This window comes from Chiloscyllium plagiosum, chromosome 38 (genome assembly GCF_004010195.1).
Source record: "Chiloscyllium plagiosum isolate BGI_BamShark_2017 chromosome 38, ASM401019v2, whole genome shotgun sequence".
Classification (NCBI taxonomy): Eukaryota; Metazoa; Chordata; class Chondrichthyes; order Orectolobiformes; family Hemiscylliidae; genus Chiloscyllium; species Chiloscyllium plagiosum.
In genome coordinates this window covers 681,147-744,478 of record NC_057747.1, presented here as the reverse complement: position 1 = coordinate 744,478, position 63,332 = coordinate 681,147, and the positions used below count along the sequence as shown (strand labels likewise).

Sequence of the window (63,332 nt, the reverse complement as noted above, 5' to 3'; positions counted from 1 at the left end):
GAGGGGCGCTAGAAATACGATAGGTGGAAGGAGGTGAGGGTGATAGGCCAGAGAGGGGGTGGGGGCGGAGAGGTCGGGAAGAAGATTGCAGGTCAAGAGGGCGGTGCTGAATCCGATGTTTGGGACTGAGATAAGATGGGGGGAGGGGAAATGAGGAAGCTGGAGAAATCTACATTCATCCTGTGTGGTTGGAGGGTTCCTAGGCGGAAGATGAGGCGCTCTTCCTCCAGACGTCTTGTGGCCAGGGTCTGGCAATGGAGGATGCCAAGGACCTGCATGTCATTGGCAGAGTGGGAGGGGGAGTTAAAGTGTTCAGCCACTGGGCGGTTGGGTTGGTTGGTGTGGGTGTCCCAGAGGTGTTCCCTGAAACGTTCCACAAGTAGGCGGCCTGAGACAGAAAGAGACAAGAGTGAACATTGAACTGCTGGAAAATGATGCTGGATTAGTCATCATGCGGATAAAGAAACAGCGGAGCAACTGAAAAGATAATTTGCATGTCTTCATGGTGGAAGACACAAGTATCATACCAGTTCATGGGCAGACGCCGTTACTAAGGGGAAGGTGTTGGTGAAGTTGAAAGGTCTTAAGCTGAACAAGTCATCTGGACCATAGTTCTGAAGGAGAGAGCTGAGGAGATTATGGAGGCATTCATGGTGATCTTTCAGGAGTCATTGAAAGTCAGGGAGGGTCACAGAGGACTGGAAAAGGACTCATTAATACGCCTATTTAAAAAGGCATGGACGCAGAAGACAGGAAACCATGGGCCAATTAGTCTGACCTCAGTTGTTGATAAGATTTTAAAGTCCATTATTTCAGATGAGATTACCTGGAAATGTATGGTAAATAGGGCTGAGTCAGCACAACCCTTGTCATCAAGGAGACCTTATGTCTGACTAATCTGTTAGAATTCTTTGAGGAGGTAACAAGCAAGTTAGACAAAGGAAAGCCAGTGGATTTATAGAGTCATAGCTATACATTACAGAAACAGGCCTTTGGTCCAACTTATCCATGCTGACCTGATATCCTCAACTGATCTAGTTCCATTTGTCATCATTTAGCCCATATTCCTCTAAACCCTTCCTATTCACGTACCCATCCAGATATTTTTTAAATGACATTATTGCACCCACCACAACCACCCCCTATGGCAGCTCAATCCATTCAAGCACCACCCTCTGTGGAAAAAGTTGCCCCTTCAGTCCCTTTTAAATATTTCCCTTCTACCTTTAAAGTGTGCTCTCTAGTTTTGCACTCCCCTACCCTGGGAAAAAAGACCTTGTCTATTCACTCTATCCGTGCCTCTCATGATTTTATAAACCTCTACAAGATCACCACTTAGCTTCTGATACTCCAGGAAAAAAGCCCCAACCTATTCATCCTCTCCCTATAGCTCAAGCCCTTCAATTCTGGCAACATATTTGTAATCTTTTCATATCCCTATCACATTGAATAACATCTTTCCTAAAGCAGGGAGACAAGAACTGAATGCAGTTTTCCAAAAGTGGCCGTTCCAATGTCCTGTACAGCTGCAACATGCCATTCCAACTCTTATAGTCAGTGCACTGACCAATGAAGGCAAGCATGCCAAATGCCACCCTGTCTACCCACAACTCCACTCCCAAGAAATTATGCACTGGCACCCCTCGGTCTCTTGTTCAACAATAATCCCCATGATCCTAGCATTAACTGTACAAGTTCTGCCTGATATACCTTACCAAAGTAATTGTTATAGGGGATTCTATAATTAGGGGGGAAGATAGTATCCTTTGCGAGCCAGATCAGGAGTCCCGCAAGGTGTGTTGCCTGCCCGGTGCTAGGGTACAGGACATCTCCGACTGGCTTGAAAGGATATTGGAGTGGGAGGGAGAAGATCCAGTTGTTGTGATCCATGTTGGCACTAACAACATAGGCAAGGCTAGGAAGGAGGACCTGTTTGGGAAGTATCGAGCTCTAGGAAGGAAATTGAAGAACAGAACCTCAAGGGTCATAATCTCTGGATTACTGCTCAAGCCACATGCTAATTGGCAGAAGGATAAGAAAATTAGGGAAGTAAACACATGGCTAAGAGATTGGTGTGGGAAAGAGGGATTCCATTTCACGGGGCATTGGCATCAGTTTTGAAACCAGTGGGGGGAGACCTGTACCGATGGGATGGTCTCCACCTGAACCGATCTGGAACCAGTGTTCTAGCAAAAAGAATAAATAGGGTGGTCACGGGGACTTTAAACTTGTGAGTCGGGGGGGAAGGAAAGGGAAAGCAACTGGGATTATGGAGTCAAGTAGAAAGATAAGCAGCAGGTTAGCATGTGTGCAGGGTTTAAGTTAAAGGCAGGCTAGGAATGAAGCAAAAAGGAAGGATAACTTAGGACACATTACTAGAGATGTTGAAAATCATAAGGATAAGAAAATTAGCATTAAGGCGCTTTACCTGAATGCTTGTAATATTTGCAACAAAGTAGATGAATTAACAGCACAAATCATCGTAAATGATTATGATGTGGTAGGCATCACAGTTGCAGGGGGTTCAGGATTGGCAGTTAAACATCTAAGGATTTACAACTTATTGAAAAGACTAGAAGTGGGCAGAGGGGAAGGGGTTGCCTTGTTGGTCAAGAATGAAATTAAATCTATGGCACTGAATGACATAGGGTTAGATGATGTGGAGTCTGTGTGGGTGGAGTTGAGGAACCACAAAGGCAAAAAAACCATAATGGGAGTTACGTACAGATCTCCTAACAGTGGTTAGGACCAGGGGCGCAAGATGCACTGGGAAATAGATAGTTCATGTCCGAAAGGCAAGATCATGGGGGACTTCAATATGCAGGTGGACTGGGTGAATAATGTTGCCAGTGGATCCAAAGAAAGGGAATTCATGGAATGCTGACAGAATGACTTTTGTGAACAGCTTGTGATGGAGCCCACAAGGAAGCAGTCTATTCTGGACTTAGCGTTTTGTAGTGAGCCAGACTTTAGAAAAGATCTTAAAGTAAAGGAACACTTAGGAGGCAGCGATCATAATATGGTGGAGTTCAATCTGTAGTTTGAAAGAGAGAAGGCAAAATTGGATGTAATGGTGTTATAGTTAAGTAAAGATAATTACAAGGGTATGAGAGAGGAACTGACGAAAATCGACTGGAAGCAGAGCCTGGTGGGGAAGACAGTACAGCAACAATGACAGGAGTTTCTGGGTGTAATTAAAGATAGTACATTGGTTCATCCCAAAGAAAAGACAGATTATCTGCGGGGGTGGGGGGGGGGCAGTATTAGACAGCCATGGTTGACAAAGGAAGTCAGGAAATGTATCAAAGAGAAAGAGAGTCTATAAAATGGCCAAGATCACTGGGAAATCAGAAGATTGGGAAGACTACAAAAATAAACAGAGGATAATAAAGAGAGAAATAAGGAAGGAGAGGATCCAATATAAAGGTAAACTAGCCAGTAATATTAGAAATGATATCAATACATATGAAACAAACAAGAGGCAAAAGTAGCAATTGGGCCGCTCCAAATTGGTGCAGGAAAGCTAGTGATGGGAGATAAGGAAATAGCTGAAGAACTTAATAAGTACTTTGTGTCAGTCTTCACAGTGGAAGACATGAGTTATATCCCAATAATTAAGGAGAATTAGGGGACAGAGTTAATTATGGTTGCTACTACAAAAGAGAAAGTGCTCGAAAAGCTAAAAGGTCTAAAAATTGATAAATATCCTGGCCCTGATGGGCTACATCGTAGAGTTCTGAGGGAGGTGGCTAGGGAATAGTGGAAGCACTGACTGTGATCTTTCAAAAATCACTGGACTCAGGAAAAGTCCCAGATGATTGGAAAATCGCTGTTGTAACCCACGTGTTCAAGAAAAGATCAAGACAAAAGATGGAAAATTACAGGCCGATTAGCCTAACCTCGGTTTGTAGGTAAAATTCTAGAATCTATCGTTAAGGATGAGAATTCTAAATTCTTGGAAGTGCAATGTCAGATTAAAACAAGTCAGCATGGATTTAGTAAGGGGAGGTCATGCCTGACAAACCTGTTAGAATTCTTTGAAGAGGTAACAAGTAGGTTAGACCAGGGAAACCCAGAGGATGTTATTTATCTAGACTTCCAAAAGGCCTTTGATAAGGTGCCTCATGGAAGGCTGCTGAGTAAGGCGAGGGCCCATGGTGTTCGAGTTGAGCTTCTGGCATGGATTGAGGGTTGGCTGTCTGACAGAAGGCAGAGAGTTGGGATAAAAGGTTTTTTTTCGGAATGGCAGTTGGTGACAAGTGGTGTCCCAAAGGTTCAGTGTTGTAGTCGCAGCTGTTCACTTTATATTTTAATGATCTGGATGAAGGGACTGGGGGCATTCTAACAAAGATCGCAGATGATACAAAGTTAGGCTGACAGGCAGGTAGTGCTGAGGAGGTGGGAGGCTGCAGAAAGATTTAGACAGTTTTGGAGAGTGTCCAGGAAATGGCTGATGAAATTCAACATGAGCAAATGCAAGGTCTTGCACTTTGGAAAAAAGAATACAGGCACGGACTATTTTCTAAATGAGTAGTGACGTGCTTCTGAGACTTTATAAAGCTCTAATTAGGCCTCATTTAGAATATTGTGTCCAATTTTGGGTCCCACAACTTAGGAAGGACATACTGGCACTGGAGTATGTTCAGCGGAGATTCACACGGATGATCCCTGGAATGGTAGACCTAACATATAACGAACGGCTGAGGATCCTGGGATTGTATTCATTAGAGTTTAGAAGGTTGAGTGGAGATCCAATAGAAACGAACAAGGTAATGCATGGCTTAGAAAGGATGGACACTGGAAAGTTTTTCCATTAAGTGGGGAGACGAGGACCTGTGGGCACAGCCTTAGAATTAGAGGGGGTCAATTTAGAACAGAAATGAGGAGACATTTCTTCAGCCTGTGGAATTCATTGCCAAAGAGCGCAATGGATGTTAAATGCCTTCAAAGCGGAGGTTGATAAATTCTTGATCACGCAAGGAATTAAAGGCTACAGGGAGAGTGTGCGTAAGTGGAGTTGAAATGCCCATTAGCCTTGATTGAATGGCAAAGTAGAGTCGATGGGCCGAATGCCTCACTTCCACTCCTATGTTTTATGGTCTAAAGTGCAGCACCTCACATTTATCTAAGTTAAACTCTATCTGCCACTTCTCAGCTCATCTGTTCAAGATCCAGTTGTACTCTGAGATAACCTTCTTTGCTGACTACTACACTAACAATTTGCAAATCTATTAACTATTCCTCCTTTATTCATATCAAAATCATTTATATAAATGATGAAAAGCAGTGGACTCAGCAACAATTCTTGCAGCACATCACTGGTCATAGGTCTCCAGTCTGAAAAACAACCCTTAATCACCACCTCTGTCTCCTACCTCCAAGTAATTCTGTATCGAATTGGCTAGCTCCCCCTGTGATTCCATGTGATCTAACCAGTCTACCGTGTGGAACCCTGTCAGATTCCTTACTGAAGTCCATATAGATGTCTATTGCTCTGCCTTCATTAAACTTCTCTGTCAATCCTTCAAAAAAACCTCAGTCATATTAGTGAGACACAATTTCTCATGTACAAAGCCATGTTGACTATTCCTAATCAGTCCCTGCTATTCTAAGTGCATGCAAATCCTGCCTCTCAGAATCTCCTTCAACAACTTACCTATCATTAATGACTGGCTAACTGGTCCATATTTCCTTGGCTTTCCTTACCACCTTTCTTAAATAATGGCACATTAGCCAACCTCCAGTCTTCCAGCACCTCACCTGTGGCTCTCAATGAAATAAATATCTCAGCAATGGGCCCTGCAATCTCTTTCCTAGCTTCTCAACGTGTTCTGGGATGCACCTAATCAAATCCCTGGGATTTAGCCATGTTTATGCATTTTAAAATCTCCGGCACCTTCCTTTCTTTAAAATGGACACTTTTTAGGCAGTCATTATGTATTTCCCCAGGTTCTGCAGATTCTATATCCTTCTTCACAGTAAATACTAAAGTTAAATACTCATTTAGAATCTCACCCATCTCCTGTGGTTCCGCACACAGACAGCCATGTTAATCTTTAATGGGGCCTATTCTCCCTCATTATTCTTTTGCCCTTTTGTATTTGTAGAACCTCTTGGTACTCATCTTAACCTTATTTGCCAAAGCTATTTCAAGTCCCCCCTTTGCCCTCTTGAATTCTCTCTTACATATACTCCTACAGCTCTGAGAGGCAGAGTATCGTAGAAAGTACAGCAGGGAAACAGACCCTTTGGTCCAATTCGTCCATGCCGACCAGACATCCCAGCCTACTCTAGTCGCATGTGCCAGCGCCCAGCCAATATCCCTCCAAAACGTCCTATTCATATACCCATCCAGATGCCTTTTAAATGTTGCAATTGTACCAGCCTCCACCACTTCTCTGGCAGCTCATTCCATACATGTACCACCCTCTGCGTGAAAATGTTGCCCCTGAGGTTCCTTTTATATCTTTCCCCTCTCACCCTAAACCTATGCCCTTTAGTTCTGGACTCCCCCACCCCAGGAAAAAGACATTGTCTATTTATCCTATCCATGCCCCTCATGATTTTATAAATCTCTACAAGGTCACCCGACAGCGTCAGACACTGGGAAAACAGCCCTAGCCTATTCAGCCTTTCCCTATAGCTCAAATCCTCCAACGTTGGTAACATCCTTGTAAATCTTTTCTGAACCCTTACAAGTTTCACAGCATCATTCCAATAGGTAATTCTGAGGTAACTTCTTCACTGTCCACTACACTCGTAAGTTGCAGAAGGATCTAGACAGTTTGGGAGAGTGGTCCAGGAAATGGCTGATGAAGTTCAATATGAGCAAATGTGAGGTCTTGCACTTTGGAAAAAAGAATACAAGCATGGACTACTTTCTAAATGGTGAGAAAACTCAAAGCCAAAGTACAAAGGGATCTGGGAGTGCTAGTCGAGGATTCTCTAAAGGTAAACATGCAGTTTAAATCCGTGATTAAGAAAGCGAATGCAATTTTGTCATTTATCTCAAGAGGGTTGGAATATAAAAGCAGCGATGTGCTACTGAGACTTTATAAAGCTCTGGTTAGGCCCCATTTGGAGTAGTGCGTTCAGTTTTGGGCCCCACGCCTCAGGAGGGACATACTGGTACTGGAGCGTGTCCAGCTGAGATTCACACGGATGATCCCTGGAATGGTATGTCTAACATACGAGGAACGGCTGAGGATCCTGGGATTGTATCATTGGAGTTTAGAAGGTTAAGGGGCGATCTAATAGAAACTTACAAGATAATACATGGCTTGGAAAGGGTGGATGGTAAGAAATTGTTTCCGTTAGGCGAAGAGACTAGGACCCGTAGGCACAGCCTTAGAATTAGAGGGGGTCAATTCAGAACAGAAATGCAGAGACATTTCTTCAGCCAGAGTGTGGTGGGTCTGTGGAATTCATTGCCGCGGAGTGCAGTGGAGGCCGGGACGCTAAATGTCTTCAAGCCAGAGATTGACAAATTCTTGATGTCACAAGGAATTAAGGGCTACGGGGAGAATGTGGGTAAGTGGAGTTGAAATGCCCATCAGCCATGATTAAATGGCGGAGTGAACTTGATGGGCCGAATGGCCTTACTTCACCCCTATGTCTGATGGTTTAAATTTGATTCAGTTTATTGAAGTGACAAAGATGATTGATGAGGGCAGAGCAGTGGACATGATCTATATGGACTTCAGTAAGGAGTTCGACAAGGTTTCCCATGGGAGACTGGTTATCAAGGTTAGATCTCATTGAATTAAGGGAGAACTAGCTATTTGGATATAGAACTGGCTCAAAGGTAGTAGACGAGGGTGGTTGTTTAGGGTTGCTTTTTCAGACTGAAGGCTGTGACGATTGGAGTGCCACAAAGATCAGTGCTGGGTTCACTACTTTTCATCATTTATATAAATGATTTCGATGTGAGCATAAGAGGTATAGTTAGCAAGTTTACAGATGACACCAAAATTAGAGGTGCAGTAGACAGCGAAGAAGGTTACCTCAGATTACAAACAGATCTTGATCAGATGGGCCAACGTGCTGAGGAGTGACAGATGGAATTTAATTTAGATAAATGCAAGCTGCTGCATTTTGGGAAAGCGAATCATACCAGGACTTATACACTAAATGATAAGTTCTAGGGAGTGTTGGTGAGCAAAGAGACCTTGGAGTGCGGGTTCATAGCGCCTTGAAAGTCGAGTCACAGGAAGATAGGATAGCGAAGGCAGTGTTTGGTATGCTTCCTTTATTGGTCTGAGTATTAGATTAGATTAGATTACATTACAGTGTGGAAACAGGCCCTTCGGCCCAACAAGTCCACACCGACCCGCCGAAGCGAAACCCACCCATACCCCTACACTTACCCCTTACCTAACACTACGGGCAATTTAGTATGGCCAATTCACCTGGCCCGTACATCTTTGTGACTGTGGGAGGAAACCGGAGCACCCGGAGGAAACCCACGGAGACACGAGGAGAACGTGCAAACTCCACACAGTCGCCTGAGGCGGGAATTGAACCCGGGTCTCTGGCGCTGTGAGGCAGCAGTGCTAATCACCGTGCCGCCCACGGAGTATTGAGTAAAAGGAGTTGGGTGGCCAAGTTGCAGCTGTACAGGATGTTGGTTAGGCCACTTTTGGAATATTGCGTGCAGTTCTGGTCTCCTTCCTATAGGAAGGATGTTGTGAAACTTGAAAGGGTTCAGAAACGATTTATAAGGATGTTGCCAGGGTTGGAGGATTTGAGCTAGAGGGAGAGGCTGAATAGGCTAGGGCTATTTTCTCCAGAGCGTTGGAGGTGACCTTATAGAGGTTTATAAAATCATGAGGGATATGGATAGAATAAACAGACAAAAGTCTTTTCCTGGGATGGGGGATTCCAGAACTGAAGGGCACAGGTTTCGGGTGAGAGGGGAAAGATATGGAAGGGAGCTAAGGGGCAACTTTTTCATGCAAAGGGTGGTGCTTGTATGGAATGAGCTGCCAGAGGATGTGGTGGACGCAGGTACAATTATAACATTTAAAAGGCATCTGGATGAGTATATAAGTGCCGTGGATATTTAAAACAAATACACAGATTGCTGGAGAAACAGCAGAATTGGCATCATCTTTAGCAAGAAAAGTTATCAAGTCAAGTGACTTCGTCAATTTTGATGAAACATTAACTGTTTTTTTTCTCTTCAGATGCTCCAGATCTACTGTGTTTCTCCAGTCAATGTTTTTGTTTCAGATTTCCAGTACTGAAGTTATTTATGCAGGATATTTAATTGGCAAGTATACGGAGGCTGAGGAAGATGCATTTTAGGCACTAATGGGCTCGTGGGATCTAGGATATTGTCAATAAGTGGAGTTAATGAAACCCTCCTAAAATGGCAGAGCTGCTACTATGGTCTGGTGTCAACAACAGCTTGTACAGTGCTGTTAATGCAGTGAGATGTCCCAGGTGTTTTCACAACTGTGAAATAATAGGTTGGATAATACAAAGCTTGGTTAAAAAAAGTCATTTTAAGAAGTGCTTATAGGAGGAGAGACAGTAGTTGTTTCAGGAAGGGAATTCCAGAGCTTCAAACCTTGGATGCACAGATACCAGAGTAATGACTAAAATCAGGTGTGCTCATGAGGCCAGAATTAGAGAAGTGCAGACATCTCAGGACTTGTGGGGTTGGAGAAAGTTATATAGGGAGTGTACAGGCATAGCTTAAATGGATTAAACACAGGTTACGTGCAAAGATGATGGTTTCAGTTGTTGTACACTTGAACAGGAGGGTACAATGTGGGACACTGAACAGGAGTGTATTGCAATAGTTAAGATCAGAGGCAAAGATTGCATGGATGAAGGTTGAAGCAGACAAACTGGGGTTTGAGTATTATTTATATTGAGATGCATTGCCCATGAGATTTCTTCCTATGACTTGCTCCAGATGGTACACAATGAACACCTGTACCCCAGGCCAGGGAGTTGCCAGTACAAGAAAATAAGGAACTTCAAAAAGCCTGCATCCACTGAACTCCTTTTTCGACTTAACTGGAAATCAAATGAAGGCAGCTCTGACAGCACAAAGAAAATGGCCATTGCCGAGACAGGATTTAGGGTACATTTTATTGACAAACCAACTTACACACATTTCACTAGATTCAAAGATAGACATCAAGGCAAACAAAAATTTATACTCAAAAACACTAATATTCCAGAAATTTTGAACATGCAAGCCCAAGCTATTCAGACCAATCATACTCAGAAATGGAACTCAGTCAATTATCAATTAGTAACTTGATCAAATTAAACTGCAAAAAAAACCATTAATTCTCAAACTTGCAAAACCATTTTTGCTTTGCTGCATTTTCCTTCCAGTGTACTATGCCCATGTTAAGGACTTACCTTGACATTTAATATCCTGCAATATAGCATTGTTAGCAGCCCACCTAGTGCAACTTGTACCACAATTCACAAGTGGGACTGGAAGTTAGACAACATTTATGCTCTACATATCACCATGAAGCAGTTAAACTATTAAATATTGTTAGCTGTTGCAGGTACAAGACTTTAAGGAACCTTGACAGATTGTTATAGACTGTTACAGCAGGTACATTTGCAAGCAAACAAAACAGAAAAGTATTTGAGAGAAACAGAAATGATTCTTATTTTGAAATTATCACTGTCTTCATCCAGACGTTGATGCCTTTCAGTTCCAGATATGACGTTTGCAATGTTCAACTGCCTGTTGGGAGAAGTACAAATCATTAGAAACTACAAGGCCAGTGATCAACAGCAGTACACTGACTCTGATATACTGTCAGAGTGCTGAAGAAGAGTTATCTAGACTCGAAATGTTAGCTTGCTACCTCTCCATGGATACTGGATCTCCAGCATTTGTTGTTTTCAGTACATATCCCAGCATCTGCTGTAATTTGTTCCTGAGCTTCAGAACAAGCTGAATGGTGGAAATGTCTACATATACATCCTTCCATGTTTCAAGTAGGTTTGGTAATGTCAATAGCTTATTTAACAAATCAAAGTTGAATTTAACATGCTCTTCTGCGGCATCTACAAATCCTGGCAACAGGAGAGAGACTGGGAGCAGAAACTATGGCTGGCTCCCTTTCTCAGCTGAGCACAGGATACAGAACCTACTGTCCAAGCGAAATCAAAGATGACAAAGAATCACTATCTTGTGCCTGAAGCCAATATGTCTTTGTTCTCCATCAAACTACAACTGCAGATCTTATCCACACTAGGCAAAGGTTTTGACAATCTAAAGTACAGAAAGCATGGAATGCTCCGAATCATGGCGACACGGTGGCAATGGGTAGCACAATGGTTAGCACTGCTGCCTCACAGCGCCAGAGACCCGGGTTCAATTCCCACCTCAGGCGACTGACTGTGTGGAGTTTGCACATTCTCCCCATGTCTGCGTGGGTTTCTTCCAGGTGCTCCGGTTTCCTCCCACAGTCCAAAAATGTGCAGGTTAGGTGAATTGGCCATGCTAAATTGCCTATAGTGTAAGGTGAAGGGGTAAATGTAGGGGAATGGGTCTGGGTGGGTTGCGCTTCGGCGGGTCGGTGTGGACTTGTTGGGCCGAAGGGCCTGTTTCCACATTGTAAGTAATATAATCTAATCTAATCTAATCATAGAACATTACAGAAGACCATTCTGGGTTTATTAGTTTAGCTAGCAGGATCAAAGCAGTTCAACCCATTGCACTGCTCTCGGCAGGAACCTTTAGCAACAACCTTTAGCTAGAAGTACCAAGTCAATAATTCTTCTCTGTCTCTTTGCCAACCATAAAGACTTCAAGCCATTTTAATTCAAACAAAATGATCAATGGTCAAATACAATAAAATGCAGAGAAGGCCTTGATAAATTCCTGACTATAGCAGTGAAAATTTGTGTTGTAGAACCATCCAGATCCAAAGCTAAGCCGTTTAGACAATTACAACATCCAACATTCTGGAAAGCCTCCTAAATATGCCCTATCCTGCGCCAGATTAAGACTGACTGTCTTTTATATCAATGTTTGACTCAGTGTGGCATCAATGAGTTTTAGCCTTAATATTACTTGAAAAGAATATGGAGGGTGACAGGGAGAAAGGCTGTAAGAAAATTGCTCATTTGGAAAGCCAAATGACCCTCTCTGAAGTGAAGTGAATGGGAAAATCCCCATTTGCTGGAATCACACTCTAGCACAAAGATTGCTTGTGCTTCTTGGATACCAAGCATCTCAGCCTCAGGGCATTATGATAGGAGTTGTTCTCGTGTCTTAAAAGAAACCTTCATCAGAAAGTCAGAGTGATAATTACACAGCCTTCTTTGGCACTGAAGGACAAGGACAACTGATAGGTGGGAACTTCCTTTCACTTCCAACCTCCAAGTCATCAAGCACCCCAACACAAACTACTCTTCCTTTAACATTCACAGTTAACACTGACTGCCTACAATGCAGAAAAGGAACATTCGGCCCATTGAGAAGAGCATCACACCCAGACCCACATCTCTCTCCCTGAAACCAAAAGAGAAAATGCTGGAAAATCTCAGCATCTGTAAGGAGAGAAAAGAGCTGATGTTTCGAGTCTAACTGACCCTTTGTCAAAGCTGTCAAAAATTTGCTTTTAACTCTCTCCTTGAATTGAGTTTTTAATCATGGTTAACCCACTTAAACTGACATTCCTAGACACTCTAGGGCAATTTTTTAGAACTGCCAATCCATCTAACCTGCATGTCTTTGGACTGGGGGAGGAAACTGGAGCACCTGAAGGAAATCCACACAGTGGTAAAACACGTAAACTCCACACAGATAATCACCCAAGGCTGCAACTGAACCCATGTCCCTGGTGCTGAGAGACAGAAGTGAGAACTACGATGAAACCCTTAACATCTTGGAACTGCGCTGTTTATGACACAGCCAAAGTGCATAACTGGGGTCAGAGGTGTTCCTGAGGTTCGACAGCTGATCCAACCATACGTTATTCCAAGAATAGGGTGTGCATTGTAGTATTATTGGAATCAAATGTGAATTGTGCACAGAGGTGAGAATCTTACAAATAGACAAGGTGACAGCTACACTATAGGTGACATATTCTACTGGTGATAAGTTATCATGCTTCCCATCTTTTTAGTCCACGCAAGGATGAAAACAAAAAGCTGCACACTCCAATTCCAACTCGCTTGTGGAATGTCCTGCCCCATGTGCTCCAAGAGCTGCAGGAAGAGAGTGAGCATGCTTAGTCACATGAAATTACACAGCAGAGCTTATATACCAAGGAGATGGCATCCATAAACTGATGGGCAACCAATAACTCTGAGCTGGGGGAAGAAGAATAAAGTGATACAGAAACGCAGCAGATCTGGCAGTACCTGTAAGGAGAAAAGACCATAAGGTACAGGAATAGAATTAGGCCATTTGGCTAATCAAGTCTGCTCCACCATTCAATAAGGGCTGAATTACTGAATTATTGAAGTCCTCAACCATTTAACCCATTCTCCTGCCTTTTCCCCATAACCCTTGATTCCCCCTTACTAATCAAAAACATATCCATCTGTGTCTTAAATACAGTTACTTGGCCTCCACAGCTCTCTGTGGCAATGAGTTCCACAGATTAGCCATCCTCTAGCTGAACAAATTCCTTTTCATCATAGTTCTAAAGGATTGTCTGCTCAATCTGTGCCCTTGGATCTTCATCTCTCCCACTAGTGGAAACATTTTCTCCACATCCACTCTGTCCACAGACCTCTCAGTATTCTGTACATTTTAACAAAGTCCCCCCACATCCTCCTAAACTCTATTCAGAGTCCTCAACCACTTACTCCCCTTTTTCATCTTCTCCTTCCTTAGAACATAAACATTACAGTACAACACTGGCCCTTCAGCCCTCGATGTTTCCTTGTTTTCGTTTTTATTTTTCCTCTGCTGGTTTTTAAAGGCTTCTCAATCTTTGGGCTTCCCATTCATCCTCACCACAGTATACTATCCCTGACTTCTGTTGTCAGCCATGGTTGCCTCATCCTCCACGTTGCATGTTTCTTCCTCCTTGGGATAAATTTCTGCTGTGCCTCCCAATTTACCCCCTAGAAAACACCTGCCATTATTACTCTACTGCTGTCCCTTCTAATTCACTCTAGCCAGCATATCCCTCAGGTCTTTGTAGTTACCTTTACTCAATTGTAATACATCCAATTTAATCGTCTCCTTAAAAAATATTTGCCTCATTGCGCATCCCCCTGCTCCCTAGTGGGCTTTGCTACAAGCTGTTCTAAAAATAGACATTCCACAACTTCATTTTCTTGAGATCTACCAACTTGATTTACCCAGTCTGCCTGCGTCTTGAAGTGCCCCATGATTGTCATAATTGTGTTTTTTTTACTTGCCTTTTCCTCCACCTCATTTATTTTCTTCCCTATATGCTGACGATTGCTAAGAGGCCTGTACACAAGTGTATTTTTTGCCTCTGCAATTTCTCACCTCTACCCTCAGATTGCACGCCTTCAAACTCTCACTTCTTGCTATCAATTTAGTTTCATTTCTTATGAACAGGGCAGCCCCCCTTCTGCCCAGCTTTGATGGGACATGTTTCCTTGGGTATGCAGTTCCCAGACCTGATCTCTTACAGTCATGTCTCTGTGATAACCCATAACATTGTACTTGCCAACTTCAATCTGTGCTACAAGCTCATTTACCTTGTTTTGTATACTGCATGCATTTAAGTATAGCATCCTTAGTCCAACATACTAACCTGCTGTGCCTGAAGTTACATTCCTGGCCCTTTCCATAACCTTTGTCCTATTACTTATTTTGGAAAATTTAACCTCTGCTGAGCCCACTAGCCACTTGGAACTTTTTCCACTGTTTTCTATACAACTGAAACCACTCCCATTGCACAATTTAATTTAGAAAAGCAGAATCAATTCATGTTTATGGGCCCTTTGTCACAATTGAAATGGCTTGAAGGTGGTAATTTTGTCAATGGTCAGACGGGGCTAGGAAGAAGGCAGAAATACAGTGCTTGGGGATGGCACAGAGAAGGAGAAAAAGGGACAGGCAAACGGAGACATCACCACAGAGAGATAGTCAAGAGACTGTTTTAATGAGAAGTGTAGGTGGTGGAAAATGAGTTGACTTCCTTACGAGCTGCCTACACATAACAGGACAGAGGGATGTGTTTTTTATTCATTTGTGGAACTTGGCAGGCTGGCCATAGTCCATCCCTATGTGCCCTTGAGAAGGTGGTGGTGAGCTGCCTTCTTGAATCGCTGCAGTCCACTTGCTGTGGGTTGACCCACAATGCCAATAGGGAGGGAATTCCAGAATTTTGATCCAACGACTGAAGGAACTGCGGTATATTTCTAATTCAGGGTGGACAGTGGCCTGGAGGAGAACTTGCAGGCGGTGATGTCCCCAAGTACCTGCTGTCCTTGTCTTTCTAGATGGAACTGGTCGTGGGTTTGGAAGGTGCTGTCTAAAGATCTTCGGTGAATTTCTGCAGTGCATCTTGTAGATAGTACACACTGCTGCTACTGAAAGCCAGTGGTGGAGGGATTGAATGTGTGTAGATGTGGTGCCAATCAAGCAAGTTGCTTTGTCCTGGATGGTGTCAAGCTTCTTGACTGTTGTTGGAGCTACACCCATCCAGGCAAGTGGAGAGTATTCCATCACACTCCGGACTTGTACCTTGTAGTTGGTGGATAGACATCGGGGTATCAGGTGAGTTTCTCACCGCAGAGTAACTCTTGTTGGGAAGAGGTAATAAACAAGGAAGATAATGTTCACACTGTAGAACTGTAAAACTCAGAAGTTGAGTCCTGACGATACCTAGGTGGAGATGCAAAGTTAAAATACATAGGATGCTGGTTGGTGGGGGTTGTAAGTATGTTGAAATGGACAGAGTATAGATAGCAGGCAAGAAATAAACAATAGGAATAAATGGATCTTTTCCTGAATGGCAGGCTGTGATCAGTGGAATACCGCAGAATCAGTACTTGGACCCCAGCTAATCACAATAGTTGTTAATGGATTAGATGAGGGCTGAGCTGTGGATGCAGAGATGCATTGATGAAGGTAGAGCAGTGGATGTGATGTACGTGGATTTCAGCAAGGCATTTGATAAGGTTCCAAATGGTAGGCCATTCAGAAAGTAAGGAAGAATTGGGTTACAGGAATATCTGGCTGTCTGGATACAGAATTGGCTGGCCCATAGAAGACAGAGGGTGGTAGTAGATGGAAAGTATTCAGTCTGGAGCTCGGTGACCAGTGATGCTCCCCAAGGATCTGTTCTGGATCCTTTGCTCTTTGTGATTTTTATAAACGACTTGGATGAGGAAATGGAAGGGTGGGTTAGTAAGTATGCCGATGACACGACAATCGATGGTGTGCATAGTGTAGAGGGCTGTTTCAGGTTGCAACAGGACATTGACAGGATGCAGTCTAAAATGTGGATAAATGTGCGGTCATCCACTTTGATAGAAAAAATAGGAAGGCAGATTATTTGAATTGCCATAAATTGAGAGAGGGAAGCATTCAATGAGATCATGTGCCCATGTGCACCTGTCGCTAGAAGCAGGCGTGCAGATGCAGCAGGTAATAAAGGTGGCTGATCTGGCGAGATGATGAGAACACAGGAACAAGGAAGTCTTGCTACAAGTGTATAGGGCACTGGTGAGGCTACACCTGGAATACTGTGTACAGTTTTTGTCTTCTTAGCAGAGGAAGGATGTGCTTGCTGTAGAGGACATTGAGTGAAGGTTTACCAAATGGATTCCTGGGATGGTAGGGCTGACGTATGAGGAAATATTGAGTTGGTTCGAGTTGCATTCACTGGGGTTTAGAAGAATGAGAGTGAATTTCATGGAAACTTAAAAATTCTAACAGCTACAAACTGACAAAGCCCTCGAGTACAGAGAAATTAGGAAGGAACTTAAATGCGGAATTAGGAAGGCTAAAAGGTGGTCATGACATGTCTGTGGCAAACAGGGTCAAGGAGAATCCCAAGGCTTTTTATGCATATATTAGAAGAAACAGGGTAACAAGAGAAAGAGTAGGGCCCACTCAAGGACAAAGGAGGGAAGTTACGTGGGTAGCCACAGGAGTTTGCACATTCTCTCCGTGTCTGCGTGGGTTTCCTCCGGGTGCTCCGGTTTCCTCCCACAGTCCAAAGATGTGCAGGTCAGGTGAATTGGCCATGCTAAATTGCCCGTAGTGTTAGGTGAAGGGGTAAGTGTAGGGGTATGGGTGGGTTGCGCTTCGGCGGGTCGGTGTGGACTTGTTGGGCCGAAGGGCCTGTTTCCACACTGTAGGTAATCTAATGTAGGTAATCTAATCTAAGTGGGAGAGATCCTCAGTGAGTACTTTACATTGGTATTCACTAAGGAGAAGGACGTGATTGATGTTGAGGTCAGGGATGAGTGTGTGAATGCTCTAGAGAATGTCAATATATTTGGGTATCCTAAATTGCATCAAGGTAGACAAGCTCCCCAGGGCCAGATGGAATCTATCTCAGGTTGTTGCAAAAGGCAAGGGAATAAATAGCTGGGCATTAGCAGATATGTTCACATCCTCTTTGATCACAAGCCAGGTTCCCAAGGACTAGAGATTAGTCAATGTTGTTCCTTTGTTTAAGAAAAAGGAAGCAGGGATAATCCAGGAAATTATAAACCAGTGAGCCTTTTGTCTGTGCTGGGGAGGCTCTTGAGAAGTTATTGAGGGACAAGCTAAAAGCACATTTGGTAGAAAACAGATATGTTAGTAACAGTACAGGGAAGGTGATGTCTCACCAACCTGACTGAATTTTTTGAAGAGGTGACAAAGATAATTTGAGAGGGAAAGACTGTGGATGTTGATTTTTATGAACTTTAGTAAAGCATTTGATAATATCCCATCTGGCTGACTGGTACAAGAACTGAAATCACATGGGATTGAGTGGGTTGGCCAGATGGATACAAAACAGGTTTAGTTACAGAAGCCAGAGGGTAGTGGTTGAAGGGTGTTTTTCAGAATGGAGACCAGTAACCAATGGTGTTCCACAGGGATCAGTCTTAGGTCCTCTGTTGTTTGAATGTAAATTACATTGTTATAGGCAGAACCCTTGGGAAAATTAACATATGGATGGATCTGGGTGTGCAGGTCCACAGTTCCTTAAACTGTGGAAACACAGGTGGCCAAGGTGATTAAGAAGGCATATAGCATGCTTGCCTTCTTTGGCTAGGGAAGGGAATACAAGAGTTGGCAAACCATGTTACAGCTAAATAAAACCCTTGTTAGGCTGCATTTGGAGTACTGCACGCAGTTTTGATCACCACACTACTAGAAGGACTGTGGAAGCTTTAGAGAGAGTGCAGAGGAGGTTCACCAGGATGTTGCCTCATCTCGAGGACAATGTCAATGAGGCAAGGTTAAAAAGACAAGGATTGGTTTCACTGGAAAGATGGCAGTTGAGAGGAGGCCTGATTAAGGTCTACAAAATTATGAGGGGCATAGATAGGGTGGATAGACAGAGACTTTCTTTCCCCCCCAAGGGTTGAAGTTTCAATTACAAGGGGCACAGGTTTAAGGTGAGAGCTTAGATTAGCTTAGATTAGATTACTTACAGTGAGGAAACAGGCCCTTCGGCCCAACAAGTCCACACCGCCCCGCCGAAGCGCAACCCACCCATACCCCTACATTTACTCCTTACCTAACACTACGGGCAATTTAGCATGGGCAATTCACCTGACCTGCACATCTTTGGACTGTGGGAGGAAACCGGAGCACCCGGAGGAAACCCACGCAGACACGGGGAGAATGTGCAAACTCCACACAGTCAGTCGCCTGAGGCGGGAATTGAACCCGGGTCTCTGGCGCTGTGAGGCAGCAGTGCTAACCACTGTGCCACCGTGCCACCCACACGGTGGGAAAGGTTTAATGGAGATGTGTGAGGAAAGATATTCACACACAGCGAGTGGTCAGAGCTTGGAACACACTGCTAGAAAAGGTCGTTGAAGCAAACACTTTGGAGACATTTAAGAGGCATCTGGCTGGGGAGGGTATAGAGAGATATGGACCGCATAAGGGTAGGTGTGTTTTTTTAGTTTAGTTGGGGCACAATGATCGACACAGGCTTGGAGGGCTGAAGGGCCTGTTTCTGTGCTGTACTTCACTTTTGTTCTTCTAGGACTGGACAGGTTAGATGCAGAAAGGATGTTCCTGATGGTGGGGGAGTCCAGAACCAGGGTTCACAGTTTAAAGATAAGGAGAAAACCTTTTAGAACTGAGATGAGAAGAAATTTCTTCACCCAGGGACTGGAGTGTCTTTGGAATGTACTACCCACAGAAAATAGCTGAGGCCAAAATATTAAGTATTTTCAAAAAAAGAGTTGGATATAGGTATTGAGGCTAAAAGAATCAAGGGATATGGAAAGTAGGATTAAATTATTTAGCTCGATGATCAGCTATGAGCATAATGGATGATGGAGCAGGCTTGAATGGCCTACTTCTGCTCCTATCTACCATGCTTCCACATGAGATACAAACATTGATATAGGAACACGACTGTGTAGTGAAGCAGCAGGCAACTGGAAAACAGTGCTATTTTTACAGACAGAAGGCAGGTGCTCTGCAAAGCAGTCACTCTGCCTGTGTTGGCAGCTAATAAAGGAGAATAAATGGTCAAGTACTGCACCTGCAATTGCATGGGAAGGGGTGTGGGGAGTGGTGTTAGAGGATAGGCTGGGAGAACAATCCCAGCAGAATGCTGACAAGGGAGGGGAGAGGAGGGGGAAGGGAATGTGCCTCTATGGTGGCATCTACTGAAGGTGGTGAAAATGGTGGCTAATGATCCTTTGGATACAGAGACTGGTGGGGTGGAAAATGAGGACTGGGGACCCTACTGATGTTGTGGAGAAGGGTGAGAGGAGATGTGCAGGAAGTGGGTTGAACACAGCTGAAAGCCCTATGATGACCAGGTTTATTTGGGGCAGGATGGGGAGGGTTTGGCAGCAGGAAGAGTTTAGAAGTGGGGCGGGGGGGAAGAAAGAGAGAGAAAATTGGACATTTCCAAGGACTGCCCTTGGAAGATAGACATTTCTGAGCTCCTGACCACTAGTCATAAGCATAAATACCGTCCTTCCTCAGCCAACTCTTTAGTCTCAAGCAAGGTAATTGGAATTGACACATTAACTCTGCTTCTTCCTCCACAAATGCTTGGCATTTTCTGTTGGTGTCTCAGATTTCCAACATCTACAGTTCTTAATTTAAAAAAAAAACGTGCAATGTTCCTTCTGTCATCCAGGAATGTTGAGGTAATCTGGGATGGCAACATCACCTGGCTTAATACACATAGTTGGACCTCTTGGCATGCTGTTCTCAAACACTGCAGCAATTTTGCTCTGCTAATATGTTAGTTACGTACGTTGCACTGAGTTGCAGTCTCCATGTTCTTACACCAGTACGATGGACCCCAAACACATTTATCAGCTCCCAGGAGATGTTGTTTTGCAGCTCCACAAAGCCCAGCTTTCTGTTGGTGGAAATGCAAATTTATCAGGTATAAACAAATGGAAATACATGATCCCAGCAATTCCTAAAAGGTGTACCACAGTAATGGTCAGCTGTCCATTTGAGAGATCTTGCTTAATATTCCCAATTCTGTTGACTACATTTCCAGCCATTCAAACTTCAAATACAACAGGGAGAGAAGTAGTATTCTCCTTTCTCATTAGGCAGGCACAGTCCTCTTAAACAATTGGTTTCCCATGGTGCCGTTCACAGTAAACTACTGTTTAACTTTTGAACAGAAAATGCTGGAAATACTCAGCAGGTCAAACACTATGCCTGGAGAAGGAAACTAGAGTTATGTTCCAGATGCACAATCTTTAATCAGAACAGAAGATCGAAACAAAAAAGTTAGTTCTGATAGAAGGTTTGGAGGAGGCAGGGGATGGGAAAAGAACGAACAAAAAGGAGGGGTCTGTGATAGGGTGGAAGGTATGCAAGGTTGACACAAGAAGAAATTCAGAATGTATTTTAAAACTGAAGTTTATACTGCAAGTGTGGAGAATACCTTATCTCCCGTTCAAGTGGGGCCTTCACCAAATTCTAAACTTTATATTGCAAGTGTGGAAAATACTGATCGATTGGTAAGTGCTCTCTAATCGGTAGAAGCATTACCCTGGACAATGCACCAATCACTGAGGACTGATAGTTTTATAGCCCCATTTAAGTCATAAACTGATTGGTCAGGGCATTTACCTGAGAAATGAACCAGCAAATGGTTGCCATCTATTTTGTTGAGTTGAAACTAGCACACTGCATGTACATGTTCGTTCTTTCTGCAAAGAATAGGGCTCTGTATATTAATGCATGTCAATGGTGTGCCATATTTCAAGCACAACTGACAATCCTAAATTGGTTGCCAGTGTAATTGTTTGACACTCTGGATTATCCAGCAAATGTTGACAATTGCAGGAGTACACCTAATGTTGGATACTGTTTGGGCTGATTGGATACAGTTAGTACTGGTTTATTGCAAATAGCTAAAAGGTGGATATGATCTGTCAATCCTTGGGACATAGTGAAGAGGAAAAAGAAGAATCCCTACAGTGTAGATACAGGCCCTTTGGCCCAGCAAGTCCACAATGACCCTCCGAACAGTAACCCATCTCGACTCACTCCCCTACTCTACATTTACCCCTGACTAATGCACCTAACCTACACACCCGAACACGACAGGCAATTTAGCTTGACCAATACACCTATCCTGCACATCTTTGGATTGTGGGAGGAAACCCATGCAGATACGGGCAGAAAATGCAAGCTCCACAATGAATTGAACCCAGATCCCTAGTGCTGTAAGAGGCAGCAGTGCTAACCATTGAGCCACTGTGTCACCCATTTATACCTCGCATCATGCCAGCACTGGAATGTAATTCCACGTTATTAAATTACGTGGCAGATAGCACGCCACTCATTATATGGCATAGCAGCAATGTAAAGCAGGTGTTGTCTCCAGGTGATGAGGTAGATGGGCCGCATTTCAGCACTGCCTTTCATGAGTGTGCACAATATATAGTAAGTAGTAAACTTGATGCACTCTATTCGAGTTCATACTGTGACAAATGGCTCAGGCCTTATTTCAAGGTTGCTTTGAAGGCCATTTTTATAGGGTGAAAGACTGTAGGAATCCCAATGTGTATATTGACGACACGTCTCACAAAGTCGAACAGGATGCTGGCCAATATATACATGGATATTTGTGCAGTTTCACACACTAAGATTGACTCAGTTGCAACCTTGTAAATCATTTGCCCTTGCCAAACTTGAGCCATTCGTTGACCAACTGAACTTGATGCTGAAATGTGGTACCAATCAAAGGCCTGCTTTGTCCTGAATGGTGGCAAGCTTCTTGAGAATTATTGGAACTGTGTCCATCCAAGCAAATGGGAAGTATTCTATCACACCTGACTTCTGCATTGCAGATGAAGAACATGCTTTGGGGAGTCAAGAAGTGAATTACATGCTGCAGTATTGTTCATCTGTGTCTTGTCGTCACAGCATGTAATTCTTTAAGACGGTGTCTTCTAGCCCTAGATTCTCCCATGAAGGGAAATATCTTCTCAGCATTTCCTCTTATGCCCTTAAGAATTCTATACATTTCAATGAGATTTCCTCTCATTCTTCCAAGCTCCAGTGAGTAGAGCCCCAAATTATTTAGATTTTGCTCAGGGCCCAGATTCAGACTGCTTCAGTTGTAAGTGACAGTGAACACTGCAGTCATGAGAGAACATCTCCACTTTTCAGTGGTCGGACCGCTGAGCCAACAATATCCACATCGCATTAGTATGCAGAAACCGTCCAGAATTGCAGTTTACAGTGAGCAATTTACAATAAAACTAAATAATACTCACTGTGCAAACAAAATTTGGGTCCAAGCTTTCCAACAGAATATGCAGTAGCACCGATCCATATTCAGCTATCAGGTTGGTACACTGAAACACAAAGGACTTGTTTCAGCAGTTAAGTAATGCAGGAAATTTCATGCAGTAACAGGGTGAAACACATTCAACAAAATGATAGAATTGGTACACCTCAACATTATAGTCTTCACACTGCAACCACAGCACAGACCTGGAGGGAAAGATGCTAAAGTTCACAAGCAAGCCCCTAAAATAATGCCATGTTCCACCTGGAGAATGTGTGGTGTAGGAGGTTTCATTTGTTCACCATACTTGCACTGGCCAGACTACAAGCTGGAGTTATACTACTGGTTCTCTCTCTCTGCAAAGCTGGGAAAGCTGCTGGTCTTTTACCTCATCGACCATTGTAGCTGGCAGCAAGTTACAGACTTTGTCCAGAGCATCCTCAATCTCCTGCTCTGTGGAATTCTTTTCCAGTATATTATCCAGGTATGTTATCACAGTCTTACAGATTTCACACAAAGGACCTGTTTTCAGCTGCTTTGGTTTAATGTCCTCTGAAATTAAAAAAAAGTTATGCATCAGAAGACATACCAAACCATGATTCTCTGGCGACTGTATACAAAAGTAAGTACAGTTGCATAAATAAAATTCTTACAACATCACATCCTTAAAGTAGTGAACACCAATGGCTTCAATCAAGTATCCCAGACAATTATCTAAAACAATGTCCCAGGTACTGGGTCTGATGAGAATGATGAAAATATAAAGACGCTGTTAACCACGAGACACAAGCACATCCTTCCACTGTAGGCTTAATTTTGGTCCATATTCTCTTTGACAGTTGGTTCTCCTCAACATGATTTAAACACGCATTCTCCAATGACTCTGAACTGTTTAGCTCAAGTCTTAAAAATACTTGCACTCTGACCACTGAAGGCTTCACATTCATTATATAATACACAGGAAAGTAGATTGTTACAAGATGTAATTTGAAAAATTTTGATATTAACAACAAAAGCTTACAAACATTCATGCATCACAAAAGATAGTTGATATAAAACAAACCAGCATAGGCAACCTACCTCTTAATTTGACATCTGCAATGATTAGATTCCCTACAGTGTGGAAACAGGCCCTTCAGGCCAACCAGTCCACACCGACCCTCCGAAGAGTAACCCACCCAGACCCATTTCCCCCTGACTAATGCACCTAACACTACGGGCAATTTAGCATGACCAATTCACCTGACCTGCACATCTTTGGGCTGTGCGAGGAAACCGGAGCACCTGGAGGAAACCCACATAGACACTGGGAGAATGTGCAAACTCCACACAGACAGTGGTCCAAAGCTGGAATTGAACCTGGGACCCTGGTGCTGTGATGCAGCAGTGCTAACCACTGAGCCACCGTGCCACCCACTAATGGATAGAGAGTCTGCCTAACTGAGAAGCCCCCAACCATAACAATATTTCAACGACATCAAGGTCATTAACATCTTAGCCCAGCACTTTAACTACAATGGAAAGAAAAATTCTACGCACCAATTACCACATGCTGTGTATTACTGCAGACACCAATGAGGGTACAAACAATAGCAGGATTCAATTCCTGTGCAAGAAGAGTCACCACAGCTTTTCCATATTGTTCAACAAAGTCATTGCATTCATCTTGGACAGTGGCTGGCAGAAGGGAACATACTTTCTCCACGATGTTAACAATTGTCTCCTATAGATGAGATGCATATGAATAAAATTTCACCAAAAACAATCCCTTTCACCTTTCAAGCCTATTACATGATATTCCCATACTGCAGGCCAGACCAACATCAATCCTTTAATCAACAATGCAATATCAGATTACTTGGTCATTATGATAATGCTACTTATATGTAAATAATATTTTTTGTACATCAGGTGACTACACAGACATCAAAGTACTTAATTGGCTGTAAAGCACTTTATAACATTTTGGGGATGTGAAAGGAGCTACTTAAGTTCAGATCTCTTGATCAGCTCTTTGCCTCAAGTTGGAAACAGCTGCACAACTGTTTTCTGTCCCTTACTGGGAGGTTTCAGGTTCTCACCTCAGTACTGTTCTTCAGCAGATATTTTTCAATCTCTCGCAAGGCAAACTCACAGATAATACACCCTTGAGATGTTGCCGTCGACACTGGGTTTTTCTAAAGACAGAAAACACTTAACATGAGGTAATGATCAAGGTCAGTGATGTAATTGTACAATTTATATTGGAAAAGTGCAGTAATGTCTAAATCAAAATGATTTTTCTCCCTGTTATTAATCAAACCAGACCATGGTTGGTTCCAAACATTTCCCTAAGAGACATGGTGAGTTGAACACAGGTCAGATGTCAGATCTATTTTAAAGAACATAGCTAGTTCAACATAGCTCCTAGTCCTGCTTAGATAACCAAAGTACTTAACACAGCTTTCAGTGAACTTTAATGGAACAGATAAAATAACCTGATCAAAAAATAAGAACGCAACTAGAGAGTTTCTGTCAAAAAGTCAGGTACTTTTAATTTGGGCAAGTTACCACACCTTTGATCACTTTGGAGATTATAAAGTTGGCCCTGAGATTCCTTAAGATTGACCTCAAGGTCTAATGAGTCAATCAACTGAAAACGGAATGGAAGCATCGTAAACCTTTCCTTTTCCAAAGTGAACAGTAAACAGTGATGATGACAATTCCAACTCCTAGAAGAGCTCAGTATATGGCTCAGTGCTTTCAGAAGATATGGCAGAAAATACAGATTGCCATAAATATTATTTGTGACCTGAACAGGAATGGCTGGAAGACAAAAATCAGTGTAGCAACAAAGCTTAGACTGCATAATGGTCTTACCCGAGACATACGAAGCAGTCACAAAGGTTCCTACAGCGTGCAATCAATTGCGACTGGATGTCTTTAATCAATGGGGTCTCCAAAAGATAAGTGGAGTCTATGTCAAGAACAGGAAGACGAGATGGTGTACAGCACAACTAACTCCAAAGACATCAGTTGCCATAATTATGATTATTTAACTGATCAAATGGAAACCTGCATATGATGGAACCTCCACTTCAGACTAACGTGGCTGAGCAACACACCAATGAAACCTGTATCAAAGAATCCAGCAAAGCTCAGCTCACAAGTAGTAAGAGGTGGACCATTTGGCCCCTTAAACTTGTTCTGCCACTCAATTCCACATTCCCATCTTTCTGGATAACTCTGCCTAACAATTCATCTACCAAGTTAATATTCTCTGGATACATCCTATTAGCCTTCTTGATTACAAAATGTTACCGTGCAGCTGAAGTATTTAATGTAAATCACATATTGGAGCTCCAAAATCCCTTTGCACTTTGGAATCCCATGGTCATTTTCTATTTAACTAATACTGTGCTTTTTTAGTCTGCCCTTATGTGTTCTACTAAAGTGCAATTCTCACAATTATCTAAATTAAACTCCATCGGCTACTCGTCAGCCCATTGACTCAATTGATGAAGATTCTTTTGTAATCTTAGACATCCTTCTTCATTGTCCACTGCACCAAGAATTTTAGAGTCATCCACAAACTTAGTAACCATATCTCCTATATTTGTGTCCAAATCATTTATATAAATGACAAAGAACAGTGTACCCAGCACTGATCTTTGCAGAACACCACCATTGGTTACAGGCTTCCAGTCTGAAAAACATCCCTCCTCCTCCACCACCCTGTCTCCTACCATGAAGCAAATTTTGCACCCAATTGGCAAGCTCTTCCTGAATCCTATGTGATCTCACTTTACTTACCAGTCTTCAACTTTATTTTGTAAGAGAAAAATATTGGGTATGGCACAGGTTAACCCTACATCAATATATTTGGGAAAGATGAATATAATCAACGTGGGATAAGAAACATGAAAAAAGAAGTAGAGAATTTAGTTAGCCTGATTAAGATTAATTATATAATTCATTTTATTTATATTCAGTTTGTCAGTTTTTAATTAAAGAAAATGAAATACTGCTGATATAGCAGACTTCCACGCACAGCTATCGAGACCTCAAGGCCTGAGAGTGGCACAGAAGACAGGAAGATTTGATTAAAGACCAGAGACCTTAGTGCCCCTGCTACTTTTGATACATGGGAAAAGTTATTTGGCTTTTTACTCGACAATTTTGCAATTCAAGTAACATACTGTCTGTGACTTACAATGCAAACATATCTAATGTTCTCACTAAGGCTCAGTATTTAGCACAATTGCCTCACAGCATTAGGAATCCGGGATCAATTCCAGCTTCGGGTGACTGTGTGTGGAGTTTGTACATTCTCCCTGTGTTTACATGGGTTTCCTCGAGGTGCTCCGGTTTCCTCCCACAATCCAAAAGGTGCGCAGGCTAGGTGGATTGGCCACGCTAAATTGAAATTGTTCGCAGGGATGTGCCGACTAGATTGGATACCCATGGGAAGTGCAGGGTTACAAGGATGGGGTGCTCTTCGGCTGGTCAGTGTGGACTCAATGGGCCAAATGGCTGCTTTCACACTGCAGGGATTCTATGATTTCCCACTGGTTGGGGATTTGAGAAGTAGGGAGTATATAGTCTGAGAATTAATTGCAGAGTACTAACTAACTCCAAATTTGTTCCACGAGTTGTCTGACCCGTTAAAGTTTTCCTTACAAAATTCTGTGCCTAAGGTCTTCTACTCTCACTAGCATCTGATGGAGCTGCACTCCAAAAGCTAGTGTTTTCAAATAAATCTGTTGGACTATAACCTGGTGTCATATGATTTTTGACCAATTTTATCAAAACACTATAATTCTCAACAGTTTAAGTAAATGCTCTTTGACCTTCTCTGCTCTCAGAGCAATCCCAATTTCTTCAGGTAACTGGAATCCCTCATTCCAGGTATCATACTGCCAAATACTGTAAAAGAATATTATCAGAAATGAGGCATTTTAAATATCAGAAAATAACAGGCTAGGATTTTCTTCATAAGAAGAAAGCTGAGGTAGTAAAATATGGAGGAGCTGGATAGGGTCAACAGAGAGAAGATTTTTCATTTTCAGAAGAGCTATAAAATAGTTGTCAAAAATATAAGATCCAAAAGAGATGAAGTAGAGCGAAGGATGTTGATGTGGTACTTAAGGATCAGCTTAGGCCAATTTCTGTTCTGTAAACTCGATGTAAATCCCCTCTTTACCTTCCCCAAGACCTCAACATTTCTCTTGCTGTGGTGCCTGGAACTGCTATAACCATTTACCTTCTTTGTCACTGCATAATGTCATAGACATTAGGCCTGAACTCCAGCTTTGAAAGAAGTTATACAAAAAAAAAAGAACAAAGAAAACAAATAACAGGCCCTTCCACTCTTCAAGCCTGCACCAATTCGGATCCTCTATCTAAACCTGTCCCCTATTTTCTAAATCCAGACATTTCCTCACCAATGAAAATATGAATAGCACCTTTCCATACCTGGATAGGTTTAACAATGGCTTTCTGGAGGAGCTGCATTGGAACAGTGGCTGGTCTTTGGCAGAATCCATTTGTTGTGCAGATTTCTTTTGCACCCTTAAATGAAAAAAATCTAAGTTATATCTCTTTGTCAAAACAGCAGAAGGAATAAAAAACACTATTTGAAAAAGTACAGGCGATTGCAGCATCTTAGTTGCAATGCAGTCACAAGCAATCAAGGCATGGTTTTAATCCCTGCACAAAGCAATTGTTAAATTCATCAGTGACACAAATTAAATCAAAAAGTGGAAATTGAGTGCAGTGCAAGAACTTCTTCTGCTCCAGAGTCAGTCTACACTTGAAATGTCAACTCAGTTTCTCTTTCTAGATAAATGTCTGACCTCCAAGATTCTGAAGCATCTTTTACATTGACTATGGAATAGGACATGTTGCAATTGAGTAGGGGGTGAGCAGAGCAGAGCAAGGCCATGGATGAACATTGTGATGTCACATCATTAAAAAAACTGGCTACATTTGGCTAAAAATTGACTTTAGGTAACAGCCTCTTTTTGGCAACGAGTTAAATTTGTAGAGACCACAAAAATCAGTCTTTCTGGTTTATCTTGCTTAGTTCTCAACAGCATTAACTAGCTGTGCTTTAGGGGCTATGAACTAACCCTCAAATTCCAGTGGATATTATGGGTTGCAACACAGGCAGATATTGTGGGTTGTGATCTTGGACTCAGTTCTCAGTTGGTATTATTAGCTCTTGGTTTCCAATGAGTTGCCTGCTCACAGACAGGAGAGTAATGTGACAGCCATAACGGGCATCTGTGACTAGACTAAAGAGAAGATGGTTATTATTATTCCGTCTGATTATCATTTCAGAGATTCCTGCGAGAATGGACACAGCTGGCAATGGACAAAGGGAAGTATTATGGCAAGAAACTTCACCTATATTCTCAGATTAAATATATCCTTGCCAGGTGAAGAACTGCACTGCAGCAAGCGTGGTGGATCGATTGGGAAATTTTCCAATCAAAACAATGAATTCAATTTCAGCTGACAGGCTTCAAAACTTTCTTGATTTGACTTAGGATTTGATGATAAGATCACACATAGAATCATAGAAAGTCAGCCATCACGGAAACAGGCCATTCGGTCCAAACAGTACATGCCAAACTGGTCTACCTGCCTGCTCCTGGCCCACATCCCTCCAAACCTTTCCTATTCGTGTATCTATCCAAATGTTTTTCAAATGCTGTAATTGTACCCGCATCCACCATTGCCTCAGGAAGTTCATTCCACATGCCAACCATCCTCTAAAAAATTTGCCTTGTGTCTTTTTTAAATCTCTCTCTTCTCACCTGAAAAATATGGCCCCAGTCTTGAAATCCCCCATCCTAGGGGAAGAGTGGAGCTGTACACTGTGAAGATTCAATTCTTAATGGAATGGATAATAGGAAGTGATTTCTTATCTTGCAGGTTGCAAACAGGTCCAAAGCCAAAAGAACAATTTTCCATTGAATATATTACTGATGTGTAGATTCTGCACTCTCGCAAGTTGCTCTGACACCAACAGCATATTTGCTAAAGATATCTGAAAGCAGGCCAGTGTTTATCATTAAGCTCTTTGAACACTGCTGACAGACCATCTTTCAGTTCTGGAAAGAAATGGCAGCAGAATTGGCGGAGCTCCCTTAGTGCTACTGTCTGATAGCAATACAGTTTTATCATAAAGCAGTTTATTACTACAAACAACAAAAAAATCTGGACAGCCCTAGTTGAGGTGAATACTTGGAGTAGAATATGACTCGTCTTCACCATTTGCAGCACCTTTCAAATCCACGAATACTACAATTTAGAAGGACGAAGGATGTAAATCGATGGGAATATCATCCCCTGCAAGCTCTCCTCTAAGTGAGTCATCACTTGATTTCCTGGTTTGGAAATAAAATTTCATTTGGAAGATTCATTCCAGCCAAAGCCTATGACGCTTGCAAACTACCTTCTTTCATAAGCCGCCTGACTTTCCCCCAGTCTGCAGTTTGAGGCCTGACTTGTGCCCCCCATCGTATGATCGTAGAACATTCGAGCCCTCCATCCTCACCCAGCAGCTCAAACTCTGCTGCCACTTCTAATGTACAGTTTAGAAAACCCATTTATAACACAAGATAAGTCAAACACATTCCTGAAGACATGAAAGTTAGGAAAATAACAGGGCGAAATCTACAATTTGAAAGTTTGAATTTCACCAAATTGTTAATATTTCTCACCCCTAACAGAAAGATTTGATGATACTCAAGTCTGTGCTGCATTGATGAGGAGGAAGGTTGAAAACTAGGGCAACTTATAGATTATGTCCCCAGCTACATCCCCAAATGGAGAATGGCTGGAAGATTTGGCAGTTAGGTTACAAACTGTAATATTTTCAAATCATCATCTTATTTTTACACGAGGATCATTCGAATACTCACCGTGTGCGTTAATATCTCAGCCACTCGTGGTGCTTGCTGAACAATGTACTTCTCACACTGAAACACAAATAAATGCTTATTAATAATTATTTGGACATTACTGTATACCACTTGTAAATGAATATTGCCATCACTGGGTAAGGAGATAAGGTTACTTATTTAAACTGGTCACAAAACAGGACAGATTAGCTTTGAAAATTTGGATATCTGCAAATGAAAGATATACAGTTATGATAGGCTTGTGGGAATATCTCCTGGGGAGTGAGATTATCATTTTCATTTGACGACCTTGAAACATTTCCTGATCAAGCCATTGCCTTCACAAATGTTAGGTTGGAGTTACCAGTGATGAGGAGATATGAGAGCACAGATCCTCTACTCACCTGGGGAAACAAATCCTCATGTAGACTAGAGTGGCAGAGCACACATTATAAACATGAGAGATAGAAAGTGAGAAGGGGTAGACACACTGACATTGTTGCAATATGTTCACTAGTAATACATGTGCCTGCTGGAATGAGACTTTCCAATCTCCAGACTCAATGCTCCCTTCGCTGACTGTGACAGGTGATCAGTTCTCACTGACCTTCTCCATCCAGATTGTCTTTTAATAAGGCTCTTACCATTCATTAACTCAGTGTGGATAACTGCATTGTCATGGCCATGATGAAAACCAAATTCAGAGCTGATAAACCATTTCCCAACCTGGTCATAACATTTGTCATTTGTTCCAGAGAAAGGTGTGGGGCTGATATTGGTTTCAGCACTAAATCAAAGCCTGGTCTCGACCCGGTTCCTCTGGCATTTTTCACACCTTTCAATGTCTCACTTTCAATCTCACACTTACCTTTCACTTAAAATCCTTGCTCTCCACTACCTTCTCTTGACTCCACCTTCACTGTTTTCCCCCTTTACACCAAACCACTGTTCATTCACTGTAATTCAATACCCAAATCCATTAATTCTCCCATAATCTCTTCCCCTATATAAACTCCCCAATCCATGTTCACAATCAGCCCTTTGATCTTACCATTTCATATGACCTTGCTGCTCCCATTGTGCCAATCAGGGTATCACCAGTGCTCAAAATACACAAAAGTCGGTGTTTCCACCCTTGATAATGTTTGACAGAGTGAGTCATGTCAAATATAGAATAGATTGAAATAGTGATGAGTTGGGTCTCTCTCATGTTTTTTGGCTGACAAGTTCAGAGTGAGCCTGTGACTGGAGTACAGACATGAATGACATAAATTAGCAAGGCTTGAGGACGAGGTGGTGGCTGGGCAGGGAAATAAGAAGAGCAAGTCTGTTTGAGACCTGGGTAGGGGAGATTCATAAGGGAGAGACTACCTGGCAAAGATGAGAAAAGGGAGCAGGAATGGAGAGGGCAAACAAGATGGAGTAGCAGTGCAAAGGGTGGAGAGGCAAGTGTGGAGTGACAGGGGACTGCAATGGGAGAAGGAAGAGGGTCAACAAAGTTGGCCAATGATTGACAACGAGTAAGCAAAAGCAAAGTGGCTAGAGGTGTAGGTGGAGAGATCAGCTGACAGGGAGGAGAAACCATAAATGTCAGAACATGGGAAGGAGAGAGGGAGTCAACAAACAGGAAGGTTGAATTGGGTCAGCAGATGCCAGAAGTCAGTTTTAAACATTTCAAAAAAAGAATACTTATCCAATGGGGAGCAGAAAAACTAAAAGAGTTCTTTGCAAATTGATGTTGAGTAACTGCACTCAAACTGCAAGAATTCAGGAGAACGCCGGAGAACATTTCATAGAGTCAGAGATATACAGCATGGAAACAGACCCTTCGGTCCAACTCATCCATGCTGACCAGATATCCTAACCTAATCTAGTCCCATGAATACTACTGTAATGAACATTATGAATTCAGTAATTAAATACTGAACAGGTTTATATCAGAGTTGTATTTATGTACACCATCACCTTAAAGTGATTCCTTGAGTCATTTGAGGTGGAGTGGTTGTGATAGTAACTTACCTGCAATGATTCAGCTTGATTTCATTAGTACACAAAGCTTTTAGGGTGATGGCTTTTTGTGGATAGTGTCTGAATGAGTTCCACACGGATGTCCCATCATGATGATATGTTCTATATGACTTACCAGTTCTGTCAATCCAGGTCCAAGATTACACTGCTGCTTTAACTGAGAAATGAGCTTATCCAAGACAAGGGCATTTTCTTTGACAGAAATCTGAAGGTCAGTTATGAACTGGGTACAGTCCAGACACACAGCATCATTGCTCTGAAAGAAATGGATCAGAATGAGAAACATTAATTTCAGCTACCCAGGTGTGGTACATATCGAAAAACTAATCAATCCCTGGACTGATCTAATGCAGCATTTGAGATAGACACCAAAGGGGAAAGGGAATAAAAAAGGCACAAAATGTAAGGATAGAAATTAAACTAATAAAGAATGGCATAATGGATATAAACTGTGAAGCAGACAGATCCTTGTTTGGAGCAACACATGGCGTCACTGGTAACAGAGGACTCCTACGATAAGTATTCGAAAATAGATTTGGTGAGGCATCCATAGTGGCAGAAGAGAAACAGAAGAAGAAGAATTTCAAGGTCACACATTCAAGAACATTCCCCAATAAATAACAGAATGGAGAAAGGGGGGAATTTTTTTTAAAAAATGGGGTCTGGGGTACCTTTGCATTCTCAAAGAATACAGCTTTGCAGAACACAGGTGATCATGGATTGATTGTTAACAAATAAAGTGTTTGTGCTTGGATGGACCTCTGTTCAAATAGATCAGTATTTATGACTGATAATTAAGTGTAATATGTAAGCCACAAAAGATAACTACCATCTATAAAGAATTCTCTAAATATGTGGTAACAATTAAATACTGTATCTGACGGAAAGATATAGAGAAGGAGCTCATTCCTAACCATGGATAAAAATGATGTGCATAAGAAACAAGTGTAAGCTAGCATGAACGGAAATGATCTGACAGTTTTCAAAAATTATTTAACTTGCATCAAGTGGTATGGCTGTTTTTATTTAATATATAAAACACTGCAATCACTGACCACACAAGTGTGCGCACACATTCAAATGAGAACACTTGTTTGCCTTAATGGAGCCCAGTCACTTTTTGTACAAAGGCACCATTCTATTTCGATCACGTTGGAGTAGTACAAAACTTTGGTTAGGCCACAGCTGGAGTATCGTGTGCATTTCTGATGACCACAGTACAGGACGAATGTGACTACACTGGAGAGATGCAGAAGAATTTCATAAGCTCCCTCTCCCTACTCAGCAACTGCAGCAAACACAGTTACCTAATTGACATGGAGATATTTCTGGAGGAGTCAAGGCTCCTCCAGGGACTGTTAGTGTATGTGTCTGAAAAAAAAAGATAAAAATCTGTTCTTTGTTGATAGAAGACAAAAAAAGATCTGCTTCATGTGAAAGGAAAATAGAAGCCACTGCAAATTGACCTAATTCTATATTTAATGCAATTGTCCCCAAATCCTCTTCAGTTCCTCAAAACCAGTTTTCCTTTGATCAACTACTAAACTTGTTTACGCCCTCCTCAATCATAATTTTTGGCATGAAGAGAGACCCTAATTTTTTTTTTGTTAAAACCATACTTGTTCAATTTTTAAAATAGATGTTTGCTGGATTTAAAATGACTGCCATGAAATACAATAAGCAAATTGGCTGCTCCTAGAAATTGAGAATCACCAGCTTTCATGACATTATCTTTCTGGAATTTTTCCCTTCCCCTTATTTGAACATTGCACTGAAAACCATACACAAAGGATTGCATTCCTCAAACTATACTTGATGAGAAAGAAAATGACTGAAACCAGTATGGCAGAAATCAGAATCCCTACAGTGTGGAAACAGGCCATTTGGCACAACAAGTCCACACCAACCCTCTGAAGAGTATCCCACTCATTCCCCTAGCCCAATACTCCGCATTTCCCCTAACGGATGCACCTAATCCATGTATGGTGCTCAAGTTCTTCAAGTTGATTAGCATTTGAGACACTCCAACAGAATGTTAGTAAAGCAGAGGTGACAAAATATTCTGAAAGAGGGATATTAATGTGTATTAGGAGAATATAGGAGAGTGGAAATGGGACAGTTAAGACTGTAAAGGGTACGGAGGCACAGCTGGTCAGTGGGATCAGACTAAAACCCTGGTTCTAAATGGTTGTTGCTATCCTGTAACATTCAATAAGATTGGGTAAAAACGTATTAATATGAATATGGATGCAACATGACGAAACAACTATGAAGTCCGACAGGAACATAATGATAGGTTTTTAAGCCTATAGAGAAATAGCACAGCGAGCGAGACTTGGTCTCTCTGGAATTGTCTGCGTGGGGGGCTTGAATACTTGGCTTATACAGAGACTATATAATCTCACACCCTTTTCACTTAATTCAAGAGACAATTTGGGCTTCCATTTGATATTTTATTCTTCAATAACGTCTTCCACTTTGATACAAGATTGAAGTGTTAATCTATACAAAATTCTCAAATCCTACACGGTGACTTCCAACTATTCCTTTTCTGACTCAGAAAATATACTGTATTCTCTAAGCCAAACTTGCACTTATCAATTTTTTTGTAAAAATCTGCACTATGTGGGATGTAGGCATGCTGGCTGGCTGGCAGGCCAGATGCCCTTGTGGTGGTGTGAGCTGCCTTCTTGAACCGCTGAGGTCCAACTGCTATTGGTTGACCCACAATTCCATTTAAAGGAGGGAATTCCAGGATTTTGACACAGCAACAGTGAAGAAACAGCGAAGTACTTCCAAGTCAGAATGGTGAGTGCTTTGGAGGGAACTCAAAAGTGGTGGTATTCCTATGTATCCGCTGTCCTTGTCCTTCCAGATTGAAGCAGCTGTGGGTTGGAAGGTGCAGTCTGAGGATTTTTGGTGAACGTTTGCAGCTAATCTTGCAGATAGTACACACTGCTGCTACTTAGCATCAGTGGTGGAAAGAGTGGATGCTTATGGACATAGCGCCATTCAAACAGGCTGCTTTGCCCTGGATGTTGTCAAGCTTCTTGAGTGTTGTTGGAATGAGGAGTATTCCATCACATTGCTGGCTTGTGCCTTGTCGATGGTGGACAAGCTTTGGGGGTTCAGGAAGTGAGTTAAATCAGCACAGTATACCTAGCCCTAACCTGCTCTTGTAGCTACTCTGTTTTTGTGTTTTCTGGTCAATGATTACCCCCAAGGATAGTGGGGATTCAATGATGGTGACATCTCTGAATGTCATAGGGTGGTGATTAGATGGTCTCTTATTGGTGATGGCCATAGCCATTTAGGTGGCATTAATGTTACATGCCACTTCGAGGTTGCTCAGATCTTGTTACATTTGAACATGGACTGTTTCAGTATCTGAGGAGTTGCAAACATCCCCACTTCTGACCTTACGATAAAACAGCTAAAGATCATTGGAGAAAGCGAGGACTGCAGATGTTGGAGATCAGAGTCGAGAGTGTCGAGCAGGAGAACTGATGTTACCGGCATACCCAGAGGACCTTCTGCAGAGTTACCCTGGAACTAAGATAAATGACTTCCAACTACCACAATCGTCTTCCTATGTGTCAGTTATGACTCCAATCACCACAAAGTTTGTCCCTGATACCCATCGATTCCAGATTTTTTAGGACTTCTTGATGCCACATTTGGTTGCATACAGCCTTGATGTCAAGGGCTGTCACTCTCACCTCATGTCTGGAATTCAACGTATAAGCCAAAGCTGTAAAATGGTGAGGAGCCAAATGGCCCGGAACCCAAAATGCACATCACTGAGGTTATTGCTGCTTCATAGCACTATTGATGACATCTTGCATCACTTTACTGATGATCCAAGAGTTGACTGATGGCCGAGCTGGATTTGTTCTGCTTTTTGTGTTTTGGACATACTGGGCAATTTCCCACATTATCAGGCAGATGTTAGTGTTGTAACTCTACTGGAATGGCTCAGCTAATGTTAAAGAAGGACGGAGGACAATCAACAGAAAACACTGCAGCATATGTTCAAACCAGGTTAAAATCTCAAAGTGCAAGAAACCAAGTATAATTAGGAGAGATTCATTGAGAAATTAATCAAAGGTGTAACGATGCTGTGGCTTTAAAACATTACTTTTTTTTGGAGAGAGGTTGTAAGGCAGAGGTGCAAAACAGTCTATCAAAATCACCAGAGCTTGTGAAGCCTTGGGATTTTAAAAAAAAATGTAGAACCAGCCTGGATGAGTTTGGCCAGCTCTCAGAACTGGCTTTCTAGTTTTTTTTTTGTTTTTATGTTTACCTTTAAGCATTGCTGTTGTGGACTTGAAGAAGTGGAAATCATTTTTGCGTGCCTCGATTACAGCCAAAAGCTGGCGGCTCTCTTCTGCACCTGCTAGATTGCATGTGAGGAAAAAAATCTGTTTTTCTGAATTTGCATTTTTGGCAAAGGGTTTATGAGATGTTACTATGTTGGAACAGCTAATTGGTAACAGTTATAATATCTGTTATTCTGTTAAGTTTGAGCTGAAAAATGTGTTGCTGGAAAAGCGCAGCAGGTCATGCAGTATCCAAGGAGCAGGAGAATCAACGTTTCGGGCATAAGCCCTTCTTCAGGAATGAGGAGGGTGTGCCAAGCAGGCTAAGATAGGAAGGAGGGACTTGGGGAAGGAGGTTAAGGTGAGGGTGATAGGTCAGAAAGAGGGTGGGGGTGGAGAGGTCGCGAAGAAGATTGCAGGTCAAGAAGGCGGTGCTGAGTCCGAGGGTTGGGACTGAGATAAGGTGGGAGGAGAGGAAATGAGGAAGCTGGAGAAATCTGCATTCATCCCTTGTGGTTGGAGGGTTCTTAGGCGGAAGATGAGACGCTCTTCCTCCAGGCGTCGTGTTGCCAGGATCTGGCAATGGAGGAGGCCAAGGATCTGCATGTCCTTGGCAGAGTGGGAGGGGGAGTTAAAGTGTTCAGCCACGGGGTGGTTGGGTTGGTTGGTGCAGGTGTCCCAGAGGTGTTCTCTAAAACGCTCCGCAAGTAGGCGGCCTGTCTCCCCAATGTAGAGAAGGCCCCAAGGGATCCTTCCATATCCGTCACAAATTCACCTGCACCTCCACACACATCATTTACTGCATCCGCTGCAAAACCAACCCAACCGCCCTGTGGCTGAATACTTTAACTCCCCCTTCCACTCCGCCAAGGACATGCAGACCATGGCAACACGACGCCTGGAGGAAGAGCGCCTCATCTTCCGCCTAGGAACCCTCCAACCACAGGGGATGAATACAGATTTCTGCAGCTTCCTCATTTCCCCTCCCCCCCACCTTCTCAGTCCCAACCCTCGGACTCAGCACCGCCTTCTTGACCTGCAATCTTCTTCCCAACCTCTCCGCCCACACCTCCTCTCCGGCCTATCACCCTCACCTTAACCTCCTTCCACCTATCGCATTTCCAATGCCCCTCTCCCAAGTCCCTCCTCCCTACCTTTTATCTTAGCCTGCTTTGCACACCCTCATTCCTGAAGGGCTTATGCCTGAAACGTCGATTCTCCTGCTCCTTGGATGCTGCCTGACCTGCTGCGCTTTTCCAGCAACACATTTTTCAGCTCTGATCTCCAGCATCTGCAGTCCTCACTTTTTCCTTTCTGTTAAGTTTTCCAATGGAGTTAAGTTATTCTAAATTCTTCTTAATGTTTAAATAAATTGTTTTGCCTAACGTCGAGTAGTTTGAAATTTGCATTGCATCTGCAACATGGCACTTTATATTTGGCTTAAAAATAAAAAGTTAGGGAGCCGGACTACCTTCTTTAAATATTTTAAGTGGGTCTTATCTGGTCCATAAGAAAGGGCTTCAACTCAAATGGCACCAAACAATTAAATCTTCAAGGAGAAATGGCAAGAGGTGGCTGACTGTCAGTAAAGTCATCAGTGAATCAAACACTGTCAGACTTTGAATATTAAAATGCTCTGGCGAGTACTACGGAAAACACCTTCGCTGTCAGACATAGTTAACCAAAGTAAATCTGAAATGGTGTTGGAAGCAACCTCAATACTAAGTTTCAGTGGTGAATTAGATAAATATTGAAAATGAAGTACTTCCAAGGCTACTGAGAAGGAGCAGGACAACAGTACGATTTGAATAGTTTTGTACAGCTGGCTCAGAGACAAGTAGCCAAAGGGCATCCTTATTAAGCAGTATATTTGTATGAGAGTAGAAGGTGAAGCTTCAGAGATGTTGAATCTGAGGAACAGGATCACACAAATGTCAGGATGAGACAATCTGACAGAGTGCCAACAAGCACCCATTTGGTGACAACTAGAGTGGGCATAGTAACAGGTCAGAACATAGCAAGGCTGCATGATGTTCCAAGGAAACAAATATCAAGAAACTACATTAGGACTGGAAATTGGAAAGGAAGTATTGGCACAAAGGTAAATCTTAACAAAACAAGACTGTCAAAGAAATAAGAGAAGGTAAAATGCTGCAGGCTCAGAATCTGAAACATATATAAATACTGGAAGCACAATGAGTCATGTAGCATTTGTGGAGATTAAGACAAAGTTAAATGCTTCATGTTGATGATCTCACACTGAACGATCACTTGAAAAAAATTCTCCAGTTCTCTTTTGGTACATACTGGTTATTTCAGAAAGGTGAAGTAAAAACAGCTTCAGTCATCAGTACCAGTCAAAATCTGCACTGCACAACAGAATCAACTTTACGTTTAAAAAAAACAGCATGACTGTATTCAGGACTCTGCTTACCTTGGGCTCTGTAGCCTGCTGTGGATAAAGGAGGAGAGGAACATTGGCAATGAAAGGGGAGGTTAATTCAGACATGTCCACCTCTGGTATCTCATTGGAGAGAATATCCTTCTTGGCAAGACTGGCTTGCAAGGACTGGCACAAGTGAAGAGCACTGCACACCACTTCAGGATTTTCCTATCAAAAGGAGGAGATAAACTGAGTCACAAAACTGGACCGTTTTCTTCACTTTCTTGCCCTCTCTCTGGATTCTGAAATTTAGCTCCATAGATCATAATGAGCAAAGACATAGCAGAGCTGATGACAGAAAGCATCACAGTCAAGCTGATCCTAACTCTACTAAGTAGTGCAGAAACAGGTCATTCAGCCCAAGTGCTCTGTTTCACATCAGCATCATCCCACTCTGTTTCAGCTAATCTTGTCAGTATTTTATTCTCTTCCTTTTGTATCTAGCTTCCCTTTTTACTGCATCTACACTATTCACTGAAACTATGCAGGAGCAAACTGAACATTCTAACATGCAATGAAATTTCGCCTGAGTTCAACTGAGCAGGTTTGGGATGAGAACAACCTTAACAGACAAAAAACGTTACTTAATCTTTCAAGTTTTCATTACTTCATTGAGCACTGCATAAGATAGGACAGATTCAAAATCCAAGCTTACCAGCTCTCCCTTGAGAATATCCAAGATGACTGGCAAGTATTCATCGACCAATTCATTACATTGAGATGTCAAGGTTGGATTTGGAAGCAGGTCACAGGCTTTTTCCAAGTAACTCTTCAGTTCTTCCTGCAAGATAAAAAAGTACACTAAACCAAACCATCTAGGTAGGTGAAAGCAATCATTATTTAAACACTTTGAAAGAGATAACCATTAACAGAATGTGGTGAGCAGGGTTAGAGGCAAGAAACCTATGATGTTTCACAGTGTGAATTATTGCACCATGCTTCACTAAATGGCTGTAACATCTTTAAAATGGAAGCATTAAGGTGAAGGTCAGAAACTGAGAAAATGCTTTTAAAATCACACTCATCTGAGTAGCTTTTAGCCATTCCTCAAAAAAGCAAGCATAAGCTTTTAAAAAAACAAATAATTCAAAGGATAAGGGCATTGCTGACTAGGCCAGCAATTATTGCCCATCCCTAATTGTCCAGAGTACAGTTAAGAGTCAACCACCTTCCTGTGCTGGAGTCACATGTGGCTAGACTAGCTAAGGATGGCAGTCTCCTTCCCTAAAGGACATTATTGATCGAGATGTGATTTTCCCATCAATCAACATCATTAGACTCTTAATTCCAGATTAATCTATTGAATTCAAATTCCACCATCTGCCATGGTGGGATTTGAATCTGGGTCCCCAAAACACAACCTGGTTCTCTGAATTAACAGTCCAGCAACAATACCATGAAGCCATTACTTCATTGAGCACTGCATAAGATAGGACAGATTCAAAATCCAAGCTTACCAGCTCTCCCTTGAGAATATCCAAGATGACTGGCAAGTATTCAGACAGACTGACAGCAACTACTGATGCTCTAAGAATCTGGAACAATGCTAGTAGAGGAACAATGCCAATGAGGAAACAGATACAGTCTTGGCATTGTTGTCCCCAAAGAGAAGTCAAACCAGAAACAAAGAACTAGATTCCAGTCAGTTGGACACGGAGAAAGAAATTGTTCTTCCGTTACAGACAACAAGATTGACTGATTATCACTGCTACACCGAGCCACATAAATTGTCAGTAAACTGGTAACAGGTATGACACAAACCTTCACAGGAAGTAACACGTTACAGAGAATGTGGATTCAAGCAGAATGGCTGGAGTCTGCTACTTTATTAGGATCGAGTAAAAATCTCACAACACCAGATTATAGTCCAACAGGTTTATTTGGACGCACTAACTTTCGGAGCTCTGCTCCTTCATCAGGTGGGGAGCAGGTTTATAAGACACAGAATTTATAGCAAAAGATTAATGTCATACAACTGAAATGATATATTGAACAAATCTAGATTGTTGTTAAAGCTTTCGTCTTTTAGAATGGGCTTCCGATTTTGGTTCATTAATATATAAATCCCAGAAATTCTTTTAAGTCAGATTCTGGAGATAACTTAAGATTTTAATAAAAAGGTGACATCTCAGTTCAGACAATGCATTTAAAAGGTGTGAGGTCTGTATTCCAATCTTGAGTCAGGCTGGTTCTATTTCCAGAGTAGGAATTTATAAAATGTCACATGGATTGACTGCCTGTAGATTCCTTTTTTTGAGCAAAATAGAATGTATTTCAAATACAATTCTGTAAATGCAAATCCACCCATAGAGGTTTTTAGATTAGATTAGATTACATTACATTACAGTGTGGAAACAGGCCCTTCAGGCCCAACAAGTCCACACCGACCCACCGAAGCGCAACCCACGCAGACCCCTACATTTACCCCTTACCTAACACTACGGGCAATTTAGCATGGCCAATTCACCTGACCTGCACATCTTTGGACTGTGGAAGGAAACCGGAGCACCCGGAGGAAACCCACACAGACATGGGGAGAACGTGCAAACTCCACACAGTCAGTCGCCTGAGGCGGGAATTGAACCCGGGTCTCTGGCGCTGTGAGGCAGCAATGCTAACCACTGTGCCACCGTGTCGCCCACGGTGTGTGTGCGTGCACGTGTGCATACATGAGAGTGTGTACTTGTGAGTGTGAGTACACGCACACACTTAAACACACATGTACTCACACTCAAGTAAAAAGTGTGTGCGTGAATGTGACAGAGTATAAGCCTGTGAGAGGGTGTGCACGTGGGTGTCAGTGTGGAGGGAGGGGGGGAAGGATGTGTGTATGAGTGAGGGTCAGCATGAGTGTGAGCATGTCAATGAGTATGTAATTGTGTGTGCACGCACGTGTGCAGTGTATTACAGTGGGGTCACCTGGAGCATAACATGAACTCAAGGTCCCGGTTGAGAACATCCTCATGGGTACCAAGCTTGGCTATCAGTCTCTGCTCATCCAGTCTGCATTGTTACGCATCCCGAAGTCTGCCTTGGAGGATGGTCACCCAAAGATCTGAGGCCGAATATCGCTGATCACTGAAGTGTTCCGACTGGGAGGGAACATCCCTGCCTGGCAATTGTTGCAAGGTGTCCATTCATCCATTATCATAGCATCTGCTTGGTCTCACCAATGTACCATATCTCGGGGCATCCTTGCTTGCAGCATAATAGATAGACAACGTTGGCAGAGTCACGGGTATCTGCTGCGTACATGGTGGGTGGTGTCCCCACGTATAATGGGGGCTGACACATCTTGCAGTGGCTGCTGTGACAGGGTTGTATGGTGTTGTGGTTGATGTTTTGTCCTGAAGGCTGGGCAGTTTGCTGCGAACAATGATCTGTTTCAAGGTGATACGTGGAGGCGTAGCGAAGGTCGTGGCAAGGTGCTCATCCTCATCGATAATGTGTTGTAGGCTGCAAAGAACACGGTGTAGTTTGGCTCCCGGGAAGTACTGGACAACGATGGGTACCCAAGTGGTTGCATTCTGTGCCTGTTTCCTGAGGAGGTCATCACGGTTTCTTGCTGTGGCACATTAGAACTGGCAATTGTTGAGTTGACAATTGTACCCTATTCTTATAAAGGCATCCTTCAGGTGTCCGTGCATTCCTCCTCATCTGAACAGATCCTGTGTATGCGTAGCTCGTCCGTAGGGAAAGGTTGTTTTCTATGTTTAAGGTGAAGCTAGAGAATGGAAGAATCGTGAGGTTATCTATGGATTTTAAATTTTGTCCACCCCAGTTCAACACCGGCACCTCCACATCATTGTTAGGATCGATGTAATCTCTCAAAGAACAAAAACCAGTACAATACAGGAACAGGCTCGCTGGCAAACCAACACATCATCTCTCTCTCAACTAAAATCCTATTGCTTCTATGTCTCTTAACCATTGACACTGTGTTTCCATCACCGCCTCTGACAGCATATTCCAAGCATGCACCACCAGCTCTTTAAAAAAAACTTGCCTTTCGCACCTCTGTTAAACTGTCTCCTTTTCATCTTAAACCTATGATCCTTACTAATGGATATTTCTATCTTGGGAAAAAGACTCTGACTATCCAATCTATTCATACCTCTCAATTGTCATCTTTTATCAGAAGAAATACTTTTACTGTGAAGCATGCATTGCATGAAAAAGACAGAAATGAAACTGGAAATGAGGGCATGAAAAAGCAACTGGTTTTGGAAAGCAGGTCGATCTAGTGTTTCCCAAATCATGACATTATTGCATCTCTTCAACAAAACATTCCTAACCAGAATGTTTGAGAAGCCTTAATAGACAGGCAGAAGGCCGGAAGAACACAGCGAGCCAGGCAGCATCAGGATATGGAGATGTTGACGTTTCAGGTGTAATCCTTCTTCAGGACTGGGGGCGTTTGTGGGGGAGAGCTGCAGATAAAGGGGGTGGTGGGGGCAGGGTGGAGAAGTGGGGATAGGTGAATACAGGTAGATGGTACGACCTGGGAAAAGATGCCAAACCTGCTGGTCCGCCAACCCTCTCACCTCCATCCAGGGCCCCAAACAGTCCTTCCAGGTGAGACAGAGGTTCACCTGCCTCTCTTCCAACCTAGCTTACTGCATCAGATGCTCCTGATGTGGTCTTCTCCACATCGGGGAGACCAAATGTAAACCTTGGGAGTGGTTGACCAAGCATCACAGCCGGGTTCGCAGGGAGTGAATGGACCTCGCAGTCATTGCCCATTTCAATTCCCCCAATCACTCCCTTTCTGACATGACCATCCTCAGCCTCCTCCATGGCCAAAATGAACCACATGCAAATTGGAGCAACATCTCATCTGCCTGGGCAGCCTACAACCTGGAGGACTCAACATTGGAGAACTCAATTTCAAATAACCTCCCTTCCCAGCCCCTCCCCTCTCCCTTCCACTCCTCCATGCCACCAACCGGAATCATTGCTCCCATTGACCAACCAGGTCATACCTTCTGCCGGTCTTCACTTATCCCCACTTCTCCACCCTGCCCCCACCACCTCTGTTATCTGCAGCTACCCCCACACCCACCCAAGTGCTGAAGAAGGGTTATACCCGAAACATCGACTTCTCCACTTCCTGATGCTGCCTGACTTGCTGCGTTCTTCCAGCCTCCTGCCTATTTTGGATTCCAGCATCTGCGGGTTTTTTTTGTCTCTAACCCGACAAGCCTAAATAGAATTCAGTGATAGAAATGAGTGAGGAAGCAAAGCAAATTGTCTGGAAACATCCAGCTAATTTACTCACACTTCTCAAAGATTAAAAATCTTTCTAAAGGATACAGGTATGACTGACGAAGAGTATACCAGCCTTGAATAGATTTCATATTTTGCATTAATCTATAACATTATCAGTATGTCTTTAGCAGAAGCCTTTCACTTTACAATCAAGTTGAATGAAGTGGTTGCAATACATTTTTTTAAAGTAAAGGACAAAGATATAAAAATATTTATTCTACACTTTATAAGACATGGCATAGTCAGACAAATAGTCATACATAGTCAGTAATACAAATACAAAAGTGCCATAGTAAATTGATTCACAGAAATGTACAGACAGGGATCTGGGCATCAGCTAATTTCTGACATAATGGATAGATTTGTTCATGATTAGTTCTGAAACTATGAACACTGTGCTTATGAATGTCACAAAGTCCTCTCAGCAATGGACTGTGCTAAATGGGATAGATTTCAAACAGATCTATTGACTCAAGACTGTGCACCATGAGACACTGTGTATCACAAGCAGCAGAATTAAACCACAATCTACACACACCAGCACATCCCTCACTATTTTATTAAATGGGAATTAATGATGGCTCAATGAAGGGGACAGGAGGACATGCTAAGAGCAGCATTCATGAAAAACATTAAAAATCACACAACACAAGAATTATTGGCCCAACAGCTTTATTTGGAAGTTCAATCTTTTGGAGCGTTGCTCCTTTCTCACATAGATAGTGGAGCAGGATTTTTTGATTAGATTAGATTACCTACAGTGTGGAAACAGGCCCTTCGGCCCAACTAGTCCACACAGACCCTCCAAAGAGTAACCCACCCAGACCAATTCCCCATATTTACCCCTGACTAATGCACCTAACTCTATGGGCAATTTAGCATGACCAATTCACCTAACCTGCACATCACTGGACTAGAGAAGAAACCTGAGCACCCGGAGGAAACCCATGCAGACACTGGGAGAATGGGCAAACTCCACACAGACAGTTGCCCAAGGCTGGAATCGAATTAGAGTCCCTGGCGCTGTGAAGCAGCAGTGCTAACCACTGGGCCACCGTGCCGCCATCATAGGACACAATTTATAGCAAAAGATCATAGTGTCATACAAATCATGTGATATATTGAACAAACCTCGATTCCTGTTAAGTCTTTCATCTTTTAGAATGGCTTGCAGGTTTCCATTCATTAATATGTAAATTCCAGAACTTCTTTCAAGTCACATTTCAGAGATAGCTTAAGGGTTTTAAAAAAAAAAGTGACACCTCACCTCAATGCATTAAAGGTGTGAGGTTAGAACCTGTCTATACCTTAATCTTGAGTCAAACTGGTTCTATTTCCAAAGTTGGAGAAAAAGTGAGGACTACAGATGCTGAAGATCAGAGTTGAAAGTGTGGTGTGGAAAAATGCAGGTCAGGCAGCATCTGAAGAGCAGAAGAATTGATGTTTCGGGCATAAGTCCATTTCAGGATTCCTGATGAGGGCTTATGCACAAAATGTCGATTTTCCTGCTCCTCAGATACTGCCTGACCTGCTGTGCTTTTCCAGCAACACTGTCTTGACTATTTCCAAAGTAGGAATTTATAAAATATCACAGTTATTGACTGCCTATAGATTGTGCGCTTTTTGATCAAAATAGAACTTATCTGTAAATACAATGTCACCACATCTTTCAGTATGCGTGCGTACATACATGCGTGCATGTGAGGGACAGCAAACATGGCAGAGAGTGAGCATGCGCATATGCTTGATAGAGTGTGTATGTTTGAGAGTGTGATACAGTATATGCCAGTGACAGGGTGTGCTCATGTCAGTGGAGGTATGTGCATGCGCGGAGTGTGTGTGCATGAGAGAGGGTCTGCATGAGCATGAGTGTATGTAAGAGTGTGTGTATGTGTGAGAGTGTAGAATATAGTGGGGTCACCTGTAGTGTGACATGAACCCAAGGGCATCCTCATGGGTAACGAACTTGGCTATCAGCCTCTGCTCGTCCACTGCCTCATTACATATCCCAAAGTCCGCCTTGGAGGACGGTCACCCAAAGATCCAAGGCTGAATATCCCTGACCACTGAAGGGTTCCCCAACTGGGATGTTCCCTCCCTGATGAAGCAATTCTCCGAAAGCTAGTATCCCAATTACCTGTTGGACTATAACCTGGTGTTGAGAGAAATTCAACTTTGTCCACCCCAGACCAACACCAGCACCTCCACGTTATAAAAATGTGTCAACATGGTTAAGCGACAGCACAGGACTGCTTGCAAACTGAAGAATGGATACAACATGCAACAGACACAAAGTAAGTAATACCATTATAAACCCAAACTAGTAAAAGACTCAAGAGTGATAAAGTCTTAGAAAACAAGCACTTTCCCTATGTGCGGTACCAAGATATTGAACAGCTGCCTGCAACTGAAGCGCCAAGGTGCAGTGAAGCTTGCAAAGCTGCAAGCTCAACATTTTTCCACCTTTGTGAATTTGAAATGAGCGTGTGGATTACATCATTGGGTGAGGATTAAAGGCTATTATAAGTAAGGAGATGATGCTGTTCTTGACCATAACATTTTCATATTTCATGAGATGCAAGAGAGATATGCTCTATCCTTAATAATACAGTAAATGTTTAATTTGGGCTCAAATCTTCCAGCCCCTGGGATTTTGTCTGTTGGAAGATACCTACCAGGAACCTGTGAAATATTGATACTAGACAGATGAGTGAATTACCAGTAAGTTAAACTTCCAATGGGGCTGATAGCCTGCTGTTTGGGATCTTCTGTTCAACTTGAGCTTAGAATGGAGACTTGGGCCATGCATATAGGACTTACTCAGATACTTACCCTGGATGAGTCAAGGTAGTATACCTGGTCTAACAGCTGTGTAACACCACTTGGCATTATTGCAGGTTCCCTCATACAACATACAAATCCTTGTCCTGACCCACCTACCCACATTCTTTCAGTAAACGGCTTGGACCTTAAAAGACGGGCGGCACAGTGGCACAGTGGTTAGCACTGCTGCCTCACAGCACCAGAGACCCGGGTTCAATTCCCGCCTCAGGCGACTGACTGTGTGGAGTTTGCACGTTCTCCCCCTGTCTGCGTGGGTTTCCTCCGGGTGCTCCGGTTTCCTCCCACAGTCCAAAGATGTGCAGGTCAGGTGAATTGGCCATGCTAAATTGCCCGTAGTGTTAGGTTAGGGGTATGGGTGGGTTGCGCTTGGCGGGGCGGTGTGGACTTGTTGGGCCGAAGGGCCTGTTTCCACACTGTAAGTAATCTAATCTAAGACAGCTATTGCCTTCCTCTTACTCTGCTCTGCTCACTGGACTTACGATGGAGACATTGAGCTATCCATTTTTGCTTTGGCTGGGACCAACATTGGTGATGACTGGAAGGTCTAGAGCACACTTATCTGACCACTGCTACATAGTTTACGAGACATGGAACTTTTGCAACACTTTTTTTAAAAACACAGTATCTCTCTGAATAATCAGACAGATTACAGGAAATGCTAAGTTTCAGCCTGGACTGTTAATTCTGAAAGTTTCCCCTCCTAACCCAATACTTAAACTCTCCACCTCCAAGAAAAGTAAAAGTTTTCTCAGAGAAAGGAACTAAGTTCAGTTCAAACCCCCATTCCAGTTTCAAATCCTCATTTAGCAATGTGACCTCAAGACAATTGCAATATTAAAGCTATTTTCAGAAATACTGTGCAACAGTTTTGTTCCTAGTTGACATTACTCAGAATCACTGGCAACAAGAGTATGTGTGTATGCATGGTATGGGGTGGAAGAGAGTAAGACAGATGGAATAATGCATGGAAGCACAATCCAATTCAGGAGATTTGGTTCAAAGCAGTACTGTTTATTTTATTGCTATCAGCATCTTGACTCCAAGATGGCTCCTTGGTTTGGAAGTATGAACCTCACTTCAGTTTCTATAAAGCTGCCTTAAAACTGCACACTAGAAACTTAGGACCGAATATTGGCAGCTGGTGGGTGTGTCTGAATTTTTTGCATAAATATAATTTTAACTGAAATCTACCATTTAAATTCTATAGACAGTCGCCCGAGGCTGGAATTGAACCTGGGACCCTGATGCTGTGAAGCTGCAGTGCTAAGCACTGAGCTGCCCCTAACATATGTCTTAGCTGAACATATGTCATCATGGAAAACAGTAACAGCTATTCAAGATGGTATTCCAGGGAATTTAAACAAGTTCAGGGTGATCAGATGGCATCAACATGGTTTTGTAAAAGGGAGATCATGTTTGACCAATCCATTGAGCATTCTTTGCAGAAGTAACATGTGCTGTGAATAGAGGGAAACCAGTGCTGCACTTGTATTTCCAATAGCCATTTTATGAAGTGCCACATCAAATACTGTGGAAAGTAAAATCTCAGTATAGGTGCAGCATACGAGCACAGGTACAGAACTAGCTAGCTAGGTAGCAGGAAGCAAAGAGTAGATGTAAATTTTTTTTTCATATTGGCAAGGTGTAATAAGTATTAGATTAGATTACTTTACAGTGTGGAAACAGGCCCTTCTGCCCAACAAGTCCACACCGACCCGCCGAAGCGCAACCCACCCATACCCCCCTACATTTACCCCTTACCTAACACTACGGACAATTTAGCATGGCCAATTCATCTAACCTGCACATCTTTGGACTGTGGGAGGAAACCGGAGCACCCGGAGGAAACCCACGCAGACACGGGGAGAATGTGCAAACTCCACACAGTCAGTCGCCTGAGGCGGGAATTGAACCCAGGTCTCTGGCGCTGTGAGGCAGCAGTGCTAACCACTGTGCCGCCGTGCCGCTTTGTGGTGTACCACAAAGACCAGTACTGGAACCTATTTCCAATTCATACAAATAACCTGGACAAACTGGTCTGGAAAGATTTGTTGCGAATACAAAGATAGGTAGGAAACTAAGTAGTGAAGAGAACATAAAAAATGAGTGGGCAAACATCTGCTGAATGGAATATAATGTGAAATTGTCCATTTTAGCAGAAAGAATAAAAGAAGAAACTCATCATCTCAATGGGGAGAGATTGCAGAGACCGGAGATGTCGACGGGATTAGAGTAGCCAACTGCACGAATCACAAAATATGTATGGAAGTAAAGAAATTTGGAAAGTTAATATGATTTATACTCAATTCTGCCTGCAATAAAAGTAGGAAATTATGGTTCAGTTTGACCAGTGATGTCAAATACAGAGCACTGGTTATCTTATTTAGATCAAGATATAAATGCATTAAAGGAGAAAGTGAGGACTGCAGATGCTGGAGATCAGAGCTGAAAATGTGTTGCTGGAAAAGCGCAGCAGGTCAGGCAGCATCAAAGGAGCAGGAGAATCGACGTTTCGGGCATGAGCCTGAAGAAGGGTTCAGCATAAATGCATTAAAAACAGTTAACGAGATCAATATCTGGAATAGGGTTGGGAGGGGATGAATTATGATGAAAGGATGGGCAAATTAGATTTGTACCCACTGGAATTTATAAGATTAAGGGGTGACCTGGTCAAAATATATAAAGCTTGATAAAATACTGAGTAGTTATGGAGAGGATGTTCGCTCTAATGGAAGAATCTAGAAATAAGGGGTACTGTTTAAAATAAAGAGTTGCCCTTCAAAACAGAGACAGAGACAAAAAGAATTTTTTCTTTCAGAGCATGTGTTTTTGAAACTCACCTCCTGAAATCAGAAACCTTCCACATTTTTAACAGGCGTGGACAAATTTTTGGTAAGCAACGGGCTGAAAGGCTATTGTGGAAGGCAAAACTGTGAAAATGAGGTTAAAATTGCATTAGCCATGATCAAATTAAATGTTGCAGCAAACTCAAGAGGTTGCCTCTTGTTCATTTGCCAAAATGGTAGCGCTGGCATGTTAGGTAGCGTTTGAGCTCCTGAGCCGCTGCATCCTCATCTTTTTTGCTTTTGTTTCCTTTTCTTTATCTTCTGACATTGTGGGGAAGCCAGAGCAGTACTTGGTGGGTTGTCTGCTGCAGCGGTGGCAGTGCCCGAAGCGAGGAACCTCTGACTGCTGTGGTCCTGGAGCATAGATCTGGAGGACTTGGTGAGTCCTCAGTTACGGTTGTGGAAGTCCCTGGCATGAGGACTCCTGGCTGCGTTGGGCCATCAGCTGTAACGGTAGTGGTGTCCAGAGTGGGGAGTCTTGGCAGGGGCAGCAAGTTGTTGTGGTGGAGACGGTGCCTGGAGTATGGACTCCTGGCTGCGGTAGGCCTGAAGCATGGGGACTCCTTGCTGAAACATTGCAGAAGCTCTGGAACTGTGTTTAAAGACTCCTTGTATAGAAGCTGAACTCTATTTTATGTAATATTTTTGTAACTCAAAATCACACTGGATTGTGGCAACAGGACACTTTGATTGCATCTATCTAGAATATTTGACACTAAGTAACTCATACCTCTGTTGCATTGTCTTTCAGAAGATTTCCCATCACAGATACAACTTCTGTGCAAAGATCACAAGGAACACTTTTCTGAAAAGAAAATGTAAGTATCAATATAATTCAGGAAAACTCTTTATTTCTAGCATTTAATTCCACAATGAAGGTCAGAAATGTTAAATTAAAGGTCAGGTTAGGAGGCACATAAACATGAAATAAATGTGCTTATTTTGAAAATACTTGAAACTGCAATTTACTCTTGGATACAAAATATCATTGCAAGGCAGGTTTCCTGTGTACAATTTCTTATTTATTCTTTATTCATTCATGGGATGAGGCCAGCATTTACTGCTAACCCCTAATTGCCAATGGGGCAGTTTAAGTGTCAAACCACATTGTTGTAGTTCAATGCTTCATCCATTCCTGGCCCCCTTCCTCATTCAAACTGCCTACATTTCCATCGCTATTTCCAAGATTCTCTTTCTGGCACCTCCATGTTTATCTTGAATGGAAGCTCAGACTAGTATTCTTATTAACATAGAACATATTAGTTTGGGATTGTTCTATCTCTTCACTGCAGTTTGCCTCCTGCCCAAACCCCACTGAGCTGGCCCTGCCAGGCTCCACTGAAACTGGACAGTCACTGTCCAGGCCCCACGGAGAGCTGGACTCAGGCTTTGTGGAAGCCAAAGCAAATGTTTAATCCATCAGTCTGGGCATTTGAATCCAGTCTCTACCATTGTGCGAACACTGCCTAGTCTAAAACCCCTTGCTGGCCATCTAACACTGAAGCCTGGTTCCCCAATTAACCAGTTCCTGAGAATGCTCTCAATACCCCAAAATCAACATATTTCAACTGGCATCACATCTTATGCAATGCAGAAAACACACTGATCTTACCTGGTACATTGAGAGCTAAGTAATGGCAGGATTTAACGAGAAATGTTTTCTCCCAGGTGGGTATCTGGAATTCTCTGCCTGAAAGGGTTGTGGTGGCAGGAACCGCCACAATATTGTAGTAGTATTTAAAAAAAAACTCTTGAAATGCCACAGCATACAATGTTATGGACCAAATGGTGGGAAATGTAATTACAGTAGAGAGGTGCTTGATGACCAGTTTGAATTTGATGGGCTAAATGGCATCCATCACAGAAAAAAGTGCAGTATTGCCATCAAATGCACCATGTATTTTAGTTCCAGCGAATTGCAGGCAAAGCATGCTGTGATATCAATAATCCGAGGCCTCAAATTACTCCAATTTCCTACAGCAGTAATTTACAACTGAATCAATAAAATTTTTGCCATTTCTTCCCTGCCATTAATAATTCTAATCAAAATCATACTGTATCAGAACCCATTAACAACTACTGAGCAATTCTTCTGATCTCACAAGATAATTGCTCCAAAGGATAACATTGTGATTGACAGAAATGAGGCAGTCATAAACAATGCGCCCATTAACTTACCACAGTCGGTTGTCTCCATACAGTCTGCTGACAATGTTTTACAGCTCCACAGTCTGAGGCAGTCTTTACATTCTGACACCAGAAGGTAGGGCCTTCAGCACATCTTTCTGGCCCCAAGAGGGGACTGGCGACAGTTACTACAGATGAAAAAAAAGGAATTTATAATTTCATTTTGAAGTATTTTATAACAATTGCGTACAATTGACAAACGATTGCGTGCTTGGCTCCAGGGAGGTCTCAGCATTCAGGTTTATCCTTCACTGCCATAGCTCACCATTCCTGTTATATCTAGTTGTAGCTTGCTCAACTATTTCAGGGTTTCCAAATTATTAGCAATTTCCAAATTGTATTCAACTCTCTTGATTTAAACTAAATGTGTCATGATCAGGAACGTGCGTACACACCACGGCAGGTAATCACTTGCATTTTAATAGAATAATGTTCACTGAGGTAATCAGACATAAAAATACAAAGGATGAGACATCAGGGTGACACAGAGGCTCAGTGGTTAGCATTGCTGCCTCACAGCACAGGTTTGATTTCAGCCTTGGGTGACTGTGTGTGGAGTTAGCACATTCTCATGTCTGCGTGGGTTTCCTCTGGGTGCGCCAGTTTCTTCCGACGGTCCAAAGATATGCAGGTTAGGTGGTGAATTGGCCATGCTAAATTGCCCATAGTCTTCAGGGGTAATGTAAAGAAATATGGTTGGAGAATGGATCTGGGCAGGTTACTCTTCAGAGAATTGGTGTGGACTTGTTCGGCCAAATGGCATGTTTCCATACTGTAGAGATTCTATGATCAAGGGGAAGTGGCCAAGAGCTCAAACTCAAATTTAAAGAGTCTTAAAGGTGAAAAGAAAGAAAAAAGGTTTTCAATGTGAAAGCAAATCCATCAATTATGGGCAGTTGGATAGAAAGTTGATGTTGATGAACATGGTTAATACTTTATTAAACAGTGGTCACTTTTGAAACACTGCTTTCAGGCACTAAAGATTTTATTTCAGATGTCAGCAAACCTGTTGAGCTTATTCAGGGCAAAGGTAACTATGGCAATGTGGAAGTGAAAGCTGGAGCAAGCTAGTTTCGAACTGTCAACAGATTGGTAATCAGTCACATGCTCATGGCTGGCAACTCATGATTAAACAGCACAGTGTAACAGACCATAGGACTGGATTACTCAACAAGCTTCAACCGGCTTGCATGCCTTTTAACCCTCGCCACTTCCCCTATCCAACAAGGAACAAAAACAGATTCATAACTGAAGAGAAGCCAGATTCAATTCCCACTGTAAACTCCATCCCCTTCCCTCCCAGCCAAATGTGGTTTTAAATTCTCTGTCAAAACGAGGCCAGCTTGAAATTCCACCTCACAAGTCATCAAAAGCTGCTAACTTTGCCAATCTGTCTGCTTCTGCATCAAAGCATTTTTATTTGTTCCAAATTTTCATTTCTCCTTAAGAACCTTGTAGCCTCTCAGCTATCATAAGCCTCAATTTCTACAAAATTGAGCTGCTTCAATCTTATTCTGCTCACCTCATCCTCACTAAGCGTGCTGAGCTCTGAACACAAATTTACAAATTAGCCTCTTCTGTCAACACTTTCCAGAACTTTTCCTCCCTTCTCCAGTCTGCTGACTCATCAGCATTCTGTGTCACCAAAGACTTTAAAGGAGCCCTATCCAGCTTTGTGCTCCACCATATTACCCATGAGAGAGAGTAGAGACAGGATCATTGGACGAGTGGCTGGTGGAGTTTAAATTCAATTCATAGACCTGGAACAGAGGCTTTTGTGGTGAAGCAGATGAAAAGATCTGAGTTCCAAGTCCCACTCTCAGCAGTGGGATAAAAAAAAAAGTCAGTCAGGGCTTCATGCCAGTCTCATTGAGAGTGACTATAACAACAATCATACAAATGTTGAGCTGGTTCACTAATTTTTGTTTTGGGAAGGGAATCTACAGTCCTTCCTTTGTTTTGCCTACAAGTGACTACACATCTACAGCAACGTAGTTGACTCTGTATTATCCTTTGAAAAGGCCCGAGCAAGCCACTTTAAGGGCAATTAGGAATGGGCAAGAAAAGCTTCAACATGACCTGAGGATTGTAATTTATAAAGTGAAAAGAGGAATGGGTCCTTCCTCCACCAAGGCCTTTCCAGAAAACACTGCACGGAAGTTTTAACTCACTATGGGGGAAGTGGTTAGCATGGATTTAGAAAACAGAAACCTGTGCTTTCTAATTATGAATATTTAATGGAAAGTACTATATTAGAACAGGCATCGTAACATTCACAATCAGCTATCGGGACATGCTGACTGAAATCTGGTTGGACATAAGATTGAAGAAGCTGAAGGAAGTTGAGAGTTTCTTCAATTGCTCCATAGCTACTACTGTGACTCATGCAAATGTATTGTGTTTAGTCAAAAAGGGCAAAGTTTCATTGCTAACTACTCAATCTCAATGCTGATAAATTCAAATCTTATTGATTCATTAGTTAGGATGGACATCAGGTTGACTCATCTCAGGCTGATAAGGTCAACATTACAAGCACCCTCAGGTAAAAATCATGGAATAATTCAGCACTGAAAACAATCATTCAGCCCATTATCCCTACAGCGGTGAAGGAGAACAATCAGCTTCAGTGCCACTGTTGCTGATTCACACATTTGCTATGTCCTTCAAAGCCAAATAACTTGCTAAAACTCTAACTACTGTCACATGTCAACAATGACCCCTTGGGTCAAGTTTTGAAGGCAACCAATATGCCTAAAGTCAATTTCCTCATTTGTGAGGAGAAACTGAAACAAAGAAAATCTTTCAGTTCTAGGGAAGCAGGTATTCCATTAGGTAGACTTTGGCTGAGAAACCTGTCAGTAGGTTTTGAAGGGGAATAGGATTATAGAATCCCTGCAGTGTGGAAGCAGGCCCTTCAGCCCATCAAGTCCACACCAACTCTCTGAAGGGCATCCCAGAAACCCACCCCATACCCCTGTATTCCCCATGACTAACCCACTTAGCCTGTGCATCTCTGGACTCTATGGTCAGTTTAGCATGGCTTATCATCCTAACTTGCACATCTTTGGATTGTGGGAGGAAACCAGCACTTAGTAGAAACCCACACAGACAGTTGCCAGAATGTAGAATCAAACCTGGGTCCCTGGCATTGTGAAGCAGCAGTGCTAACCACAGAGCCACCATGCTAGCTAAAACGTATCACAGAATCCTCACAGTTTGGAAATAGGCCATTTGGTTCATCAAGTCCATCACTCCCTATCTACCCTGCGAAGCCTGCATTTCCCATGGCTAAACCTATGCATCCCCAGACTACCGTCAATCTAACTTGGCCAATCCACCTAACAAGCACATCTTTGGACGGTGGCAGGAAGCTGGAGCACCCAGAGGGAACCCAAACAGATGCGGGAGAATTTGCGAACTCCACACAGACGGTCAGCTGAGGGTGGAACAGAACCTGGGTCCCTGGTGCTGTGAGACATTTGTGCTAAACACTGATTCCTTGATGAATCGGATTCTAAATTTACACTGGCTAGACTTGAATCAATACACATGCCTGTGCTGGAAAATCACTTTGCCAGCAATCAATCTAGAAACAAACATAAGAGGCAGTGGCATAGTAGCAATTCACTACTCCAGGCTAATGTTCCAGGGACTAGGTTTGAATCCCATCTTGGCAGATGGTGAAATTTGAATTCAATAAAAAATCTGGAATGAAAAATTCTGGCCTAACAATGACCGTGAAAGCACTGTCAATCGCTGCCCTTTAGGAAAGGAAATCGGCTATTCTTACTTGTCCTAACCTCTGACTCCAGATCCATAGCAATGTGCTTGACTCTTAACTGTCCTCTGAAATGGCTCTGATAAGTTGCTCAGGTCTAGGAAAATAAAACCTGGCCCAGCTAGAGACAATTATATTCCAGAATTAAAATAAAACAAAGACACCCTTTTGGCCTCTTGAAGGACTGTGACCATTACTCCACGTTCCCTGTTGATCGGAAGTATGTCCAATTCAACTTTAAACATGTTCAATATCACAGCCTTCTCTGCTCTCTGGGGAACAGAACTCCAAACATTTATCACCTTTTAAGAAAATAACTGGCTCGTGTCTGAAATGGGAGACTGCTCATTTTTAAGCTGTTCCTCCTCGTTCATCGTTTCAACCTGTCAAGCTTCCTTGTTTCAGTAAAGTCACTTATCATTCTTCAAAACTCTGATGATTACAGGCCCAACTAGCCTACCCTCAAGGCAACCCGTTAATCCCATGAATCAGCAGAGTGAATGTGCTCTGAACTGTTTCCAGGACAAGCACAACCTCTTTTTAACTAAGGTGACTACACCCAGTATTTTGTGTGTTATCTAGTCAATGCACTGTACAGTTGTCACAAGACTTCCCTGCTTTTATATTCGATTCTTCTTCATGAAGAAAGGCAACATTCCCTTTGCCTTCCTAATTATTTTTTGTACCTGCATGCTAACTTATTGTGATTCGTATACTCAGTTGGCTCAGTAGCTCAGCATTCTGCAGTCTCTCAAATTAAATGACACTTTTTTTATTCTTCCGGCCAAAATGGACAAGCTTTCATTTCCACATTACACTCCAGGGAGCCAGTTGCTGCTCCTTCACAAACACAGAAATGTAGAAACTTGGAACAGGAGAAGGTCATTCAGCCCTTTGAGACTGTTCGACTAATCGATATGATGAAGCTGATCATCCAACTCAGCATCCTTTTCCTGCTTTCTCCCCCACACCTTTTGATTCCTTTAGTCCTACAAATTATACATAACTCCTTGAAAGTATTCAACGTATTGGCCTAAACCACTTCCTCCGGCAGAGAATTTATTGGCTCACCACTCTCTGGGTGAAGAAATTTATTTATCAGTCCCTAAGTGGGCTACATCACCTTCTTAAACTGCAATATCTTGTTCTAAATTCTACATGCCTTTATACGTGTCCTCCTCTCAATTTATTTCCAATATCTCTTTGCGTTATCACCATGTTTGACTAGTACCTTCATTCATTAATGTAGGTCAAAAATAGTTGAGGACTTAGCATATTATTCTATGATTTTAGATCTCAGTGGCATTCCACCAGATATTTTTCCTGAGCCTGGAAAGGATCCACTTAACCCTACTGCTTTGATAAGCCAGCTAATCTTCTATCCACGCTCATATGCTTTTCACCAACACCATGAGCTCTTGTAGAAACCTTTCATTAGGAACTTCACCAAATGCTGTTGAGATCAAATACACTTCATCTAACTATTCCATTTTATCCACCCTACTCAAAGAATGCTAATACATTTTCGACACAATTTCTGTTGCTAAGAGCCATATTTACTCTGCTGGAACATATTATGATTTTCCAAATGTGCTATGATTCTTAACCACAAATTTCTGAATGTTTTTCAAAGATGCACCGTCTATATTATCCTGCTCTGTCTCCTTTACTACTTGACTAGAGGGGTAACATTTTTTGGCTTTACAATCATTGGGACCTTTCTAACGTCTAGAAAAGTTTGGGATATCACAAATCCATACATCTATTATTTCTGTAGCAGTGTCTTTTCATACTTTAGAAGGCAGGCCATTGTGCACAGAGACTTGGCTATCATTAGTTTAATTTGTTTTCCTGGTACTTTTTCTTTCGCAACCATGATAGTGCTGAGTTCCTCGTTGCTCTCCTTTTTTTGGGATTCTTTTTCTGTTGACTGCTGTGCAGATGAATATAAAATACTTGTTAAAAGTCTATCAACTGTTTGTTTCATTATTAATTTTCTAACATCATCCTATACAGGGCCAAGCTTGATGTTAGCTACACTGCTCCTTTTAGCTACAGTCACAGAAGCTTATATTTTTTGCCAGTTTACTCTCATATTGAATTATTCCTCTCTATTTACTGTAACCGACTATTGACTTATTTTCAAATGAGTTCATAGCATACCACTAACCCTTGCAGCATTGCAGAGCTTTCCTTTCAGCTCAATACCATCCTTCTTATAGAGACTCTCTTTCTCAATCTAATATATTTAATTGAGTTGGGAAAGATTTGTAAACTCAAAAATCACTGAAAAAATGACCCTCGGTGGCTTAGCCTACAATCCATTGTCAGGGATAGCAAAACTCTAGATACGCAAAGCTACAAGACTGGCTCAAGACAGCAAAAATCTAAGTAATCCATTCATAATATCTTTAGGGGAACACCAAATCCCTCAGTGCAGCTCTTGTCTCACTTCCTGCTAACAAACACGTCTTTGAAGATCTAAGTAATCAGTTTACAGAGAGCTGGATTGACTAACACAACTATTTAAATTCACCACAATGAGTTATTCAGCTTGTTATCAACAGCATTAGCTCTGACAGTATGAAGTGCCAAGTCTCCTCCTAGGGAATGGTACCAATAGGACTGAATCCCATAGGCAGGGAACTGTCAGGGAGAGATGGCCAGTGGGTGTGGACACAGAGGAGTCGCAGTATGAGGCTGCAGTCTATGCCTGATGCAGACCTCGAGGCAAGGCCCACACAGAACACTTAATGGAAGATGGGATTTGAAATCAGTGTATGAATACGGAAACTCATCAACAACCACAACATTTGGGGTCAGAAAAATTTCTGCATCACTAACATGTTGGAACATGCAAGTCTAGTTTCAGACAGAGCTGAAGGGACATCAGGTTAAATACCAAAAGCTCGATCGAGTTTTTTTTTGTTTAAAAGAACATTTTAAAACGAGGGACAGAAAGATTTAGCGAGCAAATTCCAGAGTTTAAGCTGAAGGAACGGAGGCGGCTGGAATGGCTGACTTGCGAAAGGTTGCTATACAAATTCAAGTTGCTATTGTGGTACAGAAAGTAAATCTTTAAGAAAACGAGACGACACTTACTAAGCCCGGAGTCGGATGTGGATAAAGTAAAGGGCGTCAGTAACCGGGGTAGGGCTCAGGGTGAGAGAGAGCCCGGGGAATCAAACCACTCTCCTCCGAAACAGTGGGTCAACATCCCGCCAGCAGGAGCAGGAGGCCCGAGCTCGGGCCCAGGGAGAGGGGGTCTGCCCTAACCCACCCCGACTTCCTGAACAACCCCTCATCCCCCTCCCCAGCTCTTACCTCCACCAACACAAATCAGAACCATCACAACCACAGCCGTCGCCATTGCTGCTCTCCTTATACTGTCCGCACCGCAGCCTGACTCCTAGCAGGGAGGACCCGACCGCCACACCCCCTACAGCACAGGAGGACTCATTACACGGGACACAGGCTGGAACTGTAGGACCGGACCCGACCGCCACACCCCCTACAGCACAGGAGGACTCACTACACGGGACACAGGCTGGAACTGTCGGACTGGACTCGACCGCCACACCCCCTACAGCACAGGAGGACTCACTACACGGGACACAGGCTGGAACTGTAGGACCGGACCCGACCGCCACACCCCCTACAGCACAGGAGGACTCACTACACGGGACACAGGCTGGAACTGAAGGGGCATAGTCAAGATTAGAGTGGTGCTGGAAAAGCACAGCAGGACAGGCAGCATCCGGGGAGCCCTTAATCAAGAATGAGGCAGGAAGCCTCCAGGGTGGAGAGATAAATGTGAGTGGGTGGGGCTGGGGCGAAGGTAGCTGAGAGTGCAATAGGTGGATGGAAGGTTGGAACTGGGGTAAGGTGGGGGAGGGGAAATGAAACTGGTGAAGTCCACATTGATGCCATGTGGCTGAAGTGTTCCGAGGTGGAAGATGAGGCGTTCTTCATCCAGGAGTCGGTTGGTGAGGGAGCAGCGGTGGAGGAGACCCAGGACCTGCATGTCCTCGGCAGACTGGGAGGGTGAGTTGAAATGTTGGGTCACGGGATGGTGGGGTTGATTGGTGCGGGTGTCCCGGAGATGTTCCGTAAAGCACTCTGTGAGAAGACGTCCAGTCTCTCCAATGTAAAGGAGACCGCATCGGGAGCAACGGATACAATAAATGACATTTGTGGAAGTGCAGGTGGATGTGGAAGGCTCCTTTGGGCCTTGGATGGATGTGAGGGAGGAGGTGTGGGCGCAGGTTTTGCAATTCCTGTGGAGGCAGGAGAAGGTGCCAGGAGGAGAGGCTGGGTTGTTGAGGGGTGTGGACCTGACGAGGTAGTCGCAGAGGGAACGGTCTTTATGGAAAACGGAGGGGGTGGGGAGGGAAATGGTGGTGTGCTGGTTTGTAGGTGGCGGAAATGTTGGTGGATGATGCGATTTATGTGGAGGTTGGTGGGGTGGAATCAGGGGCATTCTATCCTTGTTGCAGTTGGAGGGGTGGAGTTTGAGGGCGGAGGTGCGGGACATGGATGAGAGGTGATGGAGGGCATCTTCAACCATGTGGGAGGGGAAATTACAGTCTTTAAAGAAGGAAGCCATCTGGTGTGTTCTGTGGTGGAACTGGTCCTCTTGGGAGCAGATGCGACAGAGGCGGAGGAATTGGGAATAATGGATAGCATTTTTGCAGGAGGTAGGGTGGGAAAAGGTGTAATCCAGGTAGCTGTGGGAGTCGGTGGGTTTGTAGAAAATGTCATTGTTGAGTCGGACATCGTTGATGGAGATGGAGAGGTCCAGGAAGGGAGGGATGGTCCAGGTAAATTTAAGGTCAGGGTGGAATGTGTTGGTGAAGTTGATGGGAGCATGAGATGGCACCGATGCAGTCATCAATGTAGCAGAGGAAAAGGTGGTGCTGGTGTAACTCTGGAAGATGGACTGTTCCATGTAGCCGATAAAGAGACAGGCATAGCTGGGGCCCATGCGGGTGCCCATGGCTACCCCTTTTGTCTGGAGGAAGTGGGAGAATTCGAAGGAGAAATTGTTGAGGGTGAGGACCAGTTCGGCCAAACGAATAAGAGTGTCAGTGGAAGGGTACTGGTGGGAACATCGGGAGAGGAAGAAATGGAGAGCTTAGAGACCCTGAGTCATGGCGAATGGAGGTGTTAGAGGGATTGGATGTCCATGGTGAAGATGAGGCATTGGGGCCAGGGAAACAGAAGTCTTGGAGGAGGTGGAGGTTGTGGGTGGTGTCCTGAACGTTATGTGGAGGGATAGGACAGCGTCTGGATAGGTAGAGATAATTTTGATGGGGCAGGAGCAGGCTGAAACGATGGGTTGGCCAGGGTAGTCAGGCCTGTGGATCTTGGGTAGGAGAAAGAATCAGGTAGTGCAGGATTCCCGAACTATGAGGTTGGAAGCTGTGGGTGGGAGATCCCTTGAGGTGATGAGGTTGTGTATGGTCTGGAAGAGGATGGTTTGGTGATGGGGGTGGGGGGGGGTGGTGTGTGTGAGTGAGGTCATGGTCAAGGGGGCGATAGGAGGAGGTGTCTTCCAGTTAGCGCCTGGCTTCAGTGGTGGAGAGGTCAGTGCGCCAACCAACACTGCACCCCCTTTGTCCGCTGGTTTGATGGTGAGGTTGGGGTTGAAGCGGAGGGGAACTGCAGGACCAGACCAGACTGCCACATCCCCTACAGCACAGGGGGACCTACTGTATGGGACACAGGCTGGAACATGTAGGACCAGACCAGACCGCTATAACCCCCTACAGCACAGGAGGACCTACTACACGGGACACAGGCTGGAACTGTAGGACCAGAGCAGACCAGACCACCACACGCCCTACAGCACAGAAGGACTTTCTACATGGAACACAGGCTGGAACTGAAAGACCAGACCAGACCAGACCAGACCGCCATACTCCCCTATAGCACGGGAGGACCGAGGCTGGAACTATTGTTCCAGACCAGACCAGACCACCACAAACAGCACAGGAGAACTTACTACATTTATGTTGGGGAAGGCAGGGCGAACAGCACCTCAGGAGGTGCAGTGTAACTTTATTGGTCAGACAGGTTTGCAACATGCATTGGGATTTGTCAAGTTCGGTACTGATGGAGATGGCCTCAATGGGGACGTCGGTTTCATGTCACACTACAGGTGACCCCACTGCATTATACACTCTTTCTCACACACACACACATACACACGCACACTACACATTGACACTCCTCCAGACCCAAACACTCACGCAGACCGCCTCTCATATACAAGCTCTCTACCATACACTCACACATAGACTCCCCCCGACCACTCTCACCCACACACACATCCTCTCACAGATTTTACACTCACATTCACATACATACACATACAGGCACTCTCTCACACAAAGTCACCCCCCCGCCCCCACACACACACACCCACATTCACACACTCACTCAGTCTCCCCTGCACGTGCACACATATATGTTTGTGGGGTGAATTCTTGCAGAATTACATTTTATTTTGCTCAAAAACTGCATAAATCCATGTAAGATTCTGTAAATCCCACTTTAGAATTAGAATCAGTCTGACCTAACATTGGGACACAGGCAGACTTTAACCTCAAATTTCCAATGCATTATCTGAGCTGAGATGCCACCTATTAACATAGAACAATACAGCACAGAACAGGCCCTTCGGCCCACGGTGTTGTGCCGAACATTTGTCCTAGCTTAAGCACCCATCCATGTACCTATCCAATTGCCACTTAAAGGTCACCAATGATTCTGACTCTGCCACTCCCACAGGCAGCGCATTCCATGCCCTCACCACTCTCTGGGTAAAGAACCTACCCCTGACATC

At 43.1% G+C, this 63,332-nt stretch overlaps 1 protein-coding gene across 1 annotated transcript; it reads right to left on the bottom strand.

Annotated features, from left to right (window-relative positions):
- Positions 1-10,082: 10,082 nt before the first annotated feature.
- LOC122541739 (prosaposin) lies at positions 10,083-59,939 on the bottom strand. Its single transcript, XM_043678631.1, has 14 exons — positions 59,810-59,939; positions 52,699-52,835; positions 51,251-51,325; positions 40,218-40,343; positions 39,554-39,730; positions 32,916-33,056; positions 30,794-30,850; positions 28,338-28,433; positions 24,965-25,060; positions 24,423-24,606; positions 23,272-23,435; positions 22,870-22,950; positions 20,376-20,483; positions 10,083-10,720 (listed from the first exon to the last, which is right to left on the bottom strand). Exons 1-14 carry the CDS (start codon positions 59,853-59,855, stop codon positions 10,685-10,687), a joined length of 1,524 nt encoding a protein of 507 aa, XP_043534566.1. The 5' UTR covers positions 59,856-59,939; the 3' UTR covers positions 10,083-10,684.
- Positions 59,940-63,332: the final 3,393 nt, after the last annotated feature.

Bases quoted from the DNA above. Each gene is read 5' to 3' on its own strand.
- LOC122541739 (XM_043678631.1), bottom strand. From the start codon at position 59,855: ATGGCGACGGCTGTGGTTGTGATGGTTCTGATTTGTGTTGGTGGAG. The intron at 39,731-40,217 runs GTAAGCTTGGAT...TCCTTTTGATAG, and splicing joins ATATTCTCAAGGGAGAGCTG to GAAAATCCTGAAGTGGTGTG. The intron at 23,436-24,422 runs GTGCGTAGAATT...TTTTAATTTCAG, and splicing joins TACACAGCATGTGGTAATTG to AGGACATTAAACCAAAGCAG.